A 70,599-nucleotide genomic window follows, 5' to 3' on the forward strand; every position below is an offset into this window, starting at 1 on the left:
AATAGGCTGGTGCATTGTGCCTTAAGCCTGGTACACATAAAGATTTTCTAAATCAGATTTTTTTTATCTGAGAGAGACCCCACACATGAAGATAAAAAATCATGGATTGAACAGTTTTGATCGTATTGTGTGTGATGTGCTCCGATATTCCCAATACAGCACACCACATACATAAAGATCTGTCCTACGACAGTGTAGACTCTAGAGTCTTGTCCCCCAAGCCAGAAATCTTGCGTGATCAGGGTATTAGTACCCTGACTGACCTGTACGAGGCAGCCATGTGCAACAGGGTTTTAAATAAAGTGCAGAAGAACGAAAAGAAGAAGATGCGTCAGTCAGCTCGCTTCTTGATTGGCTCCATTCCATTCCACGTCACAATCGGACTCGGGACTTGTCAATTTCACCCACACACAAGAGGACTTTGGATCGTAAATATTGAACACGTTTAATATTTACGATCGTTGGCCTTGACCATTTTCCGAATGATTGTTGGGAGAAATTTACTCTTAACATACCTCACACCACAGGATAATCTTGTAGGATAATCTTTAGAGCCGTCCGATAATCGGGCGTTTGCTGTCCTTGGTCGGAAGGGGGGAAATCGGGCCAAAATCGGCCAGATTATCTTTATGTGTGTACCAGGCTTTACTCAGAATTGGAAGTATGTCTTAGCTCTCTAGCCTGTTTTACAACTTAGATACTACGTTAAACAGAAATATGGAATCCACATGGCAGTCACACCATGTACTGTAGTGTAAGCCAGGTACAGTACTGTATACTCTTAACAAGTATACAGGTAAACAACTCAAGATGTTTGTTTTTATTTATTCATTTAGTCCACTGGAGAGCAGTAATATCTGGGCCCCAAGTGTCTGGGCAGACCCAAACATGCCGGTTGTTAGGCTACGGTGAAACCCCACAGGCTCTCATTAGTGTGGGCCTGAGGAACACAGAGAGAGGGGGGTATTCACCACAGCTCTGTTGCCAACGCTCACTGCTGTCAGTCTTGTTTGTTTGCACAGATACAGCAACCTCCGTTCACCTTCTTGTTATCTCCCAGCAAGGGGGAAGATGAAAATCTGTAGTTACAAAATACTGGGTAGATATTGAATTGTAACCAATGGAATACTTTTATGTATTGCAAAAAACATTTAGACACTTTTACCAATAGGATGTTTTATTATAGAAAGTATTGGGGGGTTTTTCAGCTTTTTCTAATGCATGCTATAATTGTAGTTTTTAATCACACTCAGTTATGTACTTTATGGGTACACATCGTGTTGAAATCTCCTGGAAAGTGGACAGCGGCATTGTTTGTCTAGAGATCCTCACCTCAGTTGGCATAGCTTTATGGACTGACTATCTGTCACATGGCATTTGCAGTAGCCAAGAGTACAGAACACATTACAGAGGGGAGCCCATCTCTGCTTCTCCATTTGCCAAATGGCTCTGGGAGATTTCAGGCCTGATTCTGCAACCCAACACTCTGGGAGGCAGGGAGAAAGTTGTTCTAAACATTCCTTAGACTCACACCTGCTCGAAGCCCTACTATTCCTCCTGCAGCATAGTGAAGACAATCTAGTTCGGGGACGCTTCAACTTTAGCCCGCTAGTCAGTCGTTGATGATTGGGTATACAGTGCAACTGTCATGGTAAGATTTGTCCGGGTGCCAAAATGTGTCCGGGTGATGTAATCATGTCTTTCGAACGCCGTTGCTATGCCGACGTGCATTCCGGACCGCCAACACTTGCATTCCGGACATTCCACCGCTCGCTGTGTGCTCACTACCACAGATTAATGTCAAGGAGACATTCGTCAATACTACATACGCATACGGAAAGTCTCATCAATTGGCAGGCATTTATTGATTCTCCAGAGGATCACCCTCCCTGTGACAGTATACGACTGGTCAGTGGTCAGCTCTCCAGGTTGAGGTAGCTGTGGATGGCTGTTGGTAAAGGCAGGGCCTTAATGCCGTCTGGCAGTCGATCTCTGAGCAGCAGAGACCCGCGTATCGACACCCTGCACAGATGGCTCAGCTCACAGGGCTCCTGGCAGCGTCTGCGAGGAATGTGATCTCTCCAGTCATCAATCAACGGCTCCCGTCCAAAGATTATCTCCATCTGCAAAGATGGCCATGTCATCCAAAACGAAGTCATTATTTCACTTGACTGACTTACAACCGCAAGTCCATTGTAGAGCACTTATTGTGTCGTTGTTTAGACGGCCACCAACCTCGATGTCTGCGATGGAGATGTACTTGAGCACCCGGAAGCACAGCGCCATGCACTCTTGCTGCTCTCGCTTCACAGTGGCGTGGGATCGATAGTGCAACGCCTCCAGGCGCGGAGGGTCGAACAGGATGGAGATGATGATGTAGGTGGGGCGTCGCTCCCTCTCCAACATGCCGTACTGCAGGAGCACCTTCAGCACGTCGACCTGCCGATTCTGGGCCACGAACATCAGAGGGGTCACTCCACCCAGGGAACTGGGGCCGTAGAGGGGAGTGAAGGACCTATGTAGACAGATCAATGTGGTTTCAGGACCACTGAAGTGAAGTCACTGATCATAAGGCCTATGTGAGCACACTGCAGCCTCTGCCAAGAGGTCTGCACCTTTTATGGATCAGCTGGTAGTGCAATCATCACTTGATGTAATTGAAACCAGGCTCCAGCTGTTACCCCATCTGTCACACTTGATTGAGCAAGGGATGATAGGGTACTTTGAAGCAAATACCAATTTATAAGTGTCTGGATAGAGCAAATGAATTATATGACATTTGGTGTAAACAATATTCAAAGGGGGTGCTGTTACCTCCATGCAATGGCCAAGTTATCTGTGTGGTCCTGAAGATAAACTGACGTCCTCTCCATTAGGTTCCTGACTATGTCCGCGCTGGCCCTGCGGCCCCTGCTCGCAAAGACCCAGTGCAGGATGGAGTTGGTGCACACATGGATAAATTCCACGTAGGATTGCATATCCATGTTACGAAACACGACACGGGCATGAGCTGTCTTGGCGAAATTGATACAGTCTGTTATAAAGGCATCGAATTCTTCGGGTGTTGCATTCCTTAGAATTGTTCCTAAGGTTGTGTAGATTGATTGGTGGTCCCATTGTCCTGGAAGCGCGACCAAATTGAGAAAGACGTTGTCATGATTGCCGGGGTCATCCTCGCTGTCCGACATCGTTGTGGTCGGATACTCATAAACTCAAGACGACGTGATTTGTCATCATTTTCGAAACCTATAAATCAGTGCATTGTTACGTAGTTAGTTATAGTGCGTACATTCGTGACGTTAGAATTATAAGGTTCTTCTATCTCCATTTTTGTCAAAATTGAGTTTTTTTTACATAATCTGATCCATTAGGTTAATCTGATTCATTAATGCCAGTGTGGTGTTATTTTTAAAAATGTTGACATTTTTGAGTTAGTAATTCATCAAATACAAAGGTTCCATCTCACAAAACATAATGGAATGTAAAAACCTTGACGCTCAATATCTCTGAAGTGAACTACTCTAAACGGAGATAGAACCTTATCATTCTAAAATCACGCATTGTTACCAATATATTGTGCGCACTTGGACCTACAATAGTCTATATAAGAGATGCTTGATCACTTAAGACGTAAGCTAGGCCTACCGTTCTCAAATGTAAGGCACTAAATCATCCTCAAGAAGCAAACCTTGAAGTGTAGCCTATATGTATGTCTCCAGCGGGGGGATTAAGTGGGAATTAAGTATGCATAATGCGTAAAGTCGTTCCATTCTTAATCAGTCTCTCATAGTTTTTCCAATAAATTCAGTAACTTTTGTTCGTAAAACTTTTTGCTTTTCTTTTTCGAGATAACTCATGGTTCTCGGCCTATTGTACTCGAGGACCAGCGCTCTGAGGCCCTCCTGGAGCCGGGTCTTGGACATCGCTGTGCGGGTGCTGTCCATGGTGCCAGCGGCTGCCCCGGGCGCCTCGATGGGCAGTCTTGACTGAGATTGGATGGAAGTCAAACCTATGATGCTCTGGTCGTTTTTCAGTGGCACTGCTAATTTGGAGCGCGTTTTCTTAGATGTCAGCTTATTCAGCGGATCAGAAATCCCCCTATGAATGTCTCCAAGTTTGTCCAAATCCCCCTTGTGTATGACGGGCATACTGAATGGTCTTTTTGTGACATATGAATATGAATTTGCTAAATAATCTGACAAATGGGGGGGTAAAGGGGAAATTAAATAACCGACTAATCCATTTTCCAAAGTGTTACCACGTGTCTCTCTGCGGAATGCTGTTCCTTGACGCAAATGACGCACCGATGAAGACGCATTTCTGTTTGGGCCAGAATCCCCCCTCACATAACGGAGATCAGTCCTTGGTGGTGGCTTGACAAGCTTGTCGCTCAAATTCAACATCCGATTTAGATCTGTATCCTCTTTGCAGACATTCCTGAAAGTGTTTGTGGGGCTTGGATTTGCAGAGTCCCCTCTGGTTTGCGTTTGGTGGCAATACCCACTAATCGTCTTTATATTCCTTAATGTCATCTGTATATTTCGTATTCCATTGTTGATCAGAACCATCGAACGGTAATGATCTTGCTCCAGTAGTTGCTTTCCAGCTGTATATCTTTTTAGTTCACAGACGTTTTTCTCGTAAGCCTTCATTAAATGTTCGGCTCTTGAGTCTTTGTCCTTGCTGCTCCAACTCTTCATGACCTCACCATGCAAACAGCTGACTTTTAATGAAGGGATCAGCCTGTTCCTTGCCAGCAATGTGCCCATGGGCACAACAAACACACACAGCCTGGGAGGAGTTTGGGTGATGTCAAGACACATTCACTTCTATGCTTTGTCAAGGTTTGTCCATATGAATAGCCAGCATTCTGATCATTGAATAAAGTGTATGTATAAGTAAACTTCTTTCAATAATTATTTTGATAACCCCTTTATAAATCCTCCATCAGGCATGTTAACATCAATATTGAGCAAGAAACCACTCTCACAATTTGTGATCAATCACCAGGAATATTATTTTGTGTGCTCCGCCATTAAATCTTGATATTTTGATATTTTCATAACTTTTCAGTCTCCAGATATACACTGTGTTATGTGCTCTTGGCTTGATGCCATGCAGACATAAGCCAACAACACATGCATTATGGGATGCATTCACTGGGAGGCAGTAAAACACAATCATTGCAAGGATGCTTGTCAGACATAGTCTTGCTATCTGATGTGAGACAACTGTCCTTCCCTTGCTTGATGAAGATTGGTCATTAATGTTTCATGCTTATGGTGAGTACTCAGAGTGCTCACGCAATTCTGCACCATGGATACAGCTTCAAACCATTCACTGATTTCTCTTGTGTAAAACAGACTGAATACCTTTCCACCACCAATTATTATCCCTGGAGATGATGTACTCATCCTTGTGTTTGTGCAAAACCAGATACGACAGACTGGAAGGGAAACATTTAGCAAAAAGTAGATTAGAGCCAATGTCATTGCCAGATGTCTAGCTCTGTCTTTCGGGTTGTTGGTGCAGGGGCTGTTATTATTACATGATTTTACTCTCCCTGCCCCCCCTCTCCATATTCCCCCCCCCCCTCTCTCTCTCTCTCTTTCTCTCTCTCTCTCTGATTATCAATGTATCTATCATCAAATCTTTCCATCTACACTGTATATTGCTCCAGTAAGCTGATTCTATCAAGCTTATACAATGGGACTTGTAAGCATCACCTGGGAACTTGCATCAGTGCCATTGTCTAAGTCTGTCAGCACGAGAGGAGGGTTTCAGACCATGGGAGGGCTGATCACTCAGACATCGTCTCCCAGAGTCTATGGCCTGGGAACCAACACCTGACACAAGCAGAAACTGTCTGAATCGACTACAGGAATTTGGAAGAAAACCAGTGTTTCAGAGAGCTGCCTTACATGTACAGAGAACATATCTATGCGTAGTAAATGTGTAGCACCTTTCTTGTTAGAGTGTGAGTGGACATATGGAATGGGGCAAGCTGTGTAACAACAACAAAACTAACAAAAAAAGGGGGGGGGAAAAGGCTTCACTACTGGCATGGTCAGCTGGCATGACTGTCACAAGATCTTGTAAGCCAAACCCCTTGGGAGACTAGCTGAGACTGATTACCCCAAAATACCTCTTTTATCTCTGTAGTGTTGTGTTACAACCCCTCTCTGCTTTTCTGTCACACCAAAGTCACACCTCGAGGGGGGGAGAATTTCACCCTCTATCTATCATTTAGAGGCCATCAGCATTAAACCTTTAGTGGCCTTGTTGTCTCTGGTGTAGGAAACAAGGGTTTGGAGTGTATTTGTCGTAGCCGTCTGCCTCTGTCGGAAGGCACACTATAACGTATTCTACTTTATTACTACTTACCTTACTTACGTTTACTTTATTCTTATTTATTTATGAATTATTCTTGATTCTGTATCCTGCTGCACTGCCAATGTCGAAGAACCTACGCCTACATTCTTTACTCTTGTGTACCTGTAAATTGGATGTAATAAAAGCAATTCTGATTCTGATTCTGATTCTGATTCTGATTCTGAGCCCAGTTACAGCTTCCATATTGGCGAGGGAATCCAAAGGGAACATTTGAATAAGGAAATATGCAACAAAACAAACTCCCCCAGTCAGGTATCTTTCCACTGACCTCAATTAGTTTAGTTTATACTTTTGTGGACAGTCCCCATTAATTAACTGTGCAGTAAAAAAGAGCAGCTTTTCTCATTTCCAGCTGTAGTCAGTTGTCAGTAGGCACCCTAAAATACAATAGTTAAAAGAAAAAAATCTATATTACATTTACAATTACAGCAAGCATAAGCGAAATGGAGAAAGAGATGCAAACATATCCAACACAATTGGAGCAAGCACAAACAAGCAGGCACAGATGATGGCAGCAACATCAATGCAGTTCATGCAATAAAAACAATACAAAGGGGACAAGGGAAAAGAAAATAGTCACAGCAACCACATTGAAAGCACATACAAGACATACATGCAGGCAGGTAGCAGAGATGGAGGGGCAGCATCGATGATTATGTCACATAACACACCCGTCACATCTGGCAGAGATTAATGTTTGCAGTTATAGTTATCGGACAGATAATGTTTTAATGTGTGTCCTAAAGTATGTATGTATGTATATCTTCGATATGGGTGGGTAGTGAATTCCAGTTTTGTATTGTTTTGTATTGCTGTAACAGAAAATGATAGTTGACCAAATGTGCTTTTCTTAATCCAATAACACTGATAAAGATAAAAATAAATATTCGCATGCAATGCATTAAGTCTTGAGCATGCAGCTCACTTTCAAGGTAACAGTAGGCCCTACTGTTGCGATTGGGTTGAACGTGAGTTGCATATGATTTCAATAGGTCACACATTTAACATGTGTAGATACCAATCTTATCCACTATCATTATAAACATAAACAGTGTATGACAGTATGCATAACAGTATGCATATAACATTAAATAATAGTATTACATAATAATAATAATAGTATTATTAAATAATAATAATAATAATAATAATAATAATAATAATAATTAATAAATAATAATAATAATAATAGTATTATTAAATAATAGTATGCATATAACAGTAAACAGTATGCATCCAAACACCCCCAAATTCAATGGGTTTTGATAATATCCGACGGGACCACTGAGCTTGGCTGAGAGTCAAGAATCAGACGTAGTCACGTGACACAGGAGGCGGTGCCGCTGCATTCACCGGCCAGTAGCAATAAGCGTCAATCCCTCAGGCTCCATGGGACAGCGAAGAGAACACGAATAACGGTACGCTACAATATTTATGGAAACGATGACCACGAGAACACCGAATATACGTCGCGCGCATGAATAAATGCACACAACAGCAAACACAGAACGGTGTTTTCGGCTCGCCACGAAAACGAGCGGTCCACCATTGTCTGCATAGAATTTAGGATGGCCTGGATGTGGAAGGTAAGGATGTCGGGGTTCTCACATAAATTACTCCTAAATAGAGAACATTATTCTGTGCATTCTGTGACTATCAGTATGGTTTGAAATAAACGCATGGGCGCAAAAGAAGACATTTGCTTTAAATTATTGAATATTCTACTGTGTCGGACGGTGAAAGCTCTCGTTTGATGTGAAGCGTTAGTGTTTTGGCCACCTATTGTGGTTCACTGGTGGAAAACGACGATCCATGGGGTACAAAATAACGTGGAAATTAAATGGAAAGGCCTACTGCCAACATATGCGGTTACATTACATCTACTTTATGTTCACATGCTGTGCTCATGTTCCAATGACCCGTTAGTAAAACAGACACCGGGTTTGCCAAGTATTTCGCCCATTGCACCCAAGTTAATTAAAGTCGCTAAACAAAATGTTCCTAGGGTAGACCTATTGTTGGAAATTGTGAAAGCTAAAATGTGTAGGTTGAGCTTTAAGTCAAGTTCACATAAAAAAGAAAACTAATTTCCAGCAAGTGACGTAGGTCTATGACTCAAATAACGAAACTATTTGACGCACACACACACACACACACACACACACACACACACACACGCGCACACGCACGCACACACACACACAGACACACACACACACACACACAAACACACACACACACACACACACACGCACACACACACACACACACACACACACACACACACACACACACACACACACGCACGCACACACACACGCACACACACACACACACACACACACACACGCACGCACACACACACGCACACTGTTGTGTTCCCTTTAACTTTTGTATGTAACAGAGTAGCAGCTAAAACCGCTAAAAGACGTGTGTTGTCACAGCTGCTTGTCCTATCCCCCCTCCCCCTCTCTCCAAAAGACTCTCCCACCTGACACTCAGATTATAGTTGTCAGAGACGTGTAAAACAGCCACCATTGACCAACCACAGCCATCAGTGGCATTGATGCCAGTGTCAGCGATGACACCACTGAAATGCAATGCAGGAGGACAAACTCTTTCCCCTATATACAACACACAAGTGTCACTTGCCAGATCATGAGCTGTGCAAAGAGACTAACAATACAGTAATCCTAATAGTTTACGACATTCAGAACACTCTGATTCACAGCCTGTTTTTCCAATTCATTTTATAATGAGAGCTTGTGAAAGAGCTATGAAGTGGAAGCCTTTGTTAGCCCCTGTTTTAATTGGGAAGAGTTCAGCCGTGAAGAGCTGTGTGTGGAGCTGGACAGGCCGCAGCTTTCAGCCTCATGAAAACTGCAAACTGCATAGAATGGTTATGTTACTTGTCGCACGCACGCACGCACACACGCACACACACACACACACACACACGCACACACACGCACACACACACACACACGCACGCACACACACACACACACACACACACACGCGCACACACACACACGCACACACACACACGCACGCACACACACACACACACACACACACACGCACACACGCACACACACACACTTGAGAGTGTGTGGAGAGGTGAAATCAATGGGGTGGTGGTGAATGGTGATTGTCATTGTGAGTGCCCCAGTTCCAAACACTCTCTCAGCGATGAATGGCACTTTTCTACTTGTTCTTGTCTCCTGTGATTGTGTTACAGCTGAAGGCCAGCTGATAAAGAATGACCTGTCACAGTTTAAAGTTGAGCTGGATTATCTGAATTTCTTTTACAGTGTGCTTCTTTGTAGTTTCTCTCCACATTAGGTCCCCTTATGCCACCCGTTGTACTGTTTCATTAATTTGTTCATGGGGCCTCATTTTGGAAGCTTTATTAAACCTTTATAAAACATACCTGATTTACAGTAATGTGTGACAGAAAATATATGTATTTCACATAAATATTGTCACTACTGTCACAGTTTGCTGTGATATCATACATGACCTTGCTATGCTGTTTTTTTTGGTTTATTGAAACAAACAGGTCACATCACATGTTGAATTGTTGCCATTTTATCTACCCATCCTTTTCAGTCTTATTTAGCCAACACCCTAACTCTGAGCGTGTGTCTGCTTTATCATGGTAATGTAACCTACATCCACAGTGGCCTTGCCCACAGCCAGGTATTGCAGCCTGGGCAGGGCGCTAGGGGCTAGGGGCTAGGGGCTAGGCATTAGGGGCTAGGGGTCAGGGGCTAGGGGCTAGGCATTAGAGGCTAGGGGTTAGGGGCTAGGGGTTAGGGACTAGGGGTTAGGGGCTAGGGGCTAGGGGCTAGGCATTAGAGGCTAGGGGTTAGGGGCTAGGGGTTAGGGGCTAGGGGTTAGGGGCTAGGGGCTAGGCATTAGAGGCTAGGGGCTAGGGGTCAGGGGCTAGGGGCTAGGCATTAGAGGCTAGGGGTCAGGGGCTAGGGGCTAGGCATTAGAAGCTAGGGGTTAGGGGCTAGGGGCTAGGCATTAGGGGCTAGGCATTTAGAGGCTAGGGGTCAGGGGTTAGGGGCTAGGCATTAGAGGCTAGGGGTCAGGGGCTAGGGGCTAGGCATTAGAGGCTAGGGGTTAGGGGCTAGGCATTAGGGGCTAGGAGATAGGCATTAGGGGCTAGGGGTCAGGGACTAGGGGCTAGGCATTAGAGGCTAGAGATCAAGGGCTAGGGGCTAGGCATTAGAGGCTAGGGGTCAGGGGCTAGGCATTAGGGGCTAAGTGCGCTACCGTTTTAACGAGGCTCGCTGACCCCGCTTTCACACCACTTAGAGGAATGTGGATAAAATGAAGATAATAAGTTAATATGAATGTAGCACATTATAATACTCTTCTATTTAGTATACTGACATTATCAAGCTCAGCATGTTGTAACAAATCACAATACTGTATATTCAATGTTGTCAATTCATATTTAGGCCAAAGGAAATAAGCGGTCCATATACTCCATGTAACCTCAGGTCACACAGCCAGAGATTTGGATCTCTCAGGTTAGCTCCTGTTTATTTAAACAAGGCATCGCACCGGTTTAGTCATAGTGCACAGGTCATTGAAGTTAAGTGACACTGCTACTTACTGGAGGGGCAGAGAGGATCTGTCACCAGCTCATGGCTCTACGTGGTGCCAGTTTTGTATCAGGTTCGTTGTGCTTGTTTACCTGTAAACATTGACCACCCTGTGAGGTAGGCTTTCATAGAGTCTTCATCCCTGGATTAGGGGGAAGCATTTGGCAGATATTTGGTGGCATTTGGTGATAGCAGCACGTTGGACTTCGGACATGAGGCAAAGTAAAAATAAAAAAAAAGAGACAAGAGGACATTTTGCTTTTTCATATTCTCATTTATTGTAATTCCCATGTGTGTGTTCCTCCTCAGCAGCCAGACAGTGAGATAGCAGTTGTCTGCAGCAGGCTGAGCCCCTGAGTAATGGCTGGTGGCTGGTCCCATGCAGTGTGCCCTGATCTGACTGTGCTCTGCCCTTGAACTAGACCTCTGAGCAGGCAGAAAATCCCTGTAATTGCATTAGTGTTGTCCAACCGCAAGCTCTGTGCCTTGGCTGCTCCCCATAGTGGAAACATTTTTTTTTTTAGCTCATTTTGAGCCAGCAGACCTTTAAAGCTGTGTCAAGTCTGATGTTTTCATCCCCAACTGCAATAATGGCAAGGCAATTAACCGGGGTCTTGAATTTCTGATACTGCATGATTCTGCCTTCAAACGTTGCTCCAGCCAAACCTGTAGTAAATTGGCAGAGATGGGTGCACACACATGTGCACGCAAACACACACACACACACACACACACACACACACACACACACACACACACACACGCACACACACACACACACACACACACACACACACACACACACACACACACACAAACAGTTTCCAGTGTCAGGTCAGACTAGTACAATCTCAGTATAACTCAGTGGCCTGCCCAGTGGGAGCTAGGTCTGATCACAGCAGAGGGCCCCTCCTGAGGACTCTTGACTCATAATCAAAGATATCAATGCTACCGTTGGGAGTCTGATAGAACCCTTACAGACGTCTCTGGGTCTCTGGGCAGTTCTCCAGGAGGTTGATTGCCTCACTGCACTGAAAAGTCTGATTCAGTTAAGGATGTATTTTTTAATCAAGGATCATAGCTGGCACATCATATCATTACCGTGTGAATTATACTTAACATAGGCCTCTCTCTCGCTATTTATGTTGGGGGGAAGTTCTGGAAGTTTCTTTGCCTGACCTCACCTGTGATAAAAACTTGGTTATGCTGTGTCTGTTCATTTTACTGTCCTTGTTTTGTTTATGAGGGCTTCTAGTTAGTGATATAATATTTCTAGTCACACTCTTTTGTTTGGGTTTGCAGTGTTTTTCTCTGTTTGTTTATGCAGATGTTTATGCAGATTCCCATCTCCAGCTCTTATGATTTTGATTTCAGACAGCAGGTGGATGATGTTGTTGTTGTTGTTGCTGTTGTCAACTGCTGCAGATGCTGACCCTACTCACGGGACGGGGCGCTCTGGCTTCCCCCTGATTCTGTCAACAACCGCATTGCAGAGGTTCAATGAGGACTCTCATAGACTCATTGCAGAGGTTCAGTGAGGACTCTCATAGACTCATTGCAGAGGTTCAGTGAGGACTCTCATAGACTCATTGCAGAGGTTCAGTGAGGACTCTCATAGACTCATTGCAGAGGTCCAGTGAGGACTCTCATAGACTCATTGCAGAGGTTCAATGAGGACTCTCATAGACTCATTGCAGAGGTTCAGTGAGGACTCTCATAGACTCATTGCAGAGGTTCAGTGAGGACTCTCATAGACTCATTGCAGAGGTTCAATGAGGACTCTCATAGACTCATTGCAGAGGTTCAGTGAGGACTCTCATAGACTCATTGCAGAGGTTCAGTGAGGACTCTCATAGACTCATTGCAGAGGTTCAGTGAGGACTCTCATAGACTCATTGCAGAGGTTCAGTGAGGACTCTCAAAGACTCCCCCAGATGTGGCTTGTTATTACATGTTTACCAGCGCCAACTGTGAATTAGCCAGTTTGTCTGTTTGTTGCCCTCAAAAAGACTCACCTGTCACAACAGGTACTTGTTTGCCAGTGTTGGGGTGCATTTTAACAGCACTGAGCTAGGTTGGAACTGATGGAACTTTCGTTCCGTTTCCAATGTCTGAGAGAACCTTTAAAACAAAGGCTTGTTTAGAGAATCCTTAGCCTCCAGACATGGCCTCCAGACTTGGCCTCCAGACATCAGTGATGTTATTTTTGCTGGTCAGGGTCTACATCGGCGCTGTATGTTGATCCAGGGCACAGGAAGAGGGCTGAGAACTCAACTTTCCTCTCACTGACCGGTTCTTTGTTATGGTTGGCTCAGATTACTCCCTTACCTCCATCTATCTTATCTTATCCGAGGAAGGGTTTAGAAATGTGTTTTGGTAACGTTACTTACCTTGTGACAATGATTCAGCATTAAGGGAACATCGTTTCAAGATGTTTGGTTGAATGGTTGCGTGAATTATATGCATGCAGTATGGCTAGGAAGTTTTTATTGTTTTATTGTTTTTATTGTTTCATTGTTTTCCTTGTTTATAGGAAGTTTTTATTGTTTTACTTGTTTGTAGGAAGTTTTTGATGCGCTTCGTCTTCGCACATCAAGGACCTGTTTGTCTGTCTGTTCTGCTGTACTGTATCCAGTTCCTAGCTGTTGGTACGGCCCCTTCCCCTCATGGACCCTTTTAACACTAGGGACAGCGACGGAAACAAGTCACAGACTTTATCGCTCTATCCCTGACAATCACGAGTAGGACCATTGCTTTGTCAATAAATCAAATCAAATCAAATCAAATCAAATATGTTGTTACTAGCTCTATTTTCCTAGAGCTTTCCAGTTTACCAATGAATCTCAAGCCACTGAACACGTACTGTACATTCTATGCTCTATTCTAGTCTGTGGTATGGGGGTATCCTTGTAATTTTTCTCATGATGTTTCAGTATGGATAAAGGAGTTTTTGTGTTATTGTTGGCGAGCTTTATATAAGCACACATTGTCAGTAATGCAGACAGAGACTTGCAGTCTTGCAGTATGGTGTCCTTCAGGGGAAATGTTCTTTTTGGACACGGTTCTTAGACAAATAAAAACCGTAGGAAAATGTACAGAGATGCCAGATGCCTTTATAGTCTGGTAGTCTAGCAAAACATCACGCTAATTTGGCCAGCTCTGGAATACTGATTGACTAATGCTGACAATCCCCAATGTACTGTATGTCTCAGTCTCATGAAGATTGTTTATCGGTATGTATTGTAAGAAAGCTACCCCCTGCCCCCCCCCACCCCCTCCTCTCTCTCATGACCCACCAGACTGCTGTGAATTGAAATAGCATCCCTTTATTTCAACTGCTTTTTATTAATAGCATCTTTATGCACTCGTTCTGAGCCCAGTTTGAGCTTGGATGCCCTGTGGTATCACAGGCAGTACCGTAATGATTAGCGGTGTGATAGAGCTGTCCCCCAGGCTACAGCGATGGGTTTCAGGGAGAATATCCAATGCTAAATGTCAGTAATCTTGCACCCTCATCTGGCAAATTGAAATGGATTTCTGCTGATCGATGTTTTTTTTTACAACATCCAGGCCCCCCTGTTGCCTATGCCCTTCAACTGAGAATGATCGCTATGTTGTGCCCTGTTCCCTCTTTGATCGTTAGGGTAATGCTTTTTACGTGACCACAGATTAGCACATCCTGAAAAAGCCTGTGACTGTGAGGATGTATTAGGGACATCTACTTACTAAGAGAACAGCACTGCAGAGTTGAAGTGATCTTCACTTTTTCTTCACGTGGGTGATAAAGGAGTGTGTCTGCTAGAGGTGCCACATCGCCCTGGCTGAGTTGTGGCTTGGATCATTTGGTCCTCCTTGGGAGATGGCGAGCAGCCATGGCAATTTCATTAGGGTGGCCTTGTCCTTGACGCTGCAGACTGAGAGACTCTCTCTCTCTCTGGCTCCCTTACTTGTACTGTGTAAGCACTGGCACTTAAAAACTCTAATATCAGGATATATAAAACTGGCAACCATCAAAAGTTAATGCCAGTGTTCATTTTCGAATGGCTGGAACAGTGCAGTTTTATGTGCAGTATTATGAGAAACTATATAGAAGGAACAGTCTTTAGCAGCATTTCTGTTGGTCTCTCTCTCTCTTTCCACATACCTTCTGACTGGAGCAGATGGTGCGGCGGAGTTGTTTCCAGCGCCGTCCCAGTTCTTAGCAAACAAGCGAGAGCTGAAAATGTCTCATTTTAAAAAAATATGTTGATATTCTAGAGCTGATGATGATCCGCTGCGGCCGAGGAGGTTAACCAGGTCACATTTGAGAGCCTGAGAGCAGACATTAACAGATGAACCCAGAGCAGACATTAACAGATGAAAGGCAGCTCATCGCCAGGGAGGAACGCAATTGTTTAAAGTGCTCTGTTTCAGGGAAAAGCACGGCAGCTGTATCAATCATTTGCCAAAGCCTACAGGAGTGATGGTGATGGTATTCTTGAAGGTCTTTTCATCTTCAGAAAATCAATTATAGTATTTACTTTGAGTTTGAGTCTCAGAATGCAGTTTTTCTTTTCAAGGCAAGATGATGTCTCCAGAAGATTCTTAAGTACCACAACAGATGTTTTTCCCCCTTTGTTAATTGGTAATTATTCACTTTCTTGAGTGCACATCAACCTTCACATACAGGCATATAGTCTCTTCAGGCAAATTTCAGAAGATAATGTGGTATTGTTTTGAAAATTATGTACCAAAACATAACTGAAAGACACACACACACACACACACAACACACACACACACACACACACACATAAAACACGCACGCGCGCGCACACACACACACACACACACACACACACACACACACACACACTGAGGAATTGGGATTCGGTTTCTTGGAAGAGCTCGCAGCAGGGAGTAGAGGCTGATCATAGCCCCCTGATAAGCACACACATAAACAAAAAAACAGACTGATGAGGATTAAGTGTCTCTTTGGCACTCTGTGTCACAATGATGTGCTATCATGCTACCAGGCTTAGGATGTTTTGGTGACCTGAATTGAAGGATTTGTATTTAAATGTCACAGTTGATAGGAGAACACAAACTGGAGAGTATTTTCTATCAAGGGCAACTGAATTAGGAAAGGGATTTACAATTCCGCCAGTTGATGCTGTGGTTATCAGGATGGATAAAACATTTGGTACCCACTGGATCACAAGGATCCACCTCCAGGAGTTTATCATGAGTTAAACTAGTTCCCTAAATATACGTTTTTAGTTTTTCAAGAAACATTGATAAATGATATTAGAACATTTATAGACTTAGTTGTGCCAAATAACAGGCCTCCAGTAGCAGCCTAATTGCTATTCACTGCTTAATAACGTAACAGATTAGCAGTTGCTATTTGCTAAGTTATATATAGGAGTACAGAACAGAGAGTGATTCAGAAACTCCAGAAAACCTTTTAAGATCATGTGATTCACCAGCAAGCTCAGTTTCAGTCAGAGCTCATGTAGACATTAACTGGACAGCTGTGTGTGTGTGTGTGTGTGTGTGTGTGTGTGTGTGTGTGTGTGTGTGTGTGTGTGTGTGTGCGTGTGTGTGTGTGTGTGTCTGTGTGTGTGTGTGTGTGTGTGTGTGTGTGTGTGTGTGTGTGTGTGTGTGTGTGTGTGAGTGTGTGTGTGTGCGCGCGCGCGCGAGTGAGAGAGAGAGAAAGAGAGAGAGAGAGAACACTGCACCCTCTGCTGGGCATTATAGGGATCACCACAGGATTCCTGTCAGAGAGATCCACTCCTGTCTGTTCACTGTACTGTGTGCTCCAGTACTCAGCCATGTTGCTGGTGGTGCAACCACCTCCGACTTCAGACTCTAGATTCATACCGATAACAAAGATATCCATTGATTCAATGACTGTGAAAATCCCATATATTTTGAACGAACAACTGTGTTTTGTGCTGCATAATCACTGCAGAGACTTCAATGAGGTGAGCATTCTAATATGAATAAAGGAAAAGATCATTATGCTATAATGGAAGGAGGGCAATATTACTAATCTTCCCTCCCCTCCATTCACATTCACATTCGAGATATAGTTTTCGGGAGAGGGGTCAGAAGTAATGACCAGTGGGGTGGAGGGTGTGTGTGTGTGTGTGTGTGTGTGTGTGTGTGTGTGTGTGTGTGTGTGTGTGTGTGTGTGTGTGTGTGTGTGTGTGTGTGTGTGTGTGTGCATGTGTGTGTGTGTTGGGGGGGGGGGGGCGGGAGGGGTCTTATGACCTGCGGGTAGAAACATCCTTGATGATCTTATCGGCCTTCCTCCTGCACCTCCCGGAGTAGATGTCCTGAAGGGCTGGGAGCTCACAGCTGGGATGAACTGGGCCTCTTTCACCGACCTCTACAGGGCCTTACGGCCGTGGTGCAGCTGCCGTAACCAGGTGGTTATACAGCCGGACAGGACACTCTCAATAGCACACCGGTAGACGTTTGTAACGATCTGGGGGAGGCCATGCTGAGTTTCCTCTGCCTCCTGAGGAAAAACACTCTGTCGTGCCGACTTGATCACTGTATGGTTACGGTGTGAGCATCCTGAGTGATGTGGACACAGAGGAACTGGAAGCTGTGAATTAGAACACCTTCCAAGACACAGTAGAAATGAGTGTGACTGCCCGGAGCTCCTCTTTGGAAAACGTTCTCATTTGCACTAGAATTACTTTTTTAAAGATCAACATGCTTGAAGTAATATAATGAATAAAGAAATATGCCCAAATCTTCAAAACACTAGAGGAGTTTTTGTTTCCATCTCCCTGCCTCATTTCCTTAGAGATGACGCAGGTTTGGAAATTAGGGGGACAGAGAGTGGGAAGGGGGGAGAGGGAGAGGGAGAGAGAAGGGCTTGGTAAATATTTCTAGAATCCCTGATTAATAGAAATTGGATTTTAACTGCTCACTGGACCGTGGTGGTGGTAATAACGTGCCAAGAAGGTAGCGTTTTTGCAATGCAAATGTAATTTTCTGTTTTTTTGCCAGAGCCCAGGAGACCTCTGAAAATAGTTACCGGTTATGTTTTTTCATGAGCTATTTTCTCCAGGTTGAGCCCCGACATTATTTTAATTCCCATGTGCGATTAGTTTTTAAATGAAATATGTGTTTGTTTGTTGTTTACTAAGCCAAGTGTTAGCCATTGCAAAGGCGTTCCTTTGATAATGGATTCGTTTCGCGCCTAGGTAGAGCTTAATGAAGGTGAAAGTTTGATTGCACAATGAAGTATGAATCAATGACTAATTTACTGTATCGTATTACTCTAGTCGTATGGGAATTAGATGCTGATGATAATTTCATAATGAGCTCGTTTACTGCGTATTCTAACTTCACAAAACTGTTTTTTTTTTTCACCACGGGCCTGATACAAGTGTTTGGCTACAACGAGGAAAGAAGGTTAGAGTTGCAGTAATCTCCCCCACCAGCCGGCTGTCTCGTTTGAGCCCGGGGACGAGGTTAGAGTCGCAATAATGTCATGGGGGAAATTATTCAATACCCAACACTGTGTGACTGCCCCTGTCATTTTTTTAGAGGCTAAATTATCAATTTCCACCTGTTCAATACCTCCTCCCCCGAAATGGAATGGCTCATCGTAATAAGGTCATCTCTACAAACGACTGAGGTGCCCATCAATATTCCTCTTATGGATCATCTCTCTATATAACTCTATATAAAGTCTAGTCACACACTGACACACACACACCCCGGACGGTCTGGCTGAGAGAATTATGTTTCTCCCGTGTCTTGGGTTTCAATGATCCCCCTGCAGCACTCTCAGCCCTCTGAACTGAGATCAATACCCTCACAGATGAAGCTTCAGTGGCTCCAGAAATAGACCCTGGGACCAAAGGGCTATGTGGGCCACAAACACAGACCTGCTGAGAGATAGATAGATAGATAGCCTGTGTGTTTGTTGAAATGGTGCCTGGAAACCATCAGTGTTAGTGGACTATAGCGCACAGGTGAAATCGCATCGATGCATGTTTGGTCTTTTAAGTCATTTTCAATAACAGTATGAAATATACTACTAGTATGTGCTTGAGTCTTTGGCCCTTTTCAACCCTTGAGCTTGATAAGTAAGGTGTTTGGGATCATAGGCTGCTTGGCTTTCAAAGGCCATTTTGAAGCACAAATATCCTGTGTGTATCTTCTTCGTAGACTCCTCAAAACTTCCAGTCAATCATCAAATGATCTCCTCTCCTCTCTGTGCCTTTAACCTCACTGCGATGCCCTTTTCCTCTAAAAGCTCTAATCTGTAAAATGGTCCATAACACGACATGGCCCATGATAACCCTGAAGGATGAGTGGACGAGCGAGAGGACTGAGAGGAGTCACGTGACTCGCACTATCCAGCCGGGGGCCAAGTTCCCCCGTCCACTCAACCCACTTCCGAGCCCACCGATCGGGCCTGCACTTTGACAAATCGTTTCCCAGTGATTTGTGGCTCGATTGAAATCAGAGGAAAGGGGAAGGAGGTTTTCTGTCCTTTTTCCCTTCGGTAATGGGAACAGATGAGACTGACATTGCCCTGCAGACAGAGGTCTATTTTCCCATTGTGGGTTTCCGAGGGGGGGCGTCACCCTCTCCTCTCTCCTATCACGCTTCCATCCTTTGCGCAGCATTTTCAGTGTACCGCCAAAGTTCTCTGAAGAGCTGAAAGTCTCCTCAGTGTTGAAGCATTAGCCTACCATTGAAATTCAGGATGAAATCTCCCCAAAACATTGAGAGTGCATTCTTTTTTCAGAGAGAGAAGCTGTACCACTTAAACTATCTTAAGAACAGTGGCGTTTTTTTTCCGACAAGGCGTCTTTCCTTTTAACATTCCTCTGTCCCGTTTTTTGAGATCAAAGCAGAAAGCCTGCTTTCTTCTTATCAAAGATGGGTTGTAATAGCATGAAATGAGACACAGTGATGTAACTTACATGCAATTGGTTTAGAATTAAAATAAATAAATATATAATGATAGTCTTGGGAAAATGGTCACTTTTTTCCCTTCCATTTCTTTCGTTCGTGCAACATCCCTCCCTATGTTTGATCTAGCGCTGAGAGAGGCACAGACCCACCCCCCCTCCACCCCCCGAGATGTTTGATGTTAGAGATCAGAGCTGGTGGTGGCGAAGGCAGATTGTCCCACCGCAGATAGAATCCTCTTGCCATCAGATAACTTCAAAGAACCCTTTTTACAAACGTGCCGTTTCCCATCCTTGTTTAGTGCAGCACGCTGCCAACATTTGATCGCTATTGAGGCTCCCGCCTTTGGTGGAAATTATCTATCATCACCTAGGGCTCAAGATAGCAGATTCAGTGTTATGCGAAACTCAATTTCTTCTGAGTCTGATTACATTCCCCCCCCCCCCCCAACATCTCTCTCTCCTCTGTTTGCTGTGCATTGATCTCTATTTTTACCCTGCCAATAGCATCTCTTCTTGGAGACCTTTCACGTCCTCTATCTGTTATACATTATTCATCCTTCCAAGGCTGGCGGTGGCTGTGGGCCGGGGAGGGCCCAGCCCACCCAAACGTGCGTCTTGCCCACCCAATCAAAAGTTGATATATATTGAAATTGTTGATATTCCGGGGGCGTGTTTGAATGTCAATCTCATATTTGTATTAACTGTAGGTCCATATACTATGTGTATGTATTAAGCGCTGCCTATAGTCACCGCCGACTTGCTACACTCCACCCCCCCTGTCAGCCTTGCTATCGCTAACCACCACCTCCCCGTCAGCCTTGCTACACCCCCCCCCCCCCGTCAGCGTTGCTACACCCCCCCCGTGTCAGCCTTGCTACACCCCCCCCCCCGTCAGCCTTGCTACACCCCCCCCCGTGTCAGCCTTGCTATCGCTAACCACCACTCCCCACACCCTCCACCCACCCACACCACCCACACACCCACCCACACACACACCCACCCACACACACACACCCACCCACACACACACACCCACCCACACCCACACACCCACCCACACACACACACCCACACACACACACACACACACACACACACACACACACACACCCACACACACACACACACCACCCCCTGGCCTTGCTACCGCTATCGCTCTACCCCTCCTCCACAAGCCCACCCAAGGTGCTGGTTCTGGCGCCGGGCCTGATCGTAACTCACAACTCTTTTCTGCAGAGTCGTAATTCTTCCAGCTCAAAGAAGATGATCATTTTGTGTTCAGACGTTGCGACAGATAAGTAGATTGCTGTACCTATGCATGGTGGATGAATCCTAATCCGCTCCCGCATATGGAAAATTATGACAACTTTGCAATTGTGCTGCGTCAGCTCTTTTTGAAGTGTGCAAGGAGGAGAAGCTCGGCTCCAATGAGCAGGGATTAAGTATTCATGATTGTGAATGGATTTTCTCCTCCTTCTCCTCGTGTTTGAGTTCCTGGGGAGGGCTGTATAACAAGACTGAGAGCATTTTTTCAGCATTCCCTCAACGACTTGATTGAGTAACTTCTGTTGAATTTTTTGAAAAGTGAAAGTGAATTGAAAAGAAGTTATGGAGAACTAAGGGGCTGTCTTATTATTGACAGCATACAGTACTGGTTGATTTTAACCCTGTCCTCTCTCCTCTCTTCTTTCTCCTCAGAAGAAGTCGGTCATTGCCACCAGTCTGATCGCGGTGGTGTCTCTGTTCGTGGTGGTGGTGAACTACTCAGAGAAGCCCTACTTCCTCCTGCAGCCGGTCTTCGGCCAGACGTTCAGCAGCCACTGGATGTTCTCCAGACAGCCACACAAGGCCTTCAAACCCCATCTGGGCTATGTAAGCATCCCCAAACAGGAGGTGAGGGAAATACGCACACTGACATACACACATATACACACATGCACTCACAATCTAGACAATTTGATGGCAGCTACTAGATTGTAATCAAGTGCAATACTGAAACACAACTGTGAACATTTCAAACCTGCAAACTGCGACACTTTAAATGAATGTGCAATAACACTATGTGCAATATGACAACCCTCGGGTACATAAGGTTCAGAGATAGGAAATGTTAGGATATTTATAGCATAGCATAGAGTACAGCACAGTGTTTTATTTGTATAGTATAGTGGATAGTGTACATAGCCTTTATTTATGTAAACCAGCTCTTTTCCCTTCTTGTTTTTAGTTTTTTCCCCCTAGCACCTGGGGAGCCCCCCCTCCCAAATTTCGTTGTATGGTACCTGTACTATATCAATGACAATAAAGACCATTCATTCATTCACACAAACGCACCCACACACACAAACAAAAAAACGCATGCATGCATACACACACAATAGAGCCAAATGAATGCATTACAAACATGCATTACACAGATATACCGGTACTCATGCCTTGCATGGAATCATAAAAATAAGATTCCTTCTCTTTACGGTGCATGATTCATTACCATCCATTAGCTTTAATGAATGTTTGGTACATAACCTTTTACTCATTTGACTTGATATGCTACTGAAAATGATGTTTTATTACAATGCCATACCAATATCTCCTAATGGATTTTCTTTATATTCGTTTTGTGTGATGGATTTGAACCTGTTTGATGTCTTATAGTTATTATTCTTTTGTAATTCCAAAGAAACATGCCCATGATCCCATTCTTCTCACATCAAACAGCCCTGTGCTGGATATTCCCACCACAATTTATGGAATAATGAAATATTAAAGCAATTTAATTCACAACAAAATGTAAAACCGAGCTGCATGCTTTGTTGTTTTCTGGAGGGAATAGAAATTGGAACTGAACTCATAGATATTGCATACGTATTCGCACACGAACAGCTCATATATGTTTCAGATAGAGACACACGTGCAATTGGTTTCAGTGGATGTAAATTGAACTGTGCAGATTGAGTTCTCTGTAGACGCCGGGCTTGTCTTTTTCGGTTTCCCTCTCTGATGAAAAGAGGATGTCTTATTCTTCCTTGAGCCTGTATCATGAGATTGATGTCAAGCATCATCCTCTGTCACGGGAGAGTTCCATACACCACACCACCGGCCCAGAAGCAATCACACATTACACCAGTCCCTACCATTGCACCTCCTTCTGGGCCTCAGACTAGCCCAGACAAGCCTGCTTAAATCACTTTACTCCCTCTCCCCCTGGATGCTTATGCAAATCTGGTAAAAGACAGGCAGGAGCAGCAGAAGGAACAGGCCTCTTTACTTTCTCTTTTGCGGCTCTCTACCTCTGAGTTTTCAGATTCAGAATGATTTTTATTGCCAAGTAAACAGAGTTTTTTCTATTGAGGAACAGGACCATGCTGTGAGTGGTCTGGAAGTTAATGTCAGCAGCAGAAGTGTTAGCCATGCCTCTTGAATCATGAAAGATAGAGGCGATTCTCGCAGGGTGTTGGTCACGGCAATGCCCTTGTGCTAGGTGTCATAAGTGATTATGTCTCCGGTGAAAGTTGTGCTGTGTAAGCTGTCAACACTTGTCAAGCGGACGTTAACACATTACAAAGTGACCAACGGTTTCGTCACGGATAGTTTGGCGCTCTTGGCTCATCCATTCATGGTTCTGTTTTTTCATGTTCAGGTGTTATAAGCTGTTATGAGCTCTCTAGTGTGTGCAATTCTTGTTTTCCTGATTTGATTGAATCTGTCTATCAGGGTTATGGATTGCTTCCCCTCCACATTTCATGAGAAAGTGAAAACATCCGTCATGTCAGACTTCTCTGAAACCTTTGCATATATACAAGCTACAAGTCCATCACTGTGTGATAGAAACTCAATATTTCCATTTAGACTTCAATTGTAGAAATCTGGCCAGTTGAGACGTAAACAATGGTCAAGAGGAAACTGACGTAGCATTGTTTTGATTGCTTTGAGTGAGATTTGAATGAAATGAATGAAATATACAAGTACAGACTGAAAGTTTACCTTGGAGCTATGTTATTATAAACAAAACATTGGAAAAAGAAAATGTTGTAAACATTTAACAAGGGACACTCCTTACACTAAGAAGTATATATAGTATTTTAGTTTTTTTAACATGTTAAATGTTAAAGCACTTACAATTTAATGGATGTATCACTGCACTTCTCAGAGCTCGACACCAGGGGTAACATTAAATCAGCCCCGTGTGGGGCTGGCCACATGAATGTAATAATTATCGCTTATTAATGAATCATGTTTGGAGCATCCTAATGAATCTCAAGGTCAAGTACGCCCCCCAAACGGCTTTAATTAATAACGGATCATGTCCCCTGCATTAAGCCTGGTTTCATAACCTACTTTATCTTTTAACACATAAAGATAACATAAAACCAAAGCTCTAAGTGGAGAGTACATTTTGTGGTCATTAGTTCAGGCAAAATTCATGGTAATTATTAAGCTGCATTTACAGCATTTGGAAATTTGACACATAGGAACAAGACCCTCTTTCATAACATTAACACTTAGTCTACTCTACAGTGTACCTCTAATGTTGCTCGAATTTCCTGTCTTGTACTGTGTAGTGGTGTCTATATATCGTCGGACTGATTTACAATAAGATGAAGGTGAAGCAGTCAAATAGAAAGACAGATGCCAGTTACAGGGCATAGCAGGTGAACAGTTACAGGGCAGAGCAGGTGAACAGTTACAGGGCAGAGCAGGTGAACAGTTACAGGGCATAGCAGGTGAACAGTTCTCCAGTCACACAGGGTTAACAGGGCACGTTCCCAACCAGCCGGTGTTCCCTATGGAGCTGAGTCAATCTACTGTATCTGTACTGTATAAACCAAGTGAAATGGACTGATGGAGAGACTATGGAGAGTGGCTGCTAATGGGGCCAACCACTGACAGCTCAAGGCTGCAGTGATGTGTGTCTCAACTATCACATCAATGAAAACTAGAGAATCCAGAACCCTGAGAACCCTTTCTTCAGTTACGATAGAGAGCCTTGGCATAATATACTGTAGGAGGGTTTTACACATAACATGGAGGGTATTCTTCAGGTGTCGGCTGGTTGCACTTTACAGAGTTATGCTGCTTGACCTCATCTTTTCTATATGGCACAACACCTTTCTCAACCATTCAGTAAATGTACAGTATGTCCATTCTTGACTAATGATAACTGCCATGGATTGTACCACGCAGACAGAAGACATGGAATGCACTTACTGCAATGCATAAAGGGTATTGATCACTACGGCACTTACTGCAATGGTATTGATCATCTACAGAATGCATTCTGGAGTTTTGTTTGTGCAAACCTGCCTTGATTGATGATTGAATATGATTGATGATAAGATTGTGCCACTGAGCCATTTCCATGGTTGTGGTAATGTCCTTATTTTACATATCCCCATAAAGGATAATATGAATTCAAATACACATCAGTTTTACTCTTCACAATGTAAGTCACACAAAGTGCTTGTGAATGCACGTGTGAAAGTATTGATTGAAGTTTGTTCTTGTCCATTATACTTATTTCAGCCAAATAGATGATTTTGTAACTTGGGTGAACTATTCCTTTACGTACGTTTCATCTTATCAAAACAAGCCAAGCATAATTAGCTTCAATTAAATAAATCTTCCATTTCATAGTCACGGTAAAGGCTTTAACCGTGCACTTGAAGGTGTAGGGGGGGTTTTCCCATTCTTGGCAGAGCTTAGTAAAAAGCAATTACTGATAGTTCACTACAAATCCTCTCAATGCAGCAAAGTCCGGGTGAATGACACGACTTCCTTTAGCTCCCATAATGCAAAGCTTCAGTAGGGTGATTTCTTACACACTTCTATTTGAAGACATATTTTACTCGCTGAGCCCTATTGGAAGCTCAAACTGGCCATATTTGATAAAGCGTGTTATATCTGAATGTAATACCATATACTTTTATTGTAGTACCATATACTTTTATTATCTTGTCCCATTGGAATCAAAAACATGTAACCAGATTCTTTGTATTGATTGTATGTTTATATGCTGTATTTGCTGACCCCATGACCTTGTGTATGTATTATTATTATTTTTTTTTATGTTTGTTGTCCATAAAATGTAAAAAAAACAAAAAAAAACATGTAACCACAGCTAATATCAGTAGTAATAACACGTATCACCCTCCTCTTTCCCCCTCAGCCCCTGAAGCTACACTGTGAGGTGTGCAGCATCGTGTCCAGCTCAGGCCAGATGCTGGGTCAGGCTGCAGGCCCGGAGATCGACCAGGCCTCGTGTATCTGGCGTATGAACAACGCTCCCACGCGGGGCTTCGAGCAGGACGTGGGCCGCAGGACCACCCTGAGGGTGGTCTCCCATACCAGCGTGCCCCTGCTGCTCCAGAAGCCCCAGTACTTCTTCGGTCAGGCCAACAACACGGTGTACGTGGTGTGGGGGCCCCTCAGGAACATGAGGATGGACGGCAAGGGCATCGTGTACAACATGCTGCGCCAGGCGGCCGAGAACTACCCGCAGGCACGCATCTACGTCACCACGGAAGACAGGATGAACTACTGTGACATGGTGTTCAAAAAGGAGACGGGCAAAGACAGGTGAGAGGGGTGCCCTGCCCTGTGCCTGACTGTACTCAGTGTGTGTCTGTGTAGACGGGCAAAGACAGGTGAGAGGGGTGCCCTGCCCTGTGCCCGACTGTACTCAGTGTGTGTGACAGGTGAGAGGGGTGCCCTGCCCTGTGCCTGACTGTACTCAGTGTGTGTCTGTGTAGTTGTGTCTTGTGTCTTGTAACAAACCACTATGGAAATCCATACTTCACAAACTGCAGAATGTAAACAAGACTGTGGACACTTGTCATTTCTTGAGACAGTCTCTTTCTTTTCAAAATATTTGTATTGATTTTTTTCCGGAACTACTCAGGGTAGGGCAAATATATTCACATTGTTACAAAATACACACCAATGTATACATAAAAAAATAAAAAGAAGAACAATGACAATGATGTTAACAGTAAGGCTGTAAAATAAGACAGCCCCCCCACCCTCACCTCCCCATCCCCCTGATTATCTAAAATAAGGCACAGTGATTGTACACTTAGAGATACAGCAACTTGCTTACAATACATCATTCCTTTACTTCTTAGCTATTTCCCGTTAGCAGAGTAAATGGTTATAATGAGAGCCACACTTGTCTAATCATTATTTGAAATGGACCTGTGTTTGTCAGCCGGTCTTCCATTCACCATCCCAACCTCTGCTACTGCCACATTAATTCATTAAGACCTGCTTAGCTCCTGTGACAGTCTCATTGTGGTGGTTTCTTGCAAAATAGAGCAAGAAAATGTTTATTTGTCAATCCGGTTATACAAGTGCGATCTCATGTGAGATACTTTCGCTGGGGGGGGGGGGGGTATAAACATTTAATAAATAACCTAGACATATAGAATATAATAGCAAAATATACGAGGCAAAGGAAAATATATTAAAAAGGAGATAAAGCCATCGAATTCTATACATTCAAGGTAAGAAAAAAAAATATCCACTCAAGATATACATTTGGGAGAATGTTGGAATGGAATGGAATGGACTTTATTTGTCATTGCTACAGTACAGGTACCAAACAACGAAATTTAGGAGGGGTGGCTCCCCTGGTGTTAGGAAAGGGGATTTTTTTTTTTTTTTTTAGAAAAAGCATAAAAGCATAAAATCACAAGAAGGTAAGGAGCTGGTTTACATCAATAAAGGCTATGTACACAATCCACTGTACTATACTGCACAGATAGTCAACTAGGGTTGTCATATTGCACAAAAGTATTTTTTCACGTTATTTTAAAGTGTCACAGTTTGCAGGCTTGAAAATGTACATGTTTGTGCCTCAGCACTAGCTGCCATACAATCCGTCCGGACTGTCCTGGGCCCAGAACTTAGGCCTTTTCTGTGTTCAGGGCCTTGACGGCCCTGTGGTAGAAGCAGTCCTTCAGTCTGTTTGTCTTAGCGGCCGGAGTCCTGTACCTCCTGTTCGAGGGCAGCCTGACAAAGTGTACGTGCCCAGGGTGGGTCGGGTCCCTGGAGATCTTGGAGGCCCTCCTGAGACAGCGTGTGTTGTACAGCTCCTCCAGAGAGGGGAGGGGGGCGCCGGTGATCTTCTGTGCTGTTCTCACGACTCTCTGTAGCGCGTTTCTCTCCGCTGTTGTGCAGCTGTGGAACCACAGACGTTGTTGCACAGACGTTGGATAGCACACGTGTGCCTGTGTGTGGTGTGCTTCTATGTGTGGTGTGCGGGGGGGGTGGTCATGTCAGTGTGTATGTGTGTGTGTTATTTATTAAGCAAGTCTTATGGCCTGAGGAAAAAAGCTGTTCTTCAGTCTGTTTGTGCGGAAGCATAGCTCCTGTACCTCCTGCCCGAGGGTAGCAGGGAGAACAGGCTGCTGTGTGGGCGTGCTGGGTCCTTGATGACCTTCAGGGACTTCCTGAGGCACCACTGGCTGTATAGATCCTCCAGGCTGGGCAGCTCACACTCAGTGATGTACTGGGCCATACACACCACCCTTCCCAGCGCCGTACGGACCTGGCTGGTGCAGCTGCCATACCCGGTTGTGACGCAGCTCGTCAGGTGACTCTCTGTGGTGCCTCAGTAGAAGTCTTTGAGGATTTGAGGCCTCAGGCCAAATGTCCTTTAGAGCACTGGGTTAGGTGAAACTATTCTGCATTGTTTTTCGGGGTTAGTTAAGGGATATTTCAGCTGAATAACCTCTCACACCTATGCAGCCGAACACTTCCCACACATATTTTTCCTGTTCTAGTCTCTCATTCATGTTTTATTGACCGGGTTGACCTTATTGATAGGGCAGGTCTCTTGCTACGCTCTGTACCTGTCTCTTTTCAGTGCCGTCCAGAAACAGTTATCCAGTAAATCTATGTAACAACAACCTCCAGTGGTGTGTTTGCTTTGCTGGAGGCCATTTTGAAGGATGAGACTTTTTGATGAGACCTTTCATCAGATGTGTATTGCAACTAGATATCAGCTGTGTTGGTATACCAGGGAATTCAGGCGGACAGTCTAGTAGTGTATGCTTCTTTTTATACTTATTACAGCAGGCTTCAAACAATTGACAGTATCTTGGCTCATTGTATAATAGCACATAATGATTCATCAAATGATTCACTCATCCAAAGGTTAATGTTCAGATTACGGTAGCCTTAATGTGTACGATGCTTTTGGGGATGTTAATCACAATGTTTTAAGTCTGGTCTGAGACGAAAGAAGGAGAGTAAGGACTGTACACCCTTAGAGATACAGCAACTTGCTTACAATACAGCACTCCTTCGCTTCTTAGCTATTTCCCGTTAGCAGAGTAAATGGTTATAATGAGAGCCACACTTGTCTAATCATTGTTTGAAATAGACTCTGTGTTTCTCAGTCGGTCTTCCATTCACCATCCCAACCTCTGCTACTCCCACATTAATTAATTAAGACCTGCTTAGCTCCTTAAGAGGATTAAGATGTACAGCAATGAGCGGGACATCATTCCGTTTTAATTCCATTGTCATATTCCGATTCACAAGGCTAGCGTTGACGGCATAATTATGTATTAGCCTGTTAGCCGCCTGGCATCCCCAAGATCTGTACACTTGCAATGCACATACTGTACAGATCTGGGACGACGGGAGTATAGCATCACCCAGGGAAGACAGTCTCAGTGTAGCATCACCCAGGGAAGAGAGTCTCAGTAGAGCATCACCCAGTGGATCTAATTTTGTTCCAAAGTGTTGTTGCCGTGCCTCAGTGCTGATTGGGAACAGAGGTGCGACGACGTGCCTGATCAAGCACACAGTGAGAGGCTGTGCCAGTGTGGAGGTAGGGGGCTGTCTCTTTGTGTGCCTGCTTTGACAGATAATTAGAGTCCAGGGGAAACTCTGCAATCTGCCTCACAGCTCACATCAAGGCTTCACTGACAGCGGTTATACCTAATGATATCTTCTGCCAGAGAGAGAGAGACACACACACACACACACACACACACACACACACAAACACAGACACACACACACACAAACACAGACACACAAACACACACACACAAACACACACACACAAACACACACACACACACACACACACACACACACACACAAACACAGACACACACACACACAAACACAGACACACAAACACACACACACAAACACACACACACAAACACACACACAGACACACACACAAACACAAACACACGTACACACACACAAACACACACACACACACACACACAAACACACACACAAACACACACACACACACACACACACGTACTCTTTCAGCTGTCTATGTCCCTCTCACTATGTTGTTTCTCCCCACTTTTCTGTGTTGACTGTGTTCAGTTCGACACACACTGCATGGTGCTGCTGGAGATAATGATCAGGCTCACCGTAGACAGGGCAGCATGATCGAACGCAGCTCTAATTATCTCCATTGCTGTGAGGATGTGATGAGATCAGCTGCCTGCTGATCAAGCGGACTGGAGGGCTGGGCTGGGCTGGCTCTGGGCTGGCTCTTACCCAGTAAAGAGAGAGAGAGAGAGAGAGAGAGAGAGAGAGAGAGAGAGAGAGAGAGAGAGAGAGAGAGAGAGAGAGAGAGAGAGAGAGAGAGAGAGAGAGAGAGAGAGAGAGAGAGAGAGAGAGAGAGAGAGAGAGAGAGAGAGAGAGAGAGAGAGAGAGAGAGAGAGAGAGAGAGAGAGAGAGAGAGAGAGAGAGAGAGAGAGAGAGAGAGAGAGAGAGAGAGAGAGAGAGAGAGAGAGAGAGAGAGAGAGAGAGAGAGATACTGTTCTGTAAGTGTTTGTCAGAAGCATAGACATTTCTGCTTATCTGAAGTATCTTGATTGGAACTAAATGCACAATACAGCACTTAATTTCAGGCTCATTTTGTTCTTTACTACTGTTTAAATGGACATGACAGACACTTTAATGCATGTGTCATGCATCTACATAATTGCATACCATGGCTGAAACCAGGATATGCTTAAGTGTTATCAGGCCTATCAGGTTGTATTTAGCGGTCGGACCATATCAGCAAGGCCCAGTTAGTGGCGGTAGATAACAGTGTTACAACACATGTATCATGAATATCACACTGTCTCGTTACAACACCGCCACCTGAGCCTCCGTGACCTGGGTGTGTGCTCTCCAACCAGCTGCTAGGACATCTCTCAATGTCTGTGTGTGTGTGGGTGTGTGTGTGTGTGTGTATTATGTATGTGTGTGGGTGTGTGTGTGTGTATTATGTATGTGTGTGTGTGTGTGTGTGTGTGTGTGTGTGTGTGTGTGTGTGTGTGTGTGTGCGTGCGTGCGTGCGTGCGTGTGTGTTTGTTTTCCAAAATAACGCAGCCATATGCCTCAGTTTAGACAATAATGTGTTAAATGACACATAAAAACGTCTGACACTGTTCTTAGTGAAATGCATTTTTCAACAGTAATCCATCATAATGAATAACTCACTCTATCCGTGGATGCATTTAATGTCCAAAATCTTTGGCCTCTTTTGAGGGGATGTTTTCTATCTATATTTAGTCATGAATATCAGGATGAACTCACAGCAGTTACATAATCCCAGGCCATAACCCCTAAACCTACGGTTTATGAGTAAGTGTGCACCCACCGCTGGCAAAGCTCTCTGACCCCATCTGATTTAAGATTAAAATACATCTGTGTCACTAAGGCTGCATTCGTAAATTCGCTCTGGAATCTGACGGAATCTGATGGAATGAATGCCTCTTGTCTTGTTACTTGGTCCCTTTATGACGTTGAACCCAGCCTTAAGTGTTCCATGGTCTGAACTCCGGCGTGGATGTTTACAACAAAAAGCATCTGTACCCTTCAATGTTTTAGATTACTTTCCAGTACAGTACATGAACAATCTATGGTTTTCAGGGCACATAACAAAGGTGTTTATTATATCTATTATCTATAATTGCTTTGCATTGTGGGTGTCAAGGGGAGTAAAAGAAAACACATATGATCCTCCTCCCTATAGGGTTGTTACGCTAGGCTTGTTGAGGAGGAGTAGATTGAAACAAAAGCATGCTCTCATAGGAGCAGAATGCCACCAGGGGAGGCTGGTTGAGGTTGAAATTGGAGGACAGGCTCTTTGTAATGCATGGAATGAAATGAGGTTGATGAATGATGGTGTTTGATACCATTCCTCACTCCGTTCCATGCACTACATTGAGCCTATCCTCCGATTTCTACCTCCACCATCCTCCATTGAATGCCACATAACAACGTCATACTTGTCATGCGACGACATGAGAGAGAACAGTGGATTTCATTGTGGTTGTCGTTGCATGACAGAATTCGAAAAAAAAGATGTACTGTGTCTCAGATTCAACAGACGCACCACATTATGAGCATATCATTCAGTGACATGACTGTGTTATAAGTCTGCTATTGCTGTGACTTTACATTTCAAGTTAATCCAAAACAAAGTCAGTTTAAAAAAATGTGCATGTACCCATAATGGTCTTCTAGACTAGAGACACTCAACCAAAAGTAAAAAATTGCTTAAAAAAACCTCCTCACAGTCCTCACAGTCTTTCAAGATGGAATACTTCTGCAGCCACCCATCGGCAGTGTTCTCAGAATGACCCCATCTGCGAGAGAAATGAGGCGATTATTGAGGGGCTAAGAAGCAATTCTCAGCAGAAGACGTGTTTGTGAGGCCATTTGCATTATGCTAGCAACACTGTAATGACACAATGATGGTGTTAGGAAAACTAATAGACAGCCACATTGGTATATGCATTATGTGTGATGTGCTAGAGGACATTTTACTCTCTGCAGCTGCATATATCCTACCTCTATACCATTTCATTTTCAAGCCATTTCTTTTAACCAGGATAGTCCACACAGCAATACATTTCACTGTTTCCTATAGGGAGTACTGGGACCCATAAAATCAATAAGAAACACAGAGTTACATAATAATGAATATTGCTTTTAGTATTGCTGTTAATATTGCCATCCTTGCTGCGAAAGCTAATTGTCATAGTCAATTATCTGGGGGTCGCGGGGAAGGTGTCCATCTGAGCGGTGATACGGTTGACGGGTTAGCCTTGAGTGAGAGAGGTATTAAATGCGTTTTATGCTCTGTTTCACTGTGCGAATCAGCGCTGCTGGCCGGCACGTTCAAACCACACACCTGCATCGCTAGTCATGTAATGACCCGAATGTGATTTCACATAATTAGATCAACTGCCTGTTTGGCTTCAGAAAAACAGCCTACACAAATGCAATAGTATTAGCCTTGCTATATAGCCTACACGATAATGTTTACAGAGGCTCATAAAGAGGAATCACATCAAAACTAGGCTGCAGGGTAGAATACAAGTTTGAGAATGTTTCACACGTATATATGTTGTTAAATCTTTACTTCCTGCTCTTTCCCATCTCTCTCACTAACTTTTAATGTTTGACATTTAAAGTGCAGCAAGTACAGAATGTTAAGCCTCTCAGCAGGTCAGGCTAACTTGACCCCTCTCTGTCTCGAGAGATCCTCCCCCTCACACACAAACTTGAATCTCTAGCCCTGTAATGCATAGACCTCTGTAGAACTTTATTTGGATAGTCCCAAATAGATGGTTTGTAGATTCTATCTACTGATGATGTTCAATAGATGTTCAACAACATGTCAACAAAACTAACCCTAACCTTAACCCTTAACCTAACCATTACTCTAACCCTAAAACTAACCATTCCTCTAATCATAAACCTTACCCTTACTCTAACCCTAAACCTTACCCGTACTCTAACCCTAGGCATAACTCTAGCAAGCTATTGCAAATCAACAGTTGCAGTTGATAGTCTGTTGTAGATCATCTATATGGGACTATCCAAATAAAATGTGACCTAGACCTCTACATTGGTTAAAAATTAGATAATAATATATTCTTATCTATATTAAATGACACTGCATTTATAGACATCTACATTTGAACATTTAGAGACCTTGGTTTGCTTATTTCCAGTGAATGGTGAATGACTTATATAGCGCCTTATTCCAAAGCGCTTTACAATGGCCTCTCATTCACCCATTCACACACCCATTCACACACCAATGACGGCAAGCTACCATGCAAGGCGTCGACCCGCTCATTGGGAGCAATTTTGGGTTTAGTGTCTTGCCCAAGGACAGCCCGTACATGTGGCTAGCCGGGGTTCGAACTGCCGATCTTGCAATCGTCCTTGCAATCGTTAGACGACAGCTGTAGCTCCTAAGCCACAGCCACCCCAGTGTTCTCAGAGGATGTCTTTGCATTGACATGTCAAACTAGTGGACGTTAGGCTATTCTCAATAGTGTGACAGCATAGAATATAATTATATAATAACAACAACTGTGCCCGACAATGATCTCCCGTATTTGACATCAACAGTGCGTTCATTGACAGATCTAATTTCAGTGTTCAATGAAATGAAATGAATGGTTGTCAATTTCCCTTGGCACAATACAGTGTTGTGTGTAATACATTTTGTCAGTGATGTGTGTGTTCCGTTACGCATTCCACTCTAAATTGGATCTGAACAAGTCATTTTATATTACAGGCATAGAATGCTCCAGAATGTGAAATAGGGGGAGCAATCACTTTTTGGCAGCTGAATTAAAATCTGCTTGTAAAAATTGTTAAGCCGACATCTCGCAAAACTGTGAATAGAACTTCACTGGTGAGCTATCTCACAGTCTCTCTGATTCTACAACAACGACAAAACATAATTCAATCGTTTGCTCAACAGACACTGGCTTTTGAATGCTTTTGAATGCTTTTGAATGCTTTTGAAGCAAAAGGCCTTGCATTGTGCTATTTATTTCACACGCATTGAAATACAAAATCATAGTCATCTCAATAAGACAATTTTTTTTTCTATTTCTGGTTTGTGTGAAAATTCATGTTTTGCTATCTGTTACAATTTTCTGTGAAATAGATGTCTTTCTAAAGTGGTTGATGGTTCCCTCGGAAAGAAATACTGTAGTGTTTGGTATTGGACACTGCTTGTTCAGACTGAATGAAGTTTGACTTGAAAGTAAACAACAGTTGTTAGAGTTCATAATGACGGGGTTCGTTATAAAAGAGTGGAGGGCTACATTAGGAAGGTTGCAGTTGTGAATCCCAGGGTTGACAGCGAAAACTGGTGGGGTGTGATCCTGAAATTCATGCATATGTATGCATGTATGTGTGAATATGTAATGTGTTTTCTTGGGTTGGGTCTTGAGACCTCAACATGATAACATGCATTGTAAAAAAATCTATAATGTAAACCAACCTGAAGGGAACTGTCAAGTTGACGAATGGGTTAATAATATGCTTAACATATTTATGAAAAATTATACATATTTTGCATCAATACTCATTAACATATAATTGATCTTTTTGCACGCTATTAGGATGATTACTGTTGCAGCCATGTTGAAAGCACAAACATATCTAGCTACAGCTAGGTGCACTACAATGTCATGACCCTGGGTCTTTCATATGAGAAGAACCAGAAGAAGACGTTTCTCACCTCTTTATTTCGGTCATAATACATTTTGCTTTTAGCCGGGGATAAATCTCTGCATTAAGAGGAGTCCAAGTGGGGCTTAAGGACAGCCTAGAGAGCTTAATGCTAATATATGATTATTGTAGTTCTCTGGTGAATGGCTCTCTTGTGTTCAGCTCTCAGAGGTGCACATCCATAGACAAGGATTTTCTTTTAACTATTCAAGACTACAACCAGGATTGACTGATTATTGAGCTTTAAGTCAACAATGATATGTGCCTGGACGTGTGATTGTGGATGTAATGCCTTTGTCGTCGTCCTCATCCTTAGAGGCATCTCTTCTAGCGGACTTTGGTAGGATACTTATTTCCAGTGTTCTCAGAGATTGTCTTTGCATTGAAAAGTTGAGTAGACCATGTGGTTTTCAGTGTGTTCATTCTGTCCCTTTGTATGTTGGATTTCAAGTATACCGTTTATAAAGAGCACTGAATTGACGGCATACCAGATAATACATGGTTTTGAGTTGACACACTGAAAGGATATAAACTATAGTAAAGTTGGTAGCACTTTATTTCACACCAGCGTTTTGGTAATTACCATTTTGCTATGTCGTTTCTCAGCAAATATTTCATTTGTGCACCATTAAATAGAGTGCAATTGAAACATTGTGTGAAGTGAACTGCTCTGAAGGATGCAGATGATCCTCTCAAACCACAGTGACAGTAGAAGGCATCAGCAGGATGAAGTGGTCATGCAACATCCTGTATGCTATGCCTGAGGTCATGTTGGGGTTTTGAGATGCTGTAAGCCTACCTATTGTTTATGCATCTATGGTATAATGGCTGGTTTGTAAAAAGCTAAAAACAGATGGTAATGTGTTATTTTTGTAACTATGCACAATGGTTGTTGACAGGTGATTCAGCAGACCTGTTTCCAATAAGCCCCAGCACATACTCATATCTCATTGTATATGTGCTATTTGGACCACACATAACACACATCTACATATAAATAGAGTTAGACGAAGCAAATATACCAGGCATGTGATAATTTTCACATCACTTCGGAAAGGATTTTTAGATTAAACATTGTCATTTTTTTTTTTTTAAACGCAAAGCAAAACAATGTTATCTTTCAGATTTTTAATCAAAAAAGTACAATTTCTCAGAGGAGTGTCGTGGAAGTGATTTTGACAGGGGTTTTATCTTTCAGCATTAACTGTGTGAAATAACTGTCAAATAATTATTTTGAGTTCCCCTACAGTTTCCACAGTTATTTCGAGGCACAAAGATGAACCCAATTAAAATAATAAATGGGAGTGATATTGCATAGCGAAAAAAGTCACACATCATTTTGCTCCTTTGCCGAATAGTTCGCCTCCCCTGTGGCCAAAAACAAAGAATATCATTTGTTTCAAGTCTTTCAGAACAAAAATGGAATACTAATTTCTTGTGAAGCACATTGTTACGGCCAGAGCTAAGGAACCGGAGCGCAGGGCACAGAGTCAGGACACGTATATACAATGATCTGATTTCAATGAGGAAATTGCAGGGAACGGAGTAGCAGGATGGATTGGCAAGTGGGGTAGGGTAAGCAGGGCAGGCAGGTAGGGCTGTCAGGGCAGGTGGGCTGGCAGGCGGATAGGCAGGCAGGCGGAAACCAGGAAGTAGTCCGGTAGCATAGAGAGAATGCTGTGAGACAAAAGACTTAGACACAGAGAGTACACGAGAAACTAAGTGCGACTAAGCGGCTGAGAACAAGACTAACTTGAAACGACAAACGACGATTTGGCGATGAGTGGATGGGAAGACGGAGTTGAAATACTGAGTGATGATGAGGTGATGAACCGCAGGTGTGACGGCCGGGCAGGTGGAGATGATGACGAGTTATTGCTGGAGCCTGAGCTACACCCACACAGACAGACAGAGACAGACAGGAGAGAGGGAGACACTGGCCCAGACTAGGTGGAAGTGGAGAGTGTGACACACACATTAATACCAGTATAGCCAGATTTATTCATGCTGTCTTCTATTGTGGGGCGTAGGACCAGAGGCACACCTTACACTTAATTCTCAAAGCAGCATGTGTTTTGAATACCAGCAAAATCCCATAATTCATATACTTGCGCTACAGAGCACCTTGTCCCATATACAGTAATGTGCCGCATATGGTTACATTTCTTAGATCCCAAACTGGCTTGTAATGTAAGAGATCTCCTCTCAACTTTCGAAGCTGTTCCCTTCGATGTCTAGCATTCCCACCACCGTGCTACGAAATTAATGAGTGAAAAACTGCTGGGGTGGTGTGGTGGGCATAAAAGCATCAGATTTACTTTCTCCACAGAGAGAATTATTAAAGGCCTCTGTGCCAGCCATATACGTAGAGATCAGTGAAGGAGTCCCGGGCGCCTTGCTGAGGGTTTGATGCATATCACCATGGAGGAATCGGCTGCCATAAGGATACACAACGATACGGGAGGGTGGCACAAAAAAAACAAAAAAATATGTTTTTGGCTCTTCTCATTTAGCACCATCTGGTCAGGCATTTGGAATGTTTCCTTTATTTGTAATCAGGAGGACGGAATAAATGCTTGGACCTCAGTCAACATTGTGAGTGTGGAGGGAGTTCTGTGGGCTTGGGGCTGGGCTGTTGACAAAATGCCGAATCCATATGGGGAATGTCTATATCTATGGAGATATAGTGCAGGGGGAGATGGGGCTCCTGGCTGCTACAGACAGACAGAGAGGCTCTATCGAGCCAGAGCTTTGGGATCATGCAGAGGAGTAAATCGAAAGTGAGCATCATTATCGATCATCACCATCGTTAGCCAAGTGTTATTCCTCTTTTTGACTTGTTTTCTAGTTCAAATGGGGGTGACACTGAACCAAGATGGGAATTGATATTGGCCATATACCGGTATCCAGTGTATATGTTATGCCCCTGCCCAATTTGCTCTTTTGAGGTGTGAGACCATGGATGTGCTACTCCTGTTGATTTGACTAATGGGACGCACCTGTGGCTGATGACCTCCAAGCCCTTCAAAAAAACCTGCAGCATGGGGAAATTATTTGGTCGCCCTCTTCACAATGCCTACCTGCTTGTTTTGTGTTGGTTGGACCTGTGTTGCCTTTGTTGCGGTGGGTTTTGGTTACATATATTTTGTTTATTTGGTTCTTTGCCGGGCAGGGCGGTGGTCTGCTTTTGTTTCGTGATCCGCCCTGCCCTGCCCTAGATTATTAAGGTAGCGGGAGAGATGCCTGTTTTGTTTATTATTATCAGTGGAGGTTTTGTTGATTCAGTGTTTCTTTGTGTAGGTATGAGGGCTGTCCATTAAAACATTAGCCTTTTTACACCATTTCAATGACTGACCATGTTCTTATGTCCTGGCTGGCTTCATGTATGTACTGTATATGGCTTTGACTTTGGTTTGGTTTCCTTGGGACACTTTCATCCTTAACAGGGGCCGAGTGCCTGAGCACTGTAGTGAGAGCTGCACGGACATACAAACTCTCTCTCTCCTCTCCCCGCAGTCACAACCTGAAAATGGTAGACAATGTTGTGGCACTGTAAGAAGGAACGGGTATACTGTTGGGTACTTAACGGAACAAAAATGTCAGGGAAGAGCAATGTCAGAGCAGCTTGGCTGTTCACATGGACGGAGCAGGGCAGCTGCATGGGGAGAGAGAGCCTCAGTCCACCCTCTCAGTCCATAGCCTCTCCGGAGCTCAGATCGATGCATTTCTTTTAAAGAACTGCGTCTGCCAGAGGCCATCATTAAAACAGCATTGTGTTTCTCTCCAGGCTGCCTATGTGGTGCTCTTCCAACCTAACAAAGCCCTCTGAAGCTCTGCCTGAGTGGCAATCTCTCCTGGGTTAGGGGAGAGAGTGGGCGTGGAAGTGATGGCCATCCTTTAGGTGAGGAAGACAGTTGGTCTGGTCTGATGAAAGGGTTGCTCTTCACTGCTCTGAAATGGGTTTTCCAATAGGAGATGGATGACTGAGTCTGCAGTCTAGTCCTCAACGGTCAAGGTCTCAGATAGTGCGGCATGCCCCCTTAATATTTACAGACTCCCCCCCCCCCCACACACACACACACATAGACTATGCAGCATATGAATATCATTCAACATCAATCTATCAAACGTATAGCCCTGCTGTTGTTAAGAGATTGGACCGTGGATGGACTGACCATCCATGACATAAATATTATAGGTTTAACCATGATGCTGTACAGTATGTAAAAGACTCATGTGACTCATGTTCATTGTGTGTAGATAATCCTCTAAGATAGTCAATGTTCCAAACCGAACTGTTTAACTAAGCTTATGGGGCCATTTATAAGTTATATTCTATGAATCAGTGGCTATATATAACAAATTTAACCAGATTGCCCCCTTTAACATTCAGACATTTCAATTATAATGATTAAAGTATAAATGGTTAATAACCAGCTGAGTTCTAGCATCTCCCATAATAGAGTCTCAAAGTTTTGCTGAATTATTTTGGACAGATGTCATATCATGTTAGTTAGAACCATGCTGTGAGCTGGGAGAACAATGCAAGCATCCCCACAGTCTCCCACCCCCACCCCCTGGGTTCAGCAGGTAAAGCACAACATCGACCCAGAGACCTAGTGGATTATTTACTTAGACCCAGTTTGGAGTGTCTGACTTCATTTCTCAACCGACCTTCATTTCTCTGCTCCGTTAGCGTAGCTGCCTGCTAGCGTGGGTGCCTGCTAGCGTGTCAGTCTCAATCAATCTCGCCCCGCTTGTCTCAGGTCTTTACAGAGAAAGAGAGAGAGGGAGAGAGAGAGAGAAAAAAGGAAATGGAGAGGGAGAGAGAGAGAGAGAGAGGGCGACACTCAGGCTTCAGAGTGCTTTATTTAAACGTTTTTTCTACTTAGTATTTTTGAGGCCAGTGTAACAGTAACAACCAACGACTGCTTGAGGGGACTAATCATCAAAGCCAGGGTCAAAGCCAGGGAGAGTTCAGTCAGACCTCGTATTACCTTTGGTACGGTGGTACCTAATCTCTGAAGTGAAGTCTCACTGTATTTCTCTGTTACAAACTCATTTATTTTCCCTTTGTCCTCCATCTCTCTCAATGTTAGCAATCACTTAACACCGTTCACTCCAAAAGACCCGCAGATAAATTCCAGACTTTTATCTCAAGCTCACATTGTTGTTGGGCTCATGCATTACTTAAGCGGTAACATCACCTATCTCTCATCCATCCGCCATACACATCTGCTATCTGTTATCCTCTCGTCGGCCTTGTTTCACAGTGCCATGACAAGCAATTTATACGGTCAGCAGATCCTACTCATCCCATTATTGGCTGTACTGTAAGAAAGCTTGACGTTAACTGACTTCTGGTAGGGGGTTTTCAGAATCTGGCAGAGTCAACCTCGTGTGTGATGTGGGGTCGTGTGTGTGATGTGTGTGTGTGTGTGTGTGTGTGATGTGTGTGTGTGTGTGTGTGTGTGTGTGTGATGTGGGGTGCCTGCTGAGGTCGATGCAGGGTTGTAAGAGTGGCAGATTACTAATGAATAATGCAGGGTAATAGTTGGTGTGCTGACAGCTCTGACGGCTGGGAGCTGTAAAGCTGTGTATCAGTGATAATGTGCCATTTCCCTTCTGCACTGCTACAACCCGTCACAAATCGGCTTTTTTTGTGTGTGATTTCACCCCCTGCCCCTTCCCCCAGTGACAGTGTGTGTGTGTGTGTGTGTGTGTGTGTGTGTGTGTGTGTGTGTGTGTGTGTGTGTGTGTGTGTGTGTGTGTGTGTGTGTGAGGTCTGCAGATGTTTTGGATTTCGATGTGTCCTCCATACTCAGAGGAGCCAGTGTCATCAAGTATTTATAATGTATCTGTTGGTGTTTGTGTACAGGATACAGTCGGGATCCTACCTCAGCACCGGCTGGTTCACACTGATCCTGGCCATGGACATGTGCAAAGAGATCCATGTCTACGGGATGATCAACGACACCTACTGCAAGTAAGACTCAACCTGACTTCCATAGATACACCCTTCACTCCACCATTTCACTCACATCCAACTTCCACTAACTTTCCACTAGCCATAATCATCCCCTCCACTGCAGAAAAGGACTGCATTATCAATCACCCAGGATGAATTGTGACAGCAGCTGGTGAAAGCGGGAACAAACCGGCAACCGACCAAATGTTCAGACTTTTATTCTGAAAAATGTGAATAATGTCAACGTTGTTGAAACTCAATGACACACTCGCTAGTCAACTAACACAAGCCTGTTTTGTGAGCCTGCTAACAATGTAAAGTAGTGTTACAGTATACTAGGTAGTAGTGGGGATTACTCACCGAATCCATTGCATTGCAGTATTTTGGCTTGACTAGGGAGTGTGTCATTGATTTTATGACATTTATCAAACTTTTTCTGAATAAAAGTCTGAACATTTTGATTGGTTGTCGACTTGTTCCCGCTTTCACCGGCTACTGTCACCATTTATAGGTTGAATTCCTATCTAGAAATCCATATTCAGCTGCAGTGAATACCATTATGGCCCCCGACTTAGGATACTGCAGGTTGCTGGCTGAGCTTTCCCACTCTGGTCGAACTGCAGCACCGTATCCCCCAAAACTTTGTATTTATCTTGGGTCCAGAGTCCTCTGACTGACTGGGGTGTGATTACTGTCTGGCCATGAGGCTGTTGGAGGGATGACAAACACGACCATGTTGCTCTTGGCACCTCTGTTGCATTTTCAGGATGTCTCAGCTGTAATTGAAACTGGCCACCACTCCCCTCTCTCTCTCTCTCTCTCGCTCTCGCTCTCGCTCTCGCTCTCGCTCTCGCTCTCGCTCTCTCTCTCTCTCTCTCTCTCTCTCTCTCTCTCTCTCCCTCCTCCCCCTCTCTCTCTCTCTGGAGACCCAGGACAGTTTCACCTAATACACACTAAAATTAATCTCTCTTTTGGTCCAGTTTATCGTTTCCTCCGCAACAACGCGGGAGTTAAAAATGACCGCTAGCTCCAGACACATCGTATATAGACGATGTAAGAAGCGACACAGGAGATTCGAGAGATTCGAGAGATTAGAGGGGATGGCGCAGGGTCCGTGTTCACACAAGCCTGTCTGACGACCGCCGACTTCCTGCGAGAGACAACAGGAAATTGTGTTTCATTGTGCTTCACAATCGCCAATTTAGAGCTGTGTAAGGACGGGTGGCAGGGGCCGTTTGGTTTCAATGCCTGGCACTGCAGCAGGAAAAGTCTCTTTTGTGGTATAATGCCCTGAGTCTTAGTTGCAATTGACCCTACAGGTTGTCTGGTAATTGAGATTCAACAGGTGCCAAATAGAAACAGAATGCATTTGATAACGTCATGGTGTCTGAAGGAAAGTAGAGAGGGAGAATAGGCACTTTAAGCTTTTTGAAACGACTGCGTGTGATGTGATTGTTTTGGCAATATGATGGCTCGTCTTTCTTTCAAACTCATAAAAATGGCTTGTCTTTCAAACTCTTTCTGTTCGTTCTATATAAAGACATAAAGACTTCTTGAAAAAAAATATGTTTTGTCACTCCTCATCATTAGATGTTGTTTTACCATCCCAGTCCATACTCCCACTCTCTCCTCCCTTTCCCTCTGCCTCTCTAACTCACTCTTACACATTCTCTTTTGTCTTCTCTTTCTCTCCTCTTGTCTACCCAGGACTGAGGGCTACAGGAAGGTGCCCTACCACTACTATGAGGCAGGAAGCCGGGACGAGTGCGCAGAGTACCTCCTGCATGAGAGCGCCCCCTATGGAGGCCACCGCTTCATCACAGAGAAGGTGGTGTTCGCCAAGTGGGCCAAAACGCATGCCATCAAGTTCTACAACCCTCCGTGGCAGCTGTCGTGACCCTGGGCGGACTGAGGTGACTATCGCCCGGGCCACATCCCCCAGGGACAGGGCAATGTCAGACACTGAGCAGACACATGGCATGTGTCTCCCTTAGAGTTGAAATATATCTAGAACAAACTGTCTAAATGCACAACTTGCTCTTGCAATCTCGGCCCCAATCCAGATTCCGTCCATTCCCGCTTGTAGGTTGAAGGATTATAGCTACTAGCTAGTCTCAGCCCCTCCCTAGTTGACTTGTGGCTGTGGAATTGGAACTTCCATGCCCTTGTTGAACCATGGCTTTTCACTAAGACAATCTTGTCCTGCAAGAAAAAAATCCATCCATCCCCATTGGACAAACCTGAAGAAAAGAATCTCTACTTCGTTGAATGTTGTTGTTGTTGTTGTTGTTGTTGTTTTCCTCTCGTGAACCCTTGACCTGGAGAAGAGGTGGTGTGGCTGAAGAGATAAGGCTCCCGAGTGGGAGGGGCTTGGCCGACACGTCCAACCACCTGCTGCTGATAGATAGCGTGGAATAACATAGCATTGATGGAAGACAGAACAGGGAAAAAACGTTTTAAAAAAGACCAACTTGTCCTTCAAGTTACAGAACCCTCATTACTTCGGATGTATTGAAGCACTGTATTTCACAAAGGAACTGCTGAGCCCTTTCTTAGCTCAGCTGCTGCGTGGAGAGAGGCCAGTTATTGATGTCTGACATGCTCTAGTGCTTTATCTTTGTCTAGGTGTGTCCCCTGTCAACTTGTAATTATGGCATATTAAGTAACATTCAGTAATTCATCTCTCACAGTCAGTCCTCCTCTATTAATATTCTATTCATTATCTAAACGAACAACAAACGTTTAACAAGAAAGGTCTTAAATGCACTAGAAGAAGAACAAAAACCGAGGTCATGCAAGCAGAGGCATACATACAGTGTCTATAGTGTTGGTAGGACGTCTGGGTTAGCCAGACACTTCACCTCTCTCACCACTCACAGCTCTGAAAGCTCAAGCCCCGTCCTCTTAAAGCGCTTTTCACCGTCACCGTTTGCATGTGTTTGAAGTCTGTTGATGTCTGTTTTTTTTTTTTGTTTTTTTTATTTCAATACTGTGAAATGTAATTTTAAAAGACACATTAATGCATCGGCTGGATAATTACTGCTGCGCCTTCTAGTAATTTATTTTCAGTGGCACAGAGAGCTAGCTCTAATACTATTATCGTGTGCCATCGCAAGATAATGTGAACAACACAACAGACAGAGCAACCGTGGAATTGAAATTCTGTCCTTCGACGGACCGACTAAACACTTTTGTGACCCTATAGTGAGAGATTTATGTGTGCAGTGAAACCACTTAATTGCTAGCTATGATCATTTGTGCCTGCGATAATACTGTATAGCACATTGTACATACGACTCATAGTGCAATGCATTACATTCTAACATCCACTCTCTCTCTCTCTCTCTCTCTGTCTCGCACTCTCTCTCCTCACCTTTTTAAATTCTTCAGTTTGGTGCCTATAGAGAATATCACTGTGTTCATCCGTGCATATCCCTTCCCCCCAGAAGGTCCCTGTTCACCGGCATGTCGTCTAGCTCCTGCCATTACCTTTCAGCACCATTTTTAGGCCTGAGGGGGAAAAGGAATCGATGATGTGCTGAAGCGCATTGAACAGTAGCCGACACCTTAGCTCTTAAGGGCTGGAGTCAGGGCTCTCTGTGAGTGAACTGTGACTACCACTCCCCCCTAAGGGTTTGTTCGGTCCCCTGATTGAGACAGCAGGACCTGCCTGGGAGAAAACAGAGGGAGTGGAGTCGTCTGGAGAGAGCCCTGCCTGAGGTTAACTCTCTACCAGGTGCAATGGGTGGTAATGTACTGTAGTAGGCTACCTAAAAAACGTCCTTCTCACTGTCACTCCTCCTGCACAGCTTTTACTGTATGTTGACGGTCATTCACTAAGCCAAAACATAATCAGCACAGTAACTTATAAGTGATGATGATCGTTATGATGTCTGTATTGATTGACAATTGCAGTAGTGTTGTTGTACGTTTTATTGTGTCAGTCGGCCGCATGTCTTCTTCTTGTTCCTCTTCTTCTTCTGTTGTTCCATTTCGTTGACTTCCTTCATACCCAAATACTGAAGCTAGCATGAATAATGTATTGTACAAATTCTGTCTGTTTGGAATCAGCCTGTGATTGTGACATTACCTGGCAGCTCAGTTCAAGCCAGCCTTTTGCTTCTCTTCCCCTCTATGTAGCAGAGCTAGGGTGCGTTCGTAAATACGCTCTGGAAATCTGCTCTGAGCACTCAGAGCGCTCCGGTTTCAACTGAAATCAGTTCATTTCCGAACGGTCAGAGAACACCTTAGGTGCAATCCGGTTGCTCTCAGAGCGTATTTACGAATGCACCCCTAGTTCACACCTCCTCTCCCAGTATTGCTCCCTTGGCTAACATTCTCTAAGCATTGCAGTGACAACCGTTGTGTTGAGGCTCTGCAGCCTAGTCAGTCTAATGCGTTAGGGACCAATGCCACTGTCCTTTCCTCAACCTCCTCCCTTGACTGTAATAATGTAGCTGTTAATGGTTTCATCCACCTTCTGAAACGAGGCTGAGTTTTAACTGGGGCTAGCCGTAGATATGCTGGAAACTGTAGCGACGCTTGTACTGTCGGTTACAGTTTGAGCACAGAAATTACAACAGTGAATTGTTCTGGTGTTAGTCCATTGTTTTTAGATGAAACACATTAGACTTACAAAATTCAATACCCCAAAAATGTAGAGCTCCATAAATAGCAGCAGGCTGATGAAGAGGTCTTTTATATGGAGTCCAGTGGAAGAGCGTTATGAATTTTAAACAGCCACCACCATTTGCTATGGGTAATTCTCAACAATCCCGCTAAATGACCCGCTGCAATCAGAGCAGATAATTGCCGTCCATTCTAAGGGTGATGGTTCATATTTAAATGGTCTGTGTGACTGTGATTCTGTGATTCTGTGGCATCTCACCAAGGCTCAATTGATTCCGTCATAGTTCTTTTTGCCATTTGTCAATTGACTTAAGTGCTTTTTTTTGTGTTTACATTTTTTAAATTGAGAAATGTATGGTTTACTAATTTGTGGTGAAGCACTTTTCTTTTTCACATCAAGTGCCCTTGCTAAGCCTCTGAGTATGGTTAATCAAGGTTTCAGGTATGATGAACATGCAAAGTTAGAGGCTAAGTTGGGTTCTGTTTAATACCAACACTGACACACACCTCTCTGTAGAATAGCATTTTCAAGATGCTGCAAAGATCATTTTAAGCTGTTATGTCTTTAGCATTCATGATATACAGTATATATAGTGTATTTTATGTTGAATATGTGTACAGTACTTCCATAAACCAGAACTCTAAAAGTGTCTTGTAAACATCTTGGGTGTGATCCAAACGTAAATTAGATCTCTGTGGATTCGTGAATAATTTTTAAAACAGGTGGTAAATCTACTGCATCGTTAAAAGTGTATAAATTACCCCCCCAGACCCAAGTGTTTTTTTTCTGTCAGGAAAATAAAAACTGACTACTGTTTTGTCTGTTAACGATGTGTTACACCCACTCATAGACCTGATTCAGCATCAACTGAATGTCAACTGTCAAACATATTTTCAGCAAGATAAATTCAGGCATCTGCATTTTATGTCACAGCCTCAACTTTTTAACCTGCACCAAGGTGACTTCTAAAATTGGGGTTCAACCGAAAAAAGCATCAATATATATTTTTAAACACTTCTGCTGAGGACTAGCGTGTTTGCATGAAAGGTTTTTCTGTAAACCCTTGGTGGACTGAAAAGGCTAAGCCATCATAGTTCAGGGCCTTTTTGTACCAGAGTAATTAATAAAGTATTTGAATAAATGATAGATGGGTTGGCATCCCTCTTAGTTATTTTTGCTGTATCGCTCGATGCCTTCAATGTCAACACCAGTGAAGATGCACCCCATCATTCCTGAGACATTACTATTTATCTAAGGGAGAGATGTGTTGGTTTTGAATACTGCAAGCTTTCTCACCAATTATAACACCTCAGTCTAATTTGGAGAAATGGTTTGCAGTCTGCCATGCAGTTCCTGAGAAGGTGCCAAGTCTCGCCTTGGTGGCATTTATCAAAATAATCGACATCACAGGAAAAAACTCCTGGGAGTTTTCCCCCTTTGCTAAGTTAATTGTTTATTTTGGACCTTTTACAGTACATTAATAATGTAAAATCTATGAGGTCTGTCTCGCCACCATTCGGCTCCCTTGACACCCTTGTGATTACAGAATATCCCAACTAATCCTTAATGAAAACAATTAACGCCTACCCATCATTTATTGTGTATCTTACAGTACTTGCAATCAGTGAATACTGGCGTACACCTGACCACAGACAGGTTGTATCTGATACATTCTGTGTAAACCCGACACATTTAATACAGTATACCATCTGCCAATAGATCACTGTACACATAGTTACTCAATGGACCTGGGATGGGGAGAGGCCTATCGAATCAGTGGGGTCTTTAGTCATGTTTATGAATGTCATAGACAGTAAGAAAATGACACGTCTGATGTATTGGCTAATAACTAAATGGCTGCGAGCGTGGCACTGTCCATTTCTCAGTGGTGTGGGAGGCTTTTAGAGAGAGCGAGAGTGTGTGGTGTGAGTAATGGACATGTTGTAATTTCCACCAGCATACAATAGAAGAGTTAATGAACCTTTGGATAAGAGAGAGAGGGGGGGGGTTACTAAATGTTCAGTCAGCCTTACCTTGCACCAACATCCCTTTTTAGAGGGATGAGTTGTTACATTGAGCGTTGAGTGTGTACTTACAGTAGAAATATAATTATTCTATGTGTATGGTGCTAACCCTCAGCGAGAAACCTTGACTCTCTACACTAGGGAACATGTTGTTCTTTTTGCAGTCTTGCAGTTGTTGTACATTCTTGGCTGTATCATTTCTCATGTTGTGGAATTTTGTTTAAGCAAGATGTTTGGCCTCTTGAACCTAATTTGAGCAGAATTTTCTCTCTCTAGGCAGATGGCTCCCTGGACAGCGGCCATAAGTGGTGGTCATGCACCTTGGCCTTAGCACTGCGTTCATTCTCACATAACGGAGAGAGTAAAAAGAGACAGGAATGCACCGATGATGGTCTTTGTGTGTCACTTACCTGATCTGTTAAACAAAGCCACCAAGAAAATAAACTATTGATAAAAATGTATTATAATAATTTGCCAAACCTATAGATTGCAGTTACTGCGAGTGATAAGCAAATGCTTTTGTCATATTGTCTGTATTTCATGTTTACATATTTGCGGTGGTTTACTGCAAATCTATGCTTGTTCTTAAGTGTATGTACCCTTGTTTTGTGGTTGAACCTGGCTTACTGTACGCTGCTTACTTGTATTGTTTGATACCTTTTATTGTTGTTCCTCTTTCTCTAAAATGTTTTATTATTGTAAAAGAAATCGTTCTCATCTATAGGCACCATCTGTACAAAGTCCATTTCCATCACATTCATTTTTGTACACTCTATCTGAGAAATGTTTATAAATAAATGATTGAAGATGTCTGAAGCCTCTGCTCCATTGTTGTGGGATTTCTATTCAATATGGCATGCACCTAGTCAGAGAATATTTGTTTTGATCATATTTTACATCCAGTTATACCTGAATAGCAGCTAAAGTAATTTAGCAGTTGTATAGTAAAAAAATAACATTAATCACCATTACCATTGTGCTAGATGTCCATTTGCGTGTATGTATGGGGATGCCTGTCCACCTTTATTTGGCTGTTTCAATGAGTTACAAGGAGGGAATGTGCTTGCATGGCTACCGTGGCCTTGGAGTCTGTCTGTCAGTTTGGCCTGTCTTCCAGGAAGTCTTCCAGCATGTCTGTGGTTGCCAGGTCTTGTTAATTGGAATATTTCTCTGGATCTGAAGTCTTTACAGAAATGCTGACCCTTGCCTTTACTTCAGCTGCTTGGAAACACAAGACAGCTCACAGAACGGGGTTTAGTTGCTTGTTATATAATGGTGGACGATTCTAGACAATTTGTACAGAGCTATTTCAAGACAATTCTCCCCCTTTTGTTAACAAATAATAATTTTTATCTAATCATTAGTAACAGAAAGATGGCAGAATGGTGTTGAAGTTACATCGACTATGTCCTTCTACATCTTCAATTGTAGCTCTGCTGCATCATTAAAGCCTTGCATACTGCAAACATCTACTTTGATCACAACATTTTGTATCTGCCTCCCCTAAGAAATATGATCCTTACACTAATTGCCTCATGCTTTTATTGATTAGCCGCCGCCTCCACTTCTTTCTCATCCTCCTATCTTTACTTCTTAATTCTTAATTACAGAGGGCCTGTCAAGAACCTGGAGGATTCTATAAGTAAACACAATGGGAGAACAGATGTTAAGGATTTTAATGACCTAATGCATCATGAAGAAAATGCTTCATAAAGAAAAACAAGCATGGTATGTGGTCCTCTGTGGTTCCGTTGATAGAGCACGGCGCTAAACAATGCTGAGATTGTGGGTTCGATTCCTGCCGGGATACCATAATATACTGAAAAATGCATGCAGTCACTTCGGATTAAAGCGTCAGCTAAAAAGGCATATATTACAGAACTCGCCTCAACTGAGTCATACTTACCCAGTGTATTCAATTCAGCGTCCTATTATCCTCAACCACAAAATGGAACTTTCTGAATCATGATGTACTGTTAGTTTTCAAGGTTCTGTTTTGTATTAGCCCGGGGAGAAATACTGGAGCTTATCAGACTCTACAGACAGTGTGTTGTTTGTTTGATGTCCTTGTTTGTTCCTAATAGTGGCAGCCATCAACCTTGATGTGATTGAAGTCTTAAGACATCACACACATCTTATAAAGCCTGATAGTAAATCCTTATCATCCCAAAGCCTCCTCCAGTCCTCCCAGCCTCAATCAATCACTTTTGCTCTGATGTCTTTTGATGGTTGACTTGCAACCAGATTAGCGGCTGCTGTACTGTATTCTTTATTCATTTTCTAATTCTATTGTAATTACGCCTCGTTTTTTGGGAGCGATGGGACACACCGGTGATTGACTGCGCTGTCAAAACACATTCCCCCGACGACGTCGTATCCTGTCAGTAGAGGCACACACACAAATACAGTAAGAATCTTTCTTATTCCAGTTTGCCGCAGGAATCAGCGAAGCACTGCCCCCCGTAATCCTGTGGGTGACAGGCAGTTTCAGACAGCTTGACAGGCCGTGAGAGGAGTAGGAGGAGAGCTGTGCAATTCACAAGCATGTCAGAATTGACACGTGTCAGGAGCTTTTCATTGACCGGATGATGTCGGTGTGCCGAGGTGACCCCCTGCGTTGCCCTTTTGAGTCCACTGACAGGTTTATGAAGTGTAACTCTCCAGTGGAACGATGCTACCAAACAGCCCTGCAGCAGGCGACCTCTACACCCACAGAGAACCCCACATGTGCACAGTACAGTTTACTCTATGGTGTTCAGATGAATGAATGAATGAACGAATGAATGAATGAATGAATGAATTAATTAATTAATCGTTTACAGCTCAATACAGCAGTGTCAAAAAAACATACACACATTGCACATAACTATCACATGGACATGAACACACCATAACCACAAGACAAGAACATATGGATAGATGCAGTGCTCGTCAAATGGTACAGTATAAGAATAATTAACTGAGAACTACAGTTATGTGAGCACTGAGCAGTGGCGTTTTACCGGTGAGGGCCAAAAACCATACATGTTGTGTAGCAGCTTGCTCGCCTACCCCAGAGACAGAGGTGAAGTCTCTTGTGTTTCCAACAACACACACGGCAAATAGAAAAGGCTCCAAAAAACATATCCCAGATCTCGGGAGTGTACCTTAATCTGTTTAAAATTCTGCTTGTCGATAACCAGACAGCTGTTTCATAGAGCAGAGGTCCTGTCTGTCACCCCTCTGTAGGGAGAGCCGTATAAGCAGAGAAACAGCACATACCAAACAAACACACTAGTAGTATAATACACACACACATGCACGTACGTACACACGCACACACACACACACACACACACACACGCACACGCACACGCACACGCACACACACACACACACACACACACACACACACTGTCCCTCTGTGGAGAGCGGTGCTGAGACTGTGTATTTGCGTCATCCTGGTGAGGCAGCAGTGGCACACTGCCAATACGGAGGTGCGTGGAGCGTGAAGCCACAGACACGGCATCTGCTGAGGTTGTGCTAACATCAGGAGAGGCCAGCTACAGACAGAGAGACAGGCAGGTAGGCAGATATGTTGACAGACAGGTCGACGGACAGATATGCAGGCAGATAAGCAGACAGGTAGGAAGATAGGCAGACAGATACGTAGGTAGGCAGACTAGTAGACATACTGTATATACAGACACACAGGCAGACAGACAGTATTATAGTAAATGGACTGACTTATATAGCGCCTTATTCCAAAGCGCTTTACAATGGCCTCTCATTCACCCACACACACACATTCACATACTAATGGCGGCAAGCTACCATGCAAGGCGCTGGCCCGCTCATTGGGAGCAATTTGGGGTTCAGTATCTTGCCCAAGGACACCTCGACATGTGACCAGCCTTGGGTTCGAATCGCCGATCTGCCGACCTTGCGATCATTAGACGCCGGCTCTACCTCCTGCGCCACAGCCGCCCTATAGCCCTATAGAGCTTTTTTTAGAGAGCTTTTTTTCAAACGTTGCACTTTGAGCTGCAACGTTTGCAGGAAAAGCGCAATACAAATAAAAAGTTTGAATTATTATATTATTATTATTATATAGCCGCCTTATAGTCTCACAGCCCAAAGGTCATATAGCCAGACCTCTTCAATAAATTACTGTAACTTGTTATACAGTCAGGCAGGCAGGCAGTCATAAAGTCTCTCTGTAGTCCATTCATAGCCAGTCATAAAGTCTCTCTGTAGTCATTCATAGCCAGTCCGTCAAAGCCAGCCAGTGGAGTGGAAGAAAGAGGAGAGGATAGCTTCATTACTCACAGTCTGGACTTTACCTGTTCCTCTTGGCTTTGAATCTCTGGTGACTTTGATCCCTTGCAAATTGTACTCAAAGATTAAATTATCTTGGATACACACACACTGTCATCTGTTTTACAACCTGTGAGTTGGATTTGCACTTGACTTATCAGATAGATAGATTCAAATGCATGACAGACACTGAGAGTGGCACTTAGGAGAGACACATGGAAAGAGACTCTTGAGCTGACTAGTGGATGTGCATTTCTATTTAGTTTAAATAGGAAAAGTGCAACTGAAAGTGATTCAAGCTTATGGGAAAAGAAAAGAAAAACATTACCCAGCACAGTGTTTTTTATTTTTATTTTATTCATATATATTACAACAATGAATAATTTACTTGTTTCGTTTTTTAATATAAACCACCACTAGGCACTTTAGAATTAAGACATAATTGAACAATACATCCCAATAACGTTTCACTCCAAACTGCAATGAAATGGGAGGCACGGGAACTGTTAATGAAATGGGATGGCAAAAACATCTACCTTGAGTTGGCACGCACTCAACGGAGAGAGCCAACGTTGCATCACTATAGGGCTATATTCCCATTTGGCAAAGTCGGGGCAGGGTTGGGAGTGCTTGTCTCCCCTCCAGCAGACACACAACAAAGCTAGGCAGGCATCCACAAATTGCTGGGTCTCCCTCTGTACCAATGGCCCACTCACCCCTGAAACTAGATCCTCCTTCTATCATGCCTGAGGGAACAATATAATTAAAGGCTAGAGCTGAGCATAGGAGAGCCATCACCATCATCCAACAGCACTGGTATACTGGCTAGAAATGGGGGGGAGGGGGGGGGGGGCAAATCCCCAGGCGGACAATGCTCTTTGCCCACTCTGAAATTACAGTAAATAGGCTGAAACTGAAAACAGATCGCTGATGACTGGAGGGGATGTTAAATGATATAATTGAACTTGTATCGAGGGCTAATTCCAATTCGACATTCTGAATTGAAAAGGGCCCATGTGGATTTTTTTCAATTAATTTGTTTTGAAATCCAATCTTCTTTATTTGCCTGCCATTGAAACGGTCCTTTTCATTCACTCACTCTGTGATTGGCCTTCCCTCTACTATTATAACACGCAAACATTGTGTTCATGACAACAATAACCTGTCCCAGATTTAATCTCTGACTCAGTTAATAGCTGTCCTTCACGTGCCTGCTCTGTTCCCTTCCCTCTCTAGCCAGCGCCTCCTGCATGCGTTCGCTGGTGTATCCCTCTGCTGCAGAGGACGCCGTCCTCCCTGTATTAAAATAGGCACCTCCTCATCATTTGTCATCAGGCCCAGGGGTAATGAATGGGGTGAATTGGATGTACTCTCTAATTATGTAAAGGACAAAAAGACAGCCAAATTCCCCAGTCAAGGTCTCTCCACCTTCCAGCACCATGGGGAACAGTCACTCATAAATCAGACTAGAGATACAGATCTGTACTGGATTAGGGGGAAACATAAAAGGAGAAATATAGCCCTGTGAGGGGCCTAGACAATCAACCGTGAGCTGGTGAACGACAGGTAATAAGTATGTGCTGTAACCCTGGCGTTATGATGTCGTAAACACCCCCGCTGATCAACATGCTGTTGTCATTATTTTCTAGCAGCAAGCTCAGTCCTGTTGTGCTTTTTGTCACTTGTAACCTTCCAATCAACCCGGCACTGGTGTAAACAAGGGGCAATAACTGACCCTGGCCTTATGGCCCTCATAAACACCTGCTGAGAAATGGACCGAGATAGGGTTGTGTTTTATACATGCTACTTTTATATGCTACCTTTTTTAAAGGCTATATTCCTACTTTCAAAAGCATGCATTTACACATGATAAAGCTGGACTGATATCTGCCAGACAAGATTTGGTGCAATCAATGTTGCATTCATCTCATGTACTTACTTACTATACTCACTGTAATACTGTATACTGTCATACCATGCATCGTCTACATAATCATGTCTTTTGCACAATGCCACTATTTGCACATCTGCTTAGATGCCAAACTACGTTTCGATGTCTTAGTACTTGCACTCTGTCAATGACAATAAAGTTGAATCTAATCTAATCTAATCTGATCTAATCTAATCTAATCTAATCTAATTTGTGATCTGTTTGACAGTACTTTGATGTAAACGAAGGCTTCATATACAACTTTGAGGGCTCTCAATTCACTTTACATTGCAGCCCTGAAATTAAAGTGATTAAAGTGCCTCGTCTAGGCTTTGGGACAGAAGTTGACATTATAATAATAATATATTCGTTATCACACTCGCATGGCAGCAACTTCACACCCTCAGGACTATAGGACTGATCCTCTTATCTAACCCTTACCCCACTCATGTACAGAATCCAATGACAGCTACATGCTTGCATGCCAGCATCACCACTCTCCTATTCCATATATCTCATTTCCATGTGTTGCGGTTTAACACACCAACGCTGCCTCTATATATACTCTCGTCTCACAGTCGCTACAACAGCGATTCCCAGACTGCTGCCCTCCGGTTGTCCTCCCCCTGGGGTTGACACACAGACACACATCAAGGAGCTATGGAAGCCTTTGTTTTGAGACGGCTTTGTAAACAGGAGAGACATCTCGGGGTGCTACTGCCGTTGCCACTGGGCTACATCACTGTATAGTGTGTTCTCCCCCATCATCCTCCTATTAATGACATAGATCAAATTGTTTGTCTCCCAGGAGCCATTCTTTTGATAAGCAGGCTAGAGAATATAAAACACTACTACTACTGACTCACTTGTACTGTAACACCCAGCGTGGATTTGATACTGTCGTGTACCGACTTTCTCTGCCACCTCAAGTCTGTAACACGAGGGGGTCGGTTTTAATGGTGCAAAAAACGGGTGGAGGGGGGGGGGGGTGCTAGCGGGGGGGGGGATGGGGGGGTGGGCACTGGCGGTGGCGTAACGGGGTGTGTCTGAAATATTATTTATTTTCACGGCCAGAATTCTCAGCGCAACTGATGGCACGTGACCTGCTCATTGTCATGAACACGCCTCTATTGCCAGTACTGTTGGAAAATATCCTTTTATGTATATGTTCTTCATGAATGTTTTAATGACAGCAAGCAATAATCAGCATAATCATACTTGCTGGGGATTTGTATTAACATAACTGAAAGTGATAAATCAGGTACTATGTGTTCATAGTTCAAGAGAGTATGATGCTTTAAACCGCTTATTGTAAATGCCTTTATCACATTAAAATATACTCATTTCTGTAGATGAAGACAAGTGTGTTTCAAGAATGCATAGTGTGTGAGATGTAACAGGATGTGCAAAGGTCACAGGCTCGAGCTGAGAGAAGATTCTATCTATCTATCTATCTATCTATCTACAAACTCAGGAAACCGTTTGAGCTCGTTTCCTGCATAGATGAATGTCTGTGAAATGTGTGTCCTGCACAGATACCAGGAACCAATCAGTGAAGATGACACATTCTTGTAGAAACCCTCTGTCTAGATTGTATAAATATGGGATCAAGGCAAAGACAGGTTGTCAGACTGTGGACTGACCCAGACTTGTTGATTGCTAGGGCAAGATACAATATGATCCAGAATTCTGTAATACTGCTTAATGCTTGGCTAATTTTACTATATAACTAAAAGACATTAATTCGAACTTGATCTGACGTGTGGACAATCGACTTCTTTCTAAAGGGATCTCTTGACCATTCTGAAGTACGCATTCACCCACAGGGGTGGGTGAGAGTTAATTGAAATAGTATAACTTTCTTCAGTACCCCACCCACCTGGGTGCAGACAGTGCTCCAGTGCAGTGGTAATGTCACCTGTCACCTACACAAATTGTACACGAAGACTTGCATCTGTAGTTACTCCAGGTGTCAGGGCATTACAGCGTAAAGCAATGCAAGACGCCCCTAGTTTAACAATCCTCTGCGGCAGTGCACATCCTTTGCAGCAGTGCACCAGTGCACCAGTGCTACCAGTGCACCAGTGCTACCTACCAATGTAACATGTCAGCTACCTTACCTGTATTGAATAGGCCTACCATTCTCCCACCAGCACTCCACTCTCAACAAGTCAATGAATTATTCAATCTGTCTCCTACCGTTAGACAATAAATTAACCCAGCTTCTATTATCAAGATGAGATAACAACAGGTGGGCCTATTAATTGATTAATTGCTCTCCTGACACGCCCACTTCTTTCCAAAATCCCTCAAATCATTGTTGCATCGGTGTGGAATGGATCCTCAAACCCGATGGACTTTAAGACCATGGATGGAGTACTACAACAGCCAACATCTGTCGCCTCCTCTCTATGAATTGCGCTTGGGTTCCAGTCCACAGACACACGGGCGGTAATCTGACATACTGCTAGAAGCCATGCACTGCCCTGTGTTGATGTGAGCCTGATACGAGATGCGAGCTCTTTGTAAATTCCGTGCCATACCGTGAGGAGAAGTGGACCCACATGTACAGACCCGTGGAAATAAGACAGCGTGCCGCAAAATGAAGACACCTATGGTAACAGCTTTTTTTTTTAAACTACAGTTGTTTGTTTCTCTGCAAATTAATAATTATTGTTGAAGTATTGCCTGTTCTAATCGCCATAATGCTGCACACTGTCGGATCAAAAGAAGGATAAATAGACACCCAACTGTGCGATTATAAAGAAATAGGGAATTTATATATGAGAGAATTACATTATTGCCCAGATGTTTAACTATCGGTTACATCTTTTATCTTCATACACACTTCCATAATATTAATAAGAAATAATGTTTGCCTATTTTTTATTATTGCATCTTTGAATTTGAGTGTACTGCACAGCAACACAATTTAGCTTACTGTAAAGAGAGCATATGATATTTCATGAAAAATGAAACAATTGTGTGTAGTAGCATATAGTTCATAATAATGTGCTGTAAGTGTAGCCTAATCGATCATAATTAGTTTTGACAAGCATTTGATCCACCTGTAACGTGCAAGACGGGGAAATGACAGGATTGGTCACCGCAGCCTGTGTTAGAACATCTGTAATTCCCTCGGAACTTCCCTGGTGTTTAGCTTGAAGTTGTGTATGCCTACTTGTGTATTCCATCATAGATAATCTGTGAAGTTTCGTTTTATTCTGTGTTTGGTCTACCCTTTTACAAAATATCTGTAGCCGATTCGGCAGTTCATAGCAGCAGTATTACTTGATATCAGACACTCCAGGGAGCCTAAATCATTCAGTCTTGTGTGGGGGTAATGTCTACACTGAGCAAACTGTAATGCGGCTAATTTGTCAACATCTGTCTCTTTCCCTTGTTCCAGCGCCATGGGGTAGCCGTGTGTTTCGTGATCACTCTGTGCGCCAGCCTGTTCCTCGTGTACAACACCAGCTTCAGCACCGCTTCCAGAGAGGCGAACGAGACGCGGAGCCGACAGATGGAGCCGAACACCAAAACCGCCGTCAAAGTGCTGAAGGGATACACTGGCATCATAGACCACAAGGTAAGCAGAGATGGGCAAGACAATATTAGTGTACTACTACGAGCCTGATGAGAGAGAGACTGAAGGGCTTTTCTTCTGCCAATAAACAGTGCATGATCACACCTCTCTCATGCTTTTTCATTATGCCGTCCCACCCTCCTTCTCTCCCTCCCTCTCCCTCTCCTGCTCCCCCTCCCTCTCCTGCTCCCCCTCCCCTGTCCATTGGTGCTAGGTGTAATTTAATGAATTATTCGACAGTCATCTGCACAGCTCTTTAGAGGGAGCCATCTCTGCTTCCGTCATTTATCACAATTTTCTCAGGCCCAGGGTAGCGCTGCACTCAATACACACCTGTCGTTACCAATATCTGCTTAGGGCGCAAATGAAATCCTTCACTGCACTCTCTAATGTCTAATTGATACACCCAGGGGAGTTAGACATAGGTGAGGCCTGACGTCACTGTAGGGCAATCGACTGGCGTCTATTTACAAAGCGATCAATGGAAACTCAAAGTATAGTGCAAATAAGGGATATAACTGATCACTGCGGAAACTATGCATACACACACGTAGGCTCTCCCTTGTACTGTATGTCATTTATATAGCCCGAGAATAGGCTGCACTTCGCTAAACTTTAGTCAGTCACATGTCGTCCCTAGTTGAATGTGCTGTTTATTGTACAGATTACATTCATGCCTGGACAGTTATATGTCAGTGACACGAGTTGTGGTCAATATTTGTTTTGTAGATTGGATTTTGTCTGTAATGTAGGGTTGATGATTGCCCCTGCCCTTTGCAAGTGAATCAACACAGGGTTTAATGCACCCAGTGCACACTGACTGACACACACATATTTAACATGAGTCACTCATTTCCATGATGCATGTCCAACCAGGCAGAACAAATTTTCTCTCTGAAAATGTCAATATTCAGTGACCAAGCACATTTGATTGGATGAGGATCCCTCTGTAATGCTTCAGTACAACCCAGTGTATGGATAAGTATTGATTTTTCCCCCCTCAGATGTGGGCAACAGAGCATAGAAAAATAAACGTCCAATTTATTCTACTGTGTTTTTTCCTCCTGGCCATAAACCTATTGACATTTTGGAGACAAGGGACGTCAATTAAAGGACACGGCTCTAGTGAACATTCCTTAAGCTACTGTGAATACTGACAATAGCATTCCTATGGTGCAGTAACATACAATGGGCCCATTGTATATTTCATACAGTACGAACAGTACTGTATGTCCATCAGCAGTAGCAAACACACATGCTGTGCTGCATGTTCAGCTGATACAATACAAAGATGAAAATCAACAGTGAGCGGTCTGGAGCTAGCAGATTTCCAGTGTAAACAGCTTGGAATTGGCAGCTTGAAGTCATATTTTAAAGACATCCCACTGCTGTTCTTGTATGTATGGACATATGGGTTTTCTACAAGCAGCACGTTTCTGCATTGTTTTTTTGTGTGGAAGACAGATAGCGAATTGAATTACAGTCAAAAACTATTTTATCCAAATAAATTCCATGCTGCATTGGCAATGTTTGTAATGGATAATAACTATATCAGATACCATAGCCATGTCTAAGTCATGTCAAATCATGTCACAATCATTCCTTTGCACAACTATTCTCTCTGCATTGTGTGATTTGTGGTTTTCTACAATAATGATAATAATAATAATAACAATAATAATAATACAAAATAAAGACAATCTCACTGCTGTTCTTGTATGTATGGACATATCATATGGGTTTTCTACAAGCAGCACATTTCTGCATTGTTTATTGTGTGGAAGACAGATAACTACCATGAATTACAGTCAAAAACGATTTTATCCAAATAAATTCCATGCTGCATTGGCAATGTGATCAAATAGAACGATTTTATAAAATAAAAAAAATAGAATTATATATACTATATATAAATATAAAAATAATAATAATTAACAAATATATATAACCATATCATAAAAGCAGCTATCAGGAGGAAGGGTAGGCTAGCCGATAAAGACCTTTGAATTCTCCAACTGTCTAACAGCCCCAGAGGATTGTCAGGAAGAGAGTTCCAACAACAAGGACAAATGCTCCTGCCAACTCTCCAGGAGCGCACACCACGCCATTGTGCCTCATTGAGATACTGGGAATAAATGAAAATCCTATTGAGCCATCAGTGATCTAACCCAGATGGTTATTACGTTGTACAACAGTCATACATCCCTGTACACACATTTACCTTTGCATGTGTATTTTGTTGACAACTCTGTATTATCATCCTTTTTTAAATATGTTCGCAAGACCATTACCAGCTGGCATTCCATCATCCCCTCTCTGTCTCCTGAGTCCTTCTATTGGCCATAGCAGACATATCAAACTAATCTACATTCAAAGAGAGGGGAGAGTGAGAGAGAGAGAGAGAGAGAGAGAGAGAGAGAGAGAGAGAGAGAGAGAGAGAGAGAGAGAGAGCTCCCAGTGGAATAGCTTCTGCTTCTGCATACCATCCCTGAGTCTGATTTCTCCAGTGTGAGGAGGATTGGAGCCACTCTACCTATCCTCTCTATGGAGAACAAAAAGAGATAGCAGAGCCACTTCTCTCAGATTGGTTCTCAGACACACAGCTGAAACCGTTGGACAGCAAGAGCGCAGGGAGTGATGCAGCTCTGTACGTCAGTGCAGAAAACAGCAAAAAACAACAACTCATGAACGTACTCCTTCGTACTGTAGCACTTAGCTACGCTAAAGTAAAGAACTCAGGTTGGAGGAACTTAGGTTGCTTTTGCTGAGTCGAACAACAAAGTCAGATTCTCTAGAAGTGCTTTGTTTACAGCACAGTGTCGGTGAAGGACAACATACTGTACTTTTCTATGTTGAAAGACTCTTTGACTTTCATGACTTTGGGTTCAGCCACGTTTGTTATGGTAGTTTAGTTTCAAGGAGAACCCAACCATCTGTTCCAGAGGAAGATATATTATAGGAGCATCTCAGTAACGGCCCTGCTGCTGACAGCTGGAGGAGTGAGATGTTTCATATTTCATTTGAGACAAGCGGCCGCGTCTTGTTTTTTTTCTCCGATAGAAAAAGCTATTTTTCACCATCAACCAGCTGGATGCCAAGACAACAACTTCCCAATAACACCTTTAAGTCTGTTGCAAGTAGTTATGCCTTTTCCATTTAAAGCTTAAGCTTATTCAATGGTTAGGGGTGTTTTCAGGTCATATGTGTATTTTTTATATATCTGTGCACATAACTGTAGATAACAGTTTCACTTTAGTGCATTCCCCTTGTGTAATAACCAACACCGCTAGACTGTAATTTTATAGCAGTTACATAGTAGGCACAGGTTAAGCCATATTTGGTGCCCCTGGAGCAATTAGGGGTTAAGTGCCTTGCTCAAGGGCACATGCAAGCTCCCTCCTGAGGTGGGGATCGAACCAGCAACCTTCCGATTGCTAGCTGGCCTCTCTAACCTGGCTACTGCCACCCCTCGATATACTTTCATATTATGTGAAAGCATACAGAGAGAATGACAAAACTAATATCTGTGACTTTAAAATGATGGAAACAATGTGGTGGTTTTCATTGTGCCACTCTGGTCCCTGTAGCCCTTCATCCTTGGATTCCAACTTATCTCCGGTGCATTTCTCCACTGCTAAACAAGCTCAAGCTCCAGGCTCTTTCCAAGCACAGACCTGAAAAGCAATTATGGATGAAGGAGAGCGCTCTCTCTCTCTCTCTCTTTCTCTCTCTTGATAAGCATTCCCATGACGGGGTAATCTCGCGCTCGGTGCCTTATGGCATTCTCCTGGTTAGGGAATCACTGGTGAACTCAAACATTTTCAACACAAAAGAAAGTGGTGGTGGGGGGGGGGGAGTTTGATGGCGTGCATCGTGAGCAGAATGGGAATTTCATGCTTTTCATGTTTTAACCTTTTAGCAATATGTAAGCCCAGCCGGCAGGCGTTCCTCCATACGCGGCCCTGTGAGAGTTGTGAAGGAGTCTGAAAGGTTAAACAATGATAAATGTATGATACCGCTGGCGAGATGGCAACAGATAGATAAATGGCTGACTTCTAGTCATGGGAGAGAGCGAAAGACAGGGTAAGTGCGGATGAATGCATCACAATGCATTAAGAAGCCTTTCTTTTCTATCTCCCACTCGCCTTCTCTCTCTCTATCCTTCTCCCACTCTCTCTCTCTCTCTGTCTCTCTCTCTCTCTCTGTCTCTCTCTCTCTCTCTCTCTCTGTGCCTCCTCTATATTACTCAGCCATTTAGACATGATTGATGAGTGTGTCCTTCACACTGAGAGAAGAATGATCCAACTATTGTTTGTGTTTCAATGTAATCTCCCTCCATATGCCGATAGCATTTCCCCACGGATTAGCTACATATTGTATGTAGCTGTTATTAATTATGAGACTTGAAACGTTCCAAATGACATTCTCCTACACCGCAGGAGAAAAAGGAGCCGTGTTGCACTAAAACTGCAACGTTAAGGACCAAGTTTTGAAAGTAGCCTGCACTGGACCGTGGATGTCAATACCAATAGGTCACAGTGCAAAGGGCTGACATCAGCACAAATACAACGTTTCTACAACTTCCTCAAACACTGTCCTTGCGGATCCGTGTGTAACCTAGTGTAGCGTTGATGATGGACGCCACTGACACCTCTGGCTGATGTTGACGGGATGTTGTCGCATGGTTGAGCATCGATGGCGGCGCGTTAGTCTCTCACACTCCTTGACAGGTCTCCTGATTACACGTCCATACAGTGCCGAAGAGTAAGCACTTTATCGAACCCATGCAGAGCCTCCAAATCTCCCGTGGGAAAGTCAACATCAATTCAGGTTAAGTAGAATCTCTTACTCAAAGATCAACAGCAGGGGTTTCGTCATGGGAACTAAACCGTCTGTTGTGTGAAATGGATTCTTTGATGTGTAGGCATTTCTCTCTTCACGCCCCTAGGCTATGAATGTGTGTCTGTGTGCTGTGCTGCATTATAAGCTATGGCTGCAATCCAATAAACCAAGTTAGGAAATAAAAACATTCTGGGCTTCGATTTTTTTAAGGTGCAGAGAAGTGCTGCTACAGCAGGGTTTAACAAGTCTGTATAATTTTTTCGATGCAGGGTCGGGATAATTTACCGGGGTTTGGGATGTAGGCCTAATGGGGTGGAGATAAAACATGCATGATGCTTTTGTTGCAGAAAGGAAAGGTTCGTTACTTCTCATGAACAGGTACAGGTTGTATAGAGTTCCAGCATTCTGGATTAATTATGTGTTTAGACAACAATACTGTAACCAATGTATAAGATTATTATTATTATTATTATTATTATTATTATTATTATTATTATTATTATTATTATAATCATCATCATCATCATCATCATCATCATCATCATCATAACAATAACAACAACAGCAATAATAATAATAATTATAATTATAAGTATAATCAAATAATTAAGTATTTCCATTTCCATTTCCTCATCTTGTATTTCCCCCCTATGCATAAATAGTCACTTTCCGTCTCCTGTCTTCAAAGGCCCTGTACAGGACCCCGGTCTAGACCTCCTTCTAAGGGCTTAGATCTTGAGCCTAAAGGCTCTATTAGGATTCTAATGATACATCGGCGAGTGGTGAATAGATTCACCCTGATGTTAACTGTCTACATCCTGTAGTCTCCTCTGCTTCCTCGTATAGCTATACCTCACAATGGAATATAACTTATAAATCCCTATAGTTAACAACAGCTCTATTCTTAAATGAGTACAAGTTGGTGTGATTGGAGGACTTTTACCCAAGGGAGATAATTCATTAGGAGGCTAGGCTAACCATTTAGATTCTATAATGTGCAGTGAAAATCGAACATTTTACAATTGACATGGAGGGTAATATAACCTTAGCTAACAATTGCTTTCTAAATAAATTCTATTAAAACTTGAAATGAAGGTCATAACTTTATTCAAGCTTTAAAAATGGTTACTGCAAAGCAGATTAATCAGACAGGTAAAAAAATAATGAAAAATGAAAAATTGAAGATTCTAAAATAAAATCAAACCTTACCACTCTCCCTACTCTGCCTGAACTAATACTAATTTTAGAGAGGCTCTGAACAGTGCCAAAATATGCATCTGCCGAACACTCTCGGTTCCTCTACCAGCTCAGCAGCTGCGTCTCCAGAGTTCCGCCCTCTGCCAAGGGGCTGGAGTCTCGCTTCCCCTTACAAGTAAAACAGTTTCTCAATCTCCAACAAGGCTTAAAAGTTCAAGTAAACAGAGAGAATCTACTCTTAAGACTACAGCCTCCAGGAGAGAACTTTGGCTTGTTAAAGACCTTCTGGCTCCAAGGTTTTAACACATTCTCTTCCAATTGGAAGTTTCCATCAATCCATCCTCTGATATCCCTTTTTATACTATCCCCAGCCCAGGATCTTGGTACCTCCCCTCTCGGCTCTGATGAATAGGCTTGGGGCTTTTGATTTGTAGTTCTTTCTGATTTGTAGGCCTTAGGACTTGTAGTCCTCGCCATATTTGTAGTTCTAGCGACCAGCTGTCCTCCGCGAACCTCAGCTGAACAGCCGTGTCCTCAACTAACCTCAGCTCACAAGTCTAGTTCTCTGTACTTTCCCTAAATCTTGGTTACATTTCTACATGAGTCAACATTTAATACATACTACAAATTAAGAATACAGATTTTAACATTAAACAATACATTTCAACATGAATCATCTTGAGTACATTCTTTTTAGACATTTTTGATTACTTAGATTTTTGGTTACATAGTTGTACTATACGGGTCACATCATACTGGTTAATAAACAATCAATCGATTACATTGAGTAACAGTTGATAATATGCCATCAGTTACATTTCATTAATATCTGATCATTGGTTATTACAGATTACTTCATTGAATAAATCTGTGGATATATTACTGATTATTTGATACCAAAATTACTAGAGGATCCATGCATGTGCATGCGTCCTCACACAGACTTGCATGGGGTGCATTGGGCAACATCTGCTTCCAGTTGTGGCAGGCTTATCTCGATGATAAGGTCAAAGAGGTCGGAATAAAATCCCAACGCCGGTACAGGATCTTCTGCCGTCGGTGGCGTCAGGATTTTGTATCCTGGTGGTGGTGATTGATTGATTGAAAACCTTTATTGTCCCCAATGGGGAAATTTTGTTGTCAAACAGCTCAGTTAGGGCAGAAAACATTCAGTACAGAAAACAGAAAAACATTCAATAAAAAACATAAAACAGTGCAGGCTCAATAAGTAAAAAGTTCCAAAAGTTCCATCTCCAGGTCTCCCCCACCCTGCAGGGCCTGGTTGTAGAGTCGGAGTGCAGCTGGAATAAAGGACTGTCCAAATCTTTTTGTACTTTGACGGGGGAGAACAAATCTGTGGCTGAACTTGCTCCTCATCCCTGCCAGCTCGCAGTACATCGGGTGGGAGGGATTGGCCAGCATGGCCGCCAGTTTTTTCCCCATCCTCTGTTCTGCCACCACCTCTAGGCTGTCCAGCCCGGTCCCCACCACAGAGCTGGCCTTCTTCACCAGTTTGTTTAGCTTCGCAGCATCCCTGGCACAGATGTTTCCACCCCAGCAGGCCACGGCGAAGAACAGAACGCTGGCAACCACCGACTGGTAAAACATTTGCAGCAGCTTGTTGCAGACACCGAAAGACCTCAGCCTTCTCAGGAAAAACAGTCTGCTCTGCCCTTTCCTGAGAAGAGCCTCGGTGTTGTCAGTCCAGTCCAGTTTGTTATTAATTTGTACTCCCAGGTACCTGTAGGAGTCCACCCTCTCGACTTCCACCCCCTTGATGGTGATGGGGGCTGGGGTCCTTCTCTTCCTCCTAAAATCCACCACCAACTCCTTTGTTTTGCTGGTGTTAAGCAAAAGGTAGTTGGTGTCGCACCACTGCACGAAGCTCTCCACCAGGGCCCTGTACTCCTCATCCCTGTCGTCTGTGATGTAACCGACGATAGAGGAGTCATCCGAAAACTTCTGCAGGTGGCACTGGTCGGAGCTAAACTGGAAGTCGGAGGTATAGAGGGTGAAGAGAAAGGGTGACAGAACAGTTCCCTGGGGGGCACCGGTGTTGCACACCACCACCTCAGACTGACAGCCCTGCAGTCTCACATACTGACGCCTGTCTGTGAGGTAGTTGTGGATCCAGGCCGTCAGGGAGTCCTCCACACACATCACTGCTAGTTTGTCAGCCAGCAGTGATGGCTTGATAGTGTTAAATGCACTGGAGAAGTCGAAGAACATGGTCCTCACCATGCTCTGTGGCCTCTCCAGGTGTGTGTAGGCCCTGTGCAGCATGTAAATGATGGCGTCCTCCACCCCCATGCTCTCCTGGTATGCAAACTGCCGGGGGTCCAGGAAGTCCTTCACCTGGGGCTTAAGGTGTTGCAGCACTAGCCTCTCCAGGATCTTCATGACCTGTGGTGTCAGGGCGACAGGTCTGTAGTCGTTTGGGGTGCTGGGCCGTCCCTTCTTTGGCACTGGGACGATGCAAGAGGTCTTCCAGAGCTGTGGCACCCTCCTCAGTCTTAGAGATAGACTGAAGAGATGTTGGAATGTGTCCGCCAGCTCTCCAGCACACACCTTCAGAACCCTGGGGTTGATGTTGTCTGGACCTCTGGACTTGTTCACATTCACCCTGGAAAGCTGCCTTCTCACCTGCTCAGATGTTATAAAGCTGTGAGTACCGGTGTCTCCAGGTGTGAAGCATGCTCCCTGGCTCCTGGTGTTGGTAAGGGGAGGCAGTTGCTGCTGGGGTGCTGCTGGGGTGTCAGGGGGAGTGGGGGCTACTGTTGCCAGGGGTGCGGTACATTGGAGAGGGGAGGAGAGGTTCGGGGGCTGTGGGGGGTGACAGGGGGATGGGGGGGGTGACAGGGTCGGGGGCTGGGTCGGGGGCTGGGTCGGGGGCTGGGTCGGGGGCTGTGACAGGGTCGGGGGCTGGGTCGGGGGCTGGGTCGGGGGCTGGGTCGGGGGCTGGGTCGGGGGCTGGGTCGGGGGCTGGGTCGGGGGCTGTGACAGGGTCGGGGGCTGGGTCGGGGGCTGGGTCGGGGGCTGGGTCGGGGGCTGTGACAGGGTCGGGGGCTGGGTCGGGGGCTGTGACAGGGTCGGGGGCTGGGTCGGGGGCTGTGACAGGGTCGGGGGCTGGGTCGGGGGCTGTGACAGGGTCGGGGGCTGGGTCGGGGGCTGTGACAGGGTCGGGGGCTGTGACAGGGTCGGGGGCTGTGGGGGGTGGCAGGGGGATGGTTGGTCAAACCTGTTAAAGAAGCAGTTCAGGTCATCTGCCTGCTCTCGGGTCCCCTCCACCACAGGATGTGGCTGCTTGTGGCCCGTGATCTTCTTGAAGCCCTTCCACACCTCCTTGGAGCTGTGGGCCTCTAGCCCGCCCTCCAATTTCCTCCTGTATTCCTCTTTGGCTGCTCTCAGCTCCTTCTTCACCTCCTTCTGAGTGGCCCTGGCTCCCTCAGTGTCCCCTGCCTTAAACAGCCTCCTCTTCCTTTTCAGAAGGTTCTTGATGTTCCCATTTATCCACGGCTTGTTGTTAGGAAAGCACCGTACCTTTTTAATGGGGACGATGCTCTCCTCGCAGAACTTGATATAGTCTGTGACACAGTCTAGCAGACCATCTATGTCCTCCCCGTGGACTCTCTGGAACATCCCCCAGTCGGTTGTTTCAAAACACGCCCTCAGCTCCTCCTCCACGTCTTCTGACCATTGCTGGACAGTCCTGGTGGTGATAGGCAGCCTTTTTATGATAGGGGTGTATGTTGGTTCCATCCAGACCATATTGTGATCGGATGCCCCTAGTGGCGGGAGGGCAGTGGATGTGTAGGCTCCCTTCACATTGGCATATAGTTTGTCTAGTATTTTGTTCTCCCTTGTTTTACATGTGACATACTGGGTAAAATCCGTCAATGTCTTTTCCATATTTACATGGTTGAAGTCCCCATTCACAATGATAAATGCGTTTGGGTGAGCGGTCTGTATCCCCGCGATACAGGAATGGATGACGTCATTTGCGCGCGCCGGGTTCGCGCTTGGTGGAATGTAACTAGTCACAGCCACAACATGTGAAAACTCTCTCGGACAGAGATCTGGCCTCAAACCTAGCGCCAACAGTTCTATGTCTGGAGTGCAGACTTGCTCTTTGATAGTGATATGACCTGGCTTGCACCATTTGGAATTAACAAACACAGCGATCCCGCCTCCTTTTATCTTACCGCTGTTTCTCGTTCTGTCCGCGCGGACCATTGTGAAACCATCTTGTTCCATCGCCCCGTCTGGTATACCAGGATTCAGCCAGGATTCCGTCAGGAATAGCAGGCTGCATTTCCCATATTCCCCCTGTCCCTTCATCAGAGCAGAGAGCTCATCAGCCTTGTTGACCAGCGACCTTACGTTCCCCATAAGAACAGACGGCAGGCAGGTCCTATTTGCTTGTCTGTCTCTCCTCGCCCTCACGTACGCGCCAGCCCTAGTTCCCCGTCTGCGTGTCCTTATTTCGCTGGGCACTCCTGTAGGGGGAACGGCGGCGGCTCGACTCCTAAAGGCAATGAGCTCCTCTCTGGAATACACCCGCATTCCTCCGTTTATCAGGCACATATTGAGCACTCCGGTTAAAAGATAAAAGATAAAAGTTTGAAATAAAAGGTTGAAAAGGGCTAAAAAAGGGCTAAAAAGTAGAAGTAAGACTGAGCCGTTTCACTGGCAGCCACCCAACCGGCGCCATTTTTTTGTATGAATATGGTGGCGGCACAATGCTCCACCCTGGTGGTGGTGGCAGGAAATGGATAGTTTTTTCGTTGTCAGTAGCCAGCCGTGGACTCAGGATTAGCTTACTCCTCTTGGCCTGGTCTCTGGCCTGAGTACTGGCCTTGGGCCCTCCCTCCCCTCGTACCTCTCCTTCCTTCTTCTTCTCCCTCTCCTCCCTTGCCTTACGCTTCTTACGCCCGGGAGTTAGAATGTTTTGATGCAGATTTAGGACAAGACCCTCAAGTGGGTTCACCACTGGCAATGAATTGAGATCAATAATATGCATTCTTTCAGGTTCAAGGTCTAGCATAGACGATTCAGATTCAGTGTCGTATATATTTTAGATTCAGCCTCTGATATGGGGTCAAGGATGAGACCTCTCTCTCTCCTCACGTTGGGGCTTCTCTGGTTCTATCCAAACCCGTCGTGTCCACCCCTGAGATTCCTGGCCCACTGGTGGTGTCATTCCATCCCACCTGTATGGGGTCCTACCTCCTCTAGACCCTTGTCCTCCCAGACGTGGTCTATCAGGTTGAGGGAGAACCATATTGGTATCAGATTGAGGGAAGACCATATTCCCCCCCCCCCCCATGTCTTCTACCAATCTCATTACTAATTCAACAGAGGTGTCAACGATGATAGCATCCGATGCTAGTCGAATTACAAAGCACAACCGCAACAACCAACTGTACCAATATCAATAACAATCTTAATCCCCCTAATACCCTGCTGAGATCCGCAAAACACTGCCAACATGACACAGATGGTTATCAGACGCACACACGCCTTCCATTTCTTCCTTCAGCGAGGAGCGAGAGATATTGTGAAAGAGGCCTATCAGCCTCATTATGGGATAAAGAGGTGGTGGATAACTCCCTGTCAGAGAGGCATAGGCAGAGGCAGAGGAGGGGGCGTGAGGAGGAGTCGTCTCCCATGGGGAGGAAGACACGAGATGAGACTAATGAGGCCTGTGTGTCTGTGTGGGAGGAACATCACCCATGTTACTGACCTGCTGACCTGAGAAACCAGGAAACCAGACGCACAGAACAGAAGTTACAGAACGACAAAATCCTCATTTCCGTTTCAATGCATTACAATGAACCCTTGCTCCGATTTCTCCCTCCACTAAGCCTCCTACCCTGCTGCTCACAAACCAGTACAGGTTTCTTGATGTAAATCTACCTGTATGGTTGTTGTTTTTTTTCTTATTTCAAATGCTCACAATCACCAGTTCTTCGCTAAACGTAGTTGCATGGATGTTAAGGAAATGAATAAGCATAAGCATTTGCTTAATAAACATCACAATGTACTACTCTATTTACTTAGGGTCTATGTAACAATTGATGCCCAATGACTGGTCCTCCAGCCAATTGTCAGTCGGTTCACACAGTAGCACTATCAAGCCTTCACACCTTTCTTCCGGCAGAATCATAGACTCCTACATTGTGAGTAATTCCATCTCACATCATCCACACACACACACACATACACACACACACACACACAGATTTTGTTTCTTGCAGCTTCTATTCTCGTGCATATTTATATATACGTATATAGTGTTAATGCATGCTTTTGTTATTACCCATTTGGACTATTGTAACTTTCTCCTTTCTGGTCCTCCGTAGAAAGCTATTGGCCAGCTGCAATTAGTCCAAAATGCAGCAGTGAGAGTTTTAACCAAAACAAGCAGAAGACCTCATATAACTCCTATTTTAGAGACTCTACACTGGCTTCCTGTTAAGTACAGAATATATTTCAAGATCCTTCTGCTTCTTTATAAAGCTCTCACTGGCACAGCACCAGAATATCTGAAAGACCTTATGCTAGCATATCAGCCCAATAGAGCTCTCAGGTCTTCTGACGCTGGCTTACACTGTGTACCACATGTACAAAAGAAGAGATTTGGTGAGGCTGCATTCTCATTTTAT

General features: G+C 44.0%; 3 protein-coding genes across 3 annotated transcripts in view; 2 read left to right on the plus strand and 1 right to left on the minus strand.

Moving 5' to 3' along the window:
• Window positions 1-1,916: 1,916 nt before the first annotated feature.
• Window positions 1,917-3,188, minus strand: LOC308172096 (ankyrin repeat and SOCS box protein 17-like; the record flags this gene model as incomplete). The annotated part of the gene is made up of 3 exons (XM_080547006.1): window positions 1,917-2,123; window positions 2,236-2,515; window positions 2,815-3,188. The coding sequence occupies 3 exons, from the start codon at window positions 3,186-3,188 to the stop codon at window positions 1,917-1,919; spliced, it is 861 nt and encodes a 286-aa protein (XP_080403132.1).
• Window positions 3,189-7,841: 4,653 nt separating this feature from the next.
• Window positions 7,842-43,393, plus strand: st6galnac3 (ST6 (alpha-N-acetyl-neuraminyl-2,3-beta-galactosyl-1,3)-N-acetylgalactosaminide alpha-2,6-sialyltransferase 3). The gene is made up of 5 exons (XM_080546799.1): window positions 7,842-7,979; window positions 21,641-21,835; window positions 26,109-26,518; window positions 41,340-41,447; window positions 43,137-43,393. The coding sequence occupies exons 1-5, from the start codon at window positions 7,962-7,964 to the stop codon at window positions 43,324-43,326; spliced, it is 921 nt and encodes a 306-aa protein (XP_080402925.1). The 5' UTR covers window positions 7,842-7,961; the 3' UTR covers window positions 43,327-43,393.
• A 13,518-nt stretch (window positions 43,394-56,911) lies between these two features.
• Window positions 56,912-70,599, plus strand: part of st6galnac5a (ST6 (alpha-N-acetyl-neuraminyl-2,3-beta-galactosyl-1,3)-N-acetylgalactosaminide alpha-2,6-sialyltransferase 5a) — a gene marked incomplete at both ends in the record, with an annotated part of 27,070 nt that continues 13,382 nt past the window's right edge. The window contains 2 exons of the mRNA XM_080547007.1: window positions 56,912-56,926; window positions 57,719-57,898. Coding sequence (XP_080403133.1) covers window positions 56,912-56,926; window positions 57,719-57,898 — 195 coding nt within the window. The remainder of the gene's footprint in view (window positions 56,927-57,718; window positions 57,899-70,599) is intronic.

This window comes from Nansenia antarctica, assembly GCF_963989245.1.
Source record: "Nansenia antarctica genome assembly, chromosome: 16".
NCBI lineage: Eukaryota > Metazoa > Chordata > Actinopteri > Argentiniformes > Microstomatidae > Nansenia > Nansenia antarctica.

Bases quoted from the DNA above. Each gene is read 5' to 3' on its own strand.
- st6galnac3 (XM_080546799.1), top strand. The intron at 26,519-41,339 runs GTGAGAGGGGTG...GTTTGTGTACAG, and splicing joins AAGGAGACGGGCAAAGACAG to GATACAGTCGGGATCCTACC. The intron at 41,448-43,136 runs GTAAGACTCAAC...TTGTCTACCCAG, and splicing joins ATCAACGACACCTACTGCAA to GACTGAGGGCTACAGGAAGG.